Source organism: Bidens hawaiensis, unplaced genomic scaffold, assembly GCF_021521415.1.
Source record: "Bidens hawaiensis isolate Kalapana, Puna unplaced genomic scaffold, B.hawaiensis_p1.1 tig00021016_1, whole genome shotgun sequence".
Classification (NCBI taxonomy): Eukaryota; Viridiplantae; Streptophyta; class Magnoliopsida; order Asterales; family Asteraceae; genus Bidens; species Bidens hawaiensis.
This window is the reverse complement of record NW_027493243.1, coordinates 175,847-247,935: the sequence shown is the minus strand read 5'-3', so window position 1 is coordinate 247,935 and position 72,089 is coordinate 175,847. Positions and strand designations below refer to the sequence as shown.

Here is a 72,089-nt window from a genome sequence, read left to right as displayed (position 1 = left end):
ATCTGATTTGTTACACTTTTAATTAAACTTTAGAAAAATCCAACTCGGCCTGTTTATAAATGATCGGGTCGGGATTTGTAATGTCAAGAAAAATGACAATTTTATGAGAAGATTAGTGGTAGGAGACTACGATCAAGAAAAATGCATCATTTGTATTTCGGGCCATAGTAACATTGGCCCATAACAGGCCATAAGAATATAGGTGTAAAAAACGGTTGGGGGCCGGTTCACGACAAACCGACCCGAACCGGTTTGATAAGGAAACCGATTTCACTTAAATCGGTTCATGAATCGACCCAAACCGCCAGTTTATACCGTTTTCCCTTTTGAACAACCAAACCAGTTTGAGAAAAACCGATTTTAACCGGTTCTAAACCGGACCGAACCGACCTGAACCAAGCCGGCCTGTCTTGCTTCTAAACCGGTTTATAAACCGAACCGGTTTGAGTCAAACCAATTTTGACCGTCCGTTGACCAAACCGGTTTGGTTTATAAACTGATTCGGTTTGAGTTTAAAACCGGCTTTGTACACCTCTACATAAGAGATACAAGTATATTTTAAATGGACCATATGATAGTTGATGCATATTTATCTAAATTTAAGATACAATATGCATAATTATCTAATTATTTTTTAGACAAGTAAACGACTAAACGTATTGGAAGGCACAGTGAATTGTTCGTGGTTTGGCCTATTAGCCAATTTGACCCGTTTTTCATGTTATTAACGTGTTAATCATAACCCGTTTAATCTGTTTATTACTTGAACCCGTTTACCTAAAATACTAACCTGTATTACTTAGCTTCTAGTTATATGTGTCGTAAATCGTAGCTCTAAAATTAGAGGTAAATATACCTTAATAGTTCTTTGTTTATTTTTTCATTAAAGATTATATGTTACAATCTTTTGTTGTTTCATCATTGTTATCGTGTTTGAGTTAACATATCAGCAGCCATATAGTTGAAATAAAGGAATCTATTTCATACACAACAAACAAACACACGTAAGTGGGCAACGCAAGTTCACTAAAATTCTAGAAGCAACAAAATATAGGTTTATTTATTATTCTTTCGAAAACTTCAAATTTAATACTTCCTTTTACTTATATTGCCTAACCTCATTAGTCAAATTAGATACAACTAACACTAAATAACTTAATTAGTAATTAACCCAATTCCAAAAATTACTAGCAAATCCGGAATGTAACACAATTTGTTGCTAGATATGTATGTTAATAATATTTTTCTCACGCATACGATGAGGTCGGGTTAGATATGCACAAAACGGTTAACCAGATATAATTTAATAGCCGGCCAATGGTTAATGGTCAATTAACCAGTTAGACCAGTTAATCAGATAGGGTACTGCCCGGTTTTCAAGCATAAAAACCCTAACCGGTACAACCGATTTTGGGTATAACCGAAACCGGGAATGTAACCGGGAGAAAAACCGGGTTAAAAAAATATTTTTAAAATCTAAAAGCGGTTTCGGTTAACCGGTTATACCGGTTTTGGGGCCAAAATGAAAAGCCAGTTACTAATCTCGCCGGTTTTTTTCGGGTAGAAACCGGTTAGTGACAAGTAAACCGGTATGGATGTACAACTCTAGTCGAGTATATAAAACAGAGATCTAAGAGACCCTAGAGCCCATCTGGAAAAGCGTTAAAAGCTAGTGGGTTGGCGTCTCACTATACAGCCAATTCACTTGGCTACTCTAGATTGACCCAAAACTTTTGTAGCTTTCATCTGCCCTAGCGCATGTTTACACACGAGCTTGCCTTTAAAGCTCTTGACGCCCTCAGTGTAATGGTGTTTAACGCCCTTGCTGCCCCTTATATTGATGAGATGACCTTGGGCGTTTTAGTATTACACTTAGCCTAAGAAGCATGCTTGAATATATCTTAAAAACCAACTGAACCTAAATATATTATTTGAATTATTAACATTACTAGTAGTGTATTAAAACAATCGCCGGCCTAAGGATGAGCTCGGTATCGGTATAGGTACCGAAAATACCAGTACCAAAAATCCTCAAATATGGGTATTGATACCTGTACTTGAGGCAAAAATTTAGAAAATATTGGTACTGTATTGATCCCGAAACCTCAAAAAATCAGTACCGAATTAATACTCGATTTGATAACGGTACGATACTTATTCGATACAATTTGCTCATCTCTATTACCTACCTCATCTCTACTACCCTACCCCAATCATTACCATCAAAATCAAATTACTGCCCTTTTGTCAAATGAATATATGGCCAAATGACATCAACGTTAGTAACTAGAAAATATATATATTTAAATAGTAAATATATATCTACATTAAAGACCACATCACTCCCTCAAAGCCAAAGCATATAGCTAAAATCAAGTACAAAAAATATAATCTTATAACACAATCAAACAAGAAAAAAAATCAAACCGAACTATGAACACCCTTACTCATTACCATCCATACACTAGTCTAGTCCTCACCGACATCGGCCTCCTCGTCAAATCTAGCGGTTGCATCTTCACCTCTTCCTCAAATCCTGATTCAATCTCCACTTGTTTTGATGATGAATAATCAATAACCTCATTCTCAATCTCATTGTCACTCTCATCAAAAACCACATTGTCTTTCATTTCGAGTTTCGATTTTTCTAGGTTATATTCTAGTACTTTTCTTGGCCAAGAATTCGGGCTGTCGGGATTATCAGATCCAAAAGATCGTGATCTCGACAGCTCCACGGCCGCCCTGGCGGCGGCTGCTGCATAGGCCGCAGATTCAAACGCAGCCTGTGCAGCGTCCTCTACATCCCTATATTTCTTTTTCCCCTTTCTAGATTCAGAAAAACTCAACACTTCATCAACCAAATCGTTTGCAATCCCGCTTTTCGTTGACTCTTCTTCAACTACCGGAGACGAATCTTCGAGTTTCAAAACGACCCCGTTCTCGGCTGCGATCTCGCTTAAAATCTTCATTCGGGTTTCCAAACTCGATTGTCGTGGGGATAGTTTTTGTATCATCTAAAACCATCAAGAACATGTTTTATTTTGAATAATGAATATAGAGAACACATTAAATGATATGATATAATATGATACGATTAATAATGTTCTGTTTTCTTACTCTGGTATTAACTCCGGAGTTACTTCGTAACTCCATGGCACCTTGAGCGAAGTCCTTACCATAACAAGACGTGAGGATTTCCCGGACCTCTTGAAGCTCCGGGAACTCCCCGCATCTCGGAGCCGCATATAGCAAGCTTGATATTGCTTCTTTTAGCTCATCTGGACAATCCCTGATGTAAGTTTGCACAAAATGTTAAAAAAGTTAGTAATTAAAAGTGCCAAACATATAATTTGTGAACTTTTTAATTTACAAGATTCCGTCGAAAATCTATTGGTGATTACTAACGAAAATTAGTCAACGGGTAACCTACCGTTATTGTTAAAAATTTTAGAAACAAGCACTACTAAACAAATAAGTTTCACCGTCAGAAAAACATTCTAAAATTTAGATGTTTTCAAACTTAACCATGTTTCGTCAAAAAAACCTAGGTTATTATCGACTGAATTCGTTTGCCGGTAACTAACCGTCAGTGTGATCAACTTACAAAATATGTTAAAAAAATTTACCAACTAACAGTGGTAATAAAATGAGCATCGCTATATGAAAATTGGGAACTTTTTAAATTTACCTTAATTAAAAACAAAATGTTAAAAAAATAACAAATACTGCTAAATAAATGAGTATCATTCTAGGAAAACCATCTGAAATTTAAGAATGCCTTTTTAACTTCATCATATGTCATAAAAATTAATTTTGTAACTGATAACTAACGGAATTTATCCGTCTGTAACCGGCCATCGATGATACTTATTTGTTTAGTTTAGTAAATAATAGTGTAACATAATTAAATAAATTACAAAGTACATGCTTTTCTTTTTCTATAAGATTAGCCATCTGCAATAGTAGATGACAATAGCCATCCACCATTACCAACACATCTAACATGTTCTGTTCCTTGATCACATGATCAACCTGCCACACACAACAATTCAAAATTTAATTAACCGAACCAAAAAAAAATTAAAAAAATAATATATAACTAAATAAATAGTACCCGAAGAAGCGCGTGTTCATGATGGTTAAGCTGAAGGAGCTGAATAATGTCAGACCTTGCCACCGCAAGTCGAGCCTGTCGCTGGTTCTTAAGAACAGCGACACGCGAGACTGCAAGGTTTACGGTGGCTTTAAACTTTGAGGTTTTGAATTTCCGGCCAAGGAGAACATCAAGCTTTCTTCCCATGGTATGAATGGAAAAAAAGGCTTCAAATATGACGGATGAGACACACTGCTTTGGGACTATTATGTGACGACGTGTGAAGTGTGTTGCAAATATTGGACTTTTATGGTGAAAATGTTACACATATAGCCCTCAAGTTTTGTTGTTGTAGACAAAATTTTATAAAATGTTGCAATTCTTATGAGATGTTTTGTCTTGTGTAATGGTGAATACAACCTTTTAAGTCTAGGACAGTGTTGTAAATATCTCAACTATGTGTCGATTAATCGTTAGTCCTTATTTCATTGATTAATTTTGGGTTAATCGGTAAATGGTCAAATCATGCCAAAATCAAGATAATCGGACTTAATCGGCCTAATCTAATGAGGTTATGGTCAAAATCAGTGGTTTTCAGCAAGATTCCGGCCAAAATCAACGGTTTTTGGCGAGATTCCAGCCAAAATCAACAGTTTCTAGCAAGATTCCAGCCAATTTCCGGAAAAAATATGTTTGCGTATGTATAAAACTAAAAATTACATATAAAAATGCATACATGTATATAAAAATGATCCGATTAATCCCTATTAATCCTGATTAATCGTTAGTCCCCACCCACCGTCCGACTAGCGACTAGCTATTTGTACAACACTTGTTCTAGGATATAGAATTATAAAAAATAATTTAAAAAATGTTGTGTAGAGTAAAATTAGTAATAGTTGTTTCTCGGTATTTAACTAAAATGTTGTAGTTTTGATAAAAAAAATCTAAAACAATATAAATTTGACACTATTCGTATTTAAGGGGCCGTTTGGCAACATATGCACTAGTAAGTGATGAATCAGTAAAAGGTTTGAACAGTTAAACTCCGAGTCAGTCAGTGATGAGTGCGTCGGTGTAGTGATGGATGGGGTAGGGATGGGTCAAGGATGTGGTGCGTAAGTGGCAAATTAATGGAATCATTAAGAGGTTAGCAAGCAACCCCTAAGTTAAGTTCTTTCACAACGCGATATTAAGTTTTTCTTTAGCAATATTTATTTATTATGTATTACATGTATTTTATTAAATACAAAAGGTAACATTTCTATATGAATAATTTAACAAACTTACTTATTCAAGCTCATTATAGTTTATATACTGCTTATCTCATTTTTGGTTTTACACAATATCTAATTGTAATCTAAACATGTTTTTATTAATAAATGTATCACGAGTAAACGAGTAAAGACATGTGATGATGTGAATTCTAGAGTCTAGACGCGTTATAGGCATTTATTTCCTTGCAAAGGAAGAGTTGTAGTCGGTCAACTTTCATTTATCAAATATTTGCACAGTCCCCTTACTTTCCTATTCGCTCATTTTAGGATTAATTTGTTACTCTTTACTTATGCTAGTAAATAATACTTATACTCATTGTATTTAAAATAAGTAACAACAAAAGTTTTCTTTGTTATATAATTTTATTATTTATAAGAAAATAAAAATAAATTAAAATAAAAGAAGAAGATATAGTCATGGGTGGAGGGTTTGGATAAGAGTGAATAGAGAGCGTTCAAGCAGCTCCTCAAAAAGATGTGAACACGTGCTTCATTTTTTATAGAGTGATATGAGTGAATAAAAAGTTCAAAGCAGCTCCTCAAAAAGATGTGAACGTTTGCTTCATTTTTTATATAATGATTGTGAGTGAAGTAGAGAGAAAATGTTACTATTCATGAGTAAATTTGAAGAAACGTTGTTTATAATATATAATTTTCTAATATTTGTTGAAAGTGAATAAATGATTGTGAGTGGATGAGAGATAAAATAGTGATTTTCTAAATAATTGTGAGTTGACGAGTGGTATAAAAATATTATTTAATTAAAAATGAGAGAAAAAATATAGTAATTTTTAGTATAATTATAAAGATAGAGATAATAGACATGCTAGTAATGCTCTAAATCTTCCTACAATAATAAAAAAATAAACTTTAATTGTTTTGTTTTTAATCCTCTCACAAAAGAATCACTAGTTTAGCGGAAGCCGTGTTTTAGACTTTTAACTAATATCGTTGTTAGTAGGGTGTTGTTAAGGTTTCATAAGTTTACCAGTAAATATAACTCTATAAAGAGTACAAAGGGTGTTACTAATAATTTTCATATCTAAATGTACAAGTATAAAATATAACTTATTATCTTTAAACCAAGAAAAGGACCTCTTATATATGTCTAAATCACCATTTACAGTTTTCTTCAATATTATTGGATTATAGCAACATTATTCATGACTATAATAATAGTTTTCCCACAACCAATGAGGTTAATATGTCTTTCTCAACTGAAAATATGCAAATGACACGAAAAGGAAAGGTAGTATATATCAAATCAGTACACAACAATTTAAGTCCAAGTCATAGAAGATAATGGAAAGCAACAAATGTAGGTGTGCATATCCTATTGCACTGGCTAGTCAGACCTTTTTTTTCTTTTGAGTTCGGAAATTTTGAGAGGCAGACGTCTGATTATCTGTCACTAACGTTTGGGTTTTCTGTCCAGTTTGGTTAAATGGTTTTGGTCAAGTCATATAATAAAAATAGTAAAAATCAAATTAAAATGCAAAATAGTGTTATGGCTTAACATATTATTATTTATAATTGAAATGTGGGTTAAGATTCGTTATTAAGGTTACTAAGAGTTCGGTGTAGTGGTTTCTACAAATTCGATGATGAAATTTCTATTGATGCGATGCTAAAATACACAAATATATAATTATTAAATTCGTTTGGTGGTAAGAAAGCATTTCTTTCGTTTTTTCGTACTTAAATAATTGTGAATTTGACTTGGACTATGATATTATTGATATACATATATGAGCCTCAAAAAAATTGAATCATATCGTTTCACAATGACAGACAATTTGAGTACGAGCATAGGCATTTGTTTCTTGTACTCTTCTTCCACTAAAAGTAGAGTGATAATGTGAAAGTATCCCATGTAAATAAAAGTAGAGTGATAATGTGACCAACTTAATAAAAAAGAATAGGTACATACAGTTAAAACTAGAGTTGTGGTTAGATTAGCACAATCCAAATTTTAATCTTGCATTTAAAACGATTTGTTACGTTTAGGTATTATAGTTTTTACTACTTGAAAGAGAAGTGTTTATTTCAAAACTAATTTTGTATAAAAAATTGTAAGAACCATATAATAGAGGTGTGCCGTTTGCTTTAGACAACAATGAATAGATGACGCATGATACACAAATGTGTACAAGTCTAACGTGTTGTTTGTTTTTAAGAGGTAAAGCGCCTGTTGTCTGCAAATCGCATATGCAGATATCTGTAAAAGAATAGGTGGACCAAACCTCTGCAGTCTGCAAAAAGAAGACTGTTTGTTTTTTAACGTCTTGTCAATTGCTAAAATAAACTGGTAGTGGGTGGTGGTGGTGGTGTTGGATGGTGATAGTGGTAGTGGTGGGTGGTGGTGGCGGTGGACGGTTGTGGTGGTTGGTGGTGGTAAAAGGCGGTGGTGGGTGGTGGACATTGGTGGTGGTGGATGATTGTGGTAGACGGTGGTGGTGGCGGACGTTGGGTGGTAGACAATGGTGGTGGTGGAGGGTGGGTGGCAGTGGTGGTGGTGGACGGTGGTGGTGGGTGGCGGGCGATGGATGGGTGGTGGGGGTGGACGATGGTGGTGGCGAACGATGGGTTTTGGTGGTGGTGGTGGTGGTGGTGGTAGACAATAGGTGTTGGTAGGGTGTAGTGTTTTAACCCTTTACAGACCTTAAAAGATCTCAGAAGTGGATAGGCTAAGTCTGCACCAAAAAGAGCTTGCACATACGTTTTTTAACGAAATGTCTTTGAGAAAACAAACAGTTTGTAGATACCAACAATGTCTGCGCGTGGTATGCGCGGCACAAGCAAAAGAGTCTGCGCAGACATTTTTTAAAAAAACAAACAGCACCTGAAAGAACATTAAAACTTATTATAATACTAAATTAGATGTAGGAATAGAACACAATATTCTGATTAGATGCACATCAGCCTTTTTAAAAGGAATAAAAAAATAGTCATTTTTTAAAATTATATAGCAAGACACATGCCTAAAAACGTAGAAAATTAAAGATCTAATGGTATAAATTTTAAAAAAAAAAGTGAAATATATATCTATACCATATAATAAATAAAAGTTTCCTCATGCCACATGTCATTCTCTTATGTATTTTTTAATGTTTTTTCCCGCCTCTCTCTCCTATTAATTATACATTAATTATACATTTTTAAAGTTCTTTTTATATATTTTTTGTTTAATGATTTCTCTAATTGCTTTTACAAAACATATTTTATTTCTTAAAAATGTTAGGTTTGCTTATAAAACATTTTTATAAACTGAACATTTTCATTATTTAATTTGTCTTATATAAAATTATATCGTTTTTATATGTAAGAAAACATTTACATGTATATGAAAAATCTTAGCTCCTAAAACTTACTTAGCGGGTTCATTGTTAAAAAAACGTGATCTTTAACTGAACCCAGCCCGCCTTCTTTTCCCCTATAACCGTAATCTCTTTCTTTCTATCAATATATTGTCAATCAAAACCTTATTGATTCTTTTTTACTGCACATTTCGATTGACTGAAAGCTTTCTTCTATTGATGATTGGTTCGTATGTTCCGATTGTATATTTTACTTTAGTTATTACCAGATTTTTAGTGTATCATCTACTGTTGTATCGAAAAAAGTAGTTAAAGATTTATGATTTATTTTTAAGATTGTAAATAGTAGTTGTAATTTTATTTCATACTTATTAATGTATTACTCAACTTTATTTATCAAAAGTTATCACTTACAGAATTTAAGTTGTCAAGCCCATGTATGACATGGGTATTTAACCTAGTACTATATAATAAATAAAAGTTTTTTAATGTCACATTGCATCACACAAGATAGTTCTTACAAAATTTTCCCACATCCCTCTCTTATTAAATGCATTTCTCTTTCTTATTAACAGTTTTATGTTTAACTTTTTTTCTTTTTAATATATTATTTTCTATTTTTATAATTATTTTTTGATTTAAAAAATTTAATACCAACATAAATATTATTTAGTTTTTTATAAATATATTATATTAGTTATTAATATTAATCTTTTATAAGTAATGATTTTTCACGTTGATTTAGATAAAATAATTAATTTCAAATTTTAAAGAAGGAAATTTTCACATTATATTTGTTTTGCAATAAGATAAATAAAAACTAAGGCCAGTTATTATAGATAGTTGATTTGCTTTTGAGACAATCTGTTTTAACGCATGGTAAGTTAAGTGTTTCATTATCTAGAGTTGAAACTACTAATTTTGATATGGATGTTAAAACCACAAATCTTATATACAAAAGAATAATTAGAGATTTACGAATTTTCAACAACCTTTTGTTTCCATATTATGTAATGTGTAATTTATTTTACTATATATTATATTCTTATATCTTTTGAACATATTTTTTATATTTCACGTTGTGTTATTATTTAAATAAATTTATTTATTTTAACATGTGTTCTGCTCGGGTTTCTTAATGCATATGTTATCACACATGAGTGATCCTTACAAAATTTTCCACCTCTCTCTCATATTAAATATATATATTTCTTATTAATAGTTTTATATTTTATTCTCTTTTCGTTTTAATTTATTATTTTCTCTTTATAATAACTATTTCCTGGTTAAAAAAACTTAATACCAACATAAATACATTATTTTGTTTTATATAAATATATTGTATTAGTTATTAATATTAAGCTTTTATAAGTAACAAATTTCCAGGTTGATTTAAATAAAATAATTAATTTTAAATTTCAAACAAGAAAAAATTCACTTTATGCTTGTTTTGCTATGAGTGTTCATGGTTCAGTTTCAAACCGTGAAACCGTTCAAATCGGTCATCGGTTTGGTTTCACGGTCAGTTTTTTTTGTTATATTTCGGTCGGTGGGTTTCGAATTTTTTAAACTGTAATGAACGGTTTGGTTTACGGTTTTAAAATTTTCAAACCGTATAAAACCGCACCGGACCGTGAGATTTTAATTTATTTAATCTTTTATATTGTATATTATAGGTATTTGATTATCTATAATTTATTATGTACAATTTAGTAAATATAAAACTTAGATGAGATAGTAGTTTATTTGTGTAATATTTTGCTTCGGTTGCCCCTTGGTTATATGCTTCAGTTGCTTCAACATATTTATTTATTTTGTTCTACATTATCATTTGATTGTTATGCATATATTGAATCCATAATCCCCTTGTTTCTTCTTTAGTGGAATTATCAAACTAAAGTGTTTTAACAGGTGATGAAAAAACTTCATAGAAATTGTTTGATTAGCAAGCTTTAGTAAAACTGTTTAACAAGCTTTAATGTCTTTTTCTCATATTGATTTTCATTTACCAGTCACATAAGGAAAAAAAATGCTTTAATGATCTAGTTTAACAAGCTTTAAATGTCTTTTGTTTCCCTTTTGATTTTCATGCTGCTTATACAGGTCCTGAAAATAGAGTAGGATATAAAATGAAATATTTTAAGACTTTTTATTTTTATAATCTTAATGCATACCATATAAGAGCCTAAAAAATCCCAAACCGTGAAACCAATCCGGAACCAAACCGTTAGTAACGGTTCAGTTTGGTTCGGTTTTAAACTTCAACGGTTTGGTTTTGGTTTTTGATCATCAAAAACCGTTACTAACGGTTTGGCTTCGGTTTGACATAAAAACCGTCAAAACCGGACCGCGAACACCTATGTTTTGCAATGAAGATTAATAAAAGTTAAGTCCAATCGCTTTAGATAGTTTATTTGTTTTTGAAACAACCTGGTTTAACACATGGTCAATTATGTTTTCCATTATCTAGAATTGAAACAAAAACAAAGTGAAACTACTAATTTTAATTTGAAGGATAAAGTTACAAATGCAATTACAAATGTTGTATACAAAGAAATATTTTGAGATTTACAGGAAATATTTGGAGATTTACGAGAAATGTGTTGAACATATTTTGTAATTTATTTTACCATATTATGTCTTTGTATATGCTGAACATATTTTTTATATTTCATATTGTGTTATTGTTTAACTAAATTTATTTATTTTAACCCGTGTTCTACACGGGTACCTAACCTAGTATTAAAAAATATAAACAAGTGTTAGGATTTAGGAATCCAATTTAAATTCAATTCCTTAACTTACAAGTCATGTGGCTACCATTGTTGTACAATGGTGATTATGATTTCAAACTATTGGGAGCATAGATATAATTTGAGTTTTTTTTATCGAAATGAGGGTGCAGGAAATTTTATTTATCAAAATAGATGATTTTAAAAGTATTTATTAAATTAAGTTTTTTTCTCTTTCTTTGTTTTAAATAATATTTTATGTTTCATTTTCTTTTATTTTTTATTCAAACAACTATATCATCATTGTTTTGCATTTTCATCTCATGATACAACCTATGAAATGTTTTTATAATTCACTTTTCTAATATTTAATAGTTTTGAATCACGCAATACAACTACTAATTATTTTGGTTGCTCAGTAACGTGATATTTTTAATTAATTTCTATAACATTTAATGACTATTCCCTTTATCTTTTAATCAAAACATTTTTTAAGTGACTACGCATTATAATCACAACATTTTTTTAATGGCTACGTATTATAATCAAATCATATTTTTCTAAATGATCAACCAAATCAATTTATTCTTATTCATACACCACTCGCAAGAAGCTAGTAGCATCAAGTACAACTGTACAAACACATATGGAATAAAAAAACTATCACTTGATTAACACCCAGTTACAGCCTTATAATGAGTTAAACTTAAACACATTTCACCATTCCCACGTTAGCCCTGACCATTTTGCCCGATTTTTAACGCATAAGAAGTTCATTGCTTTAAATATCGGAACCTATGATTGGAATAATGGGTTTAAAAAAGCTATTAAAGATTTAAAACAATGATTTGGAGAAGAAAGTGGAGCATCGGTCACTTTCTTAAAGGAGATGGCCATATATTTAATCATTTTAAATTAAAATTAAAGAAACAGAAAATAACCTAATTTGGTAAATAGTTTTAAAATCATTTATTTTAGTAAATAAAATTTTCCCCAACCCCATTATGGTAAAAAAAAACTCACTACAAACTGGGGACCAAACTTGCAACATGAGCATACCACTTTTTTTTCTCTTTTTTTTTTTCTTAACATATCATGAGCATACCACATGAAGTACTGTTCGTTTAATTATATCTAATGATTGGTTGTCTAAAATAAACATGGTAAATATTGTCTTCCTCATATGGAATGAATGAAGACTTCTTTATTTGATCAATTTAAGATGTAAGAAGAATTATTGGGCTCTGCTTGGACATTCTTTCATAGCGAATATGAAGAACATCGAGGAGGATAGATAATAGAGGAATAAAAAGTGCATAATTAATGAAACAGAAATAGGAAATAATAAGACCATTGACTTTCCTTGTATTTAATCAAAACTACGTGATGTTGCTGCCTTAAAGTTAAAATAAACACGCCCATGACCCACCCCTGACCCAACAACTTATACGTTAATTCCCGACCTTAAAAAACAAACATCATTTTTTTTAAAATAATTCCATATTCATTAAGAAAATAGAAATACAAAAAAATGGGCCAAGACTCCAAAAGGACCAAAACTAGAATAACCAATGTGTCATTACTTGGGCCTAAAACGAGTAACACTGAGCTTTGTATTGGATTAGTAGGCCGGTATAATTACATAAAAATTCTGGAAATGAAAAGATCAACATGCATCAAATATATGCCACAATTTGGAGATGTGAAAAAAAAATGGTTTGGAACCGGTTCACTGCAAACCAACCCGAACCGATTTGACAAAAAAAAAAACCGGTTTCAACCAAATCAGCTCCCAAACTTACCCAACCCGTTGATTCTATAACCGGTTCTCCTTCTGAACTACGAAACTGGTTTTAAAATCGGACCAATTTGAGCAAAAAATGGTTTAAACAGGTTCGAAACTGAATGAATTGATTTGACACGTTCGACCTTTCATGCTCCTAAATCGGTTTCTAAACCGAACCGCTTTCGACCATGGTTTGAACAAGCCGGTTCGGTTTGACAAAAAAAAAAGAACAGTTTTGTACACTTCTACTCACCTACAGGCAGCAGCACTGAACCCTGGTTAGCTAACCTCGCACCATCCAACGGATAGGGGTGCTAATGAGCCAAGCCGTTCACAAGCTATTTGAACTCGGATCGAAAGAAAGCTCGAAACGTGCCGAGCTTTTTTGAGCCCAAGCCTCAAATAAAGCCCTTTTAGTTATCGAGCTTGAGCCATGTATGAGAGGTTCGTTTATTGTAAGGCCCCGAACCCGGTAGCCTTACTTTAGCGTCGGATTTACTCATAAACACAGTTCTTACAAATCAGAGTTCATTAAAACTTTCGCGGAATATAAAAACTTTCATGAAACGTTACAACAATCCAAAACTTGCCTTAATTAAACATTCTTGTCTTTCAAAATAAACGTCAATTACATTAAAACATCTTGAGTCTTCAAATGCCAGTCTCCTATTCGCCCACCATGTGCCCGCTCAAGCTAGTTGTCTCATTCTACTCACCTACGTGCATACTAAAAGTCAGCTACGCTGAGTGAGTTCTAGTTAATCGGACGCCATACAATACATACATATCCGAAGATACATATCCATACCTAACTAGTTACCCTTCTGTTCTACAAACATACTTACTACCATACATACATACATATCTACAATCACTAACCTCAGTCTACCGAGAGTACGTTCATAGTCCGCCGTCTATACCTGTACTCAAGGTCGTGAACACGTAAAAGGTCCGCAGTCCTTACCTATGTTCACCATTTATGGTACGTGCAAGGTCCGCAGTCCTTCCCTATACCATCCTACATCCACAACACGTACAAGGTCCACAGTCATTCCCTATGTTGCAACCTAAACCATAGCACGTACGAGGTCCGCAGTCCTCCCCTATGCTACCACAATACAAATACAACACGTATAAGGTCCACAGTCCTTTCCTATGTCATCCTACATCCACAACACGTACAAGGTCCACAGTCCTTCCCTATGTTGCAACCTAAACCATAGCACGTACGAGGTCCGCAGTCCTCCCCTATGCTACCACAATACAAATACAGCACGTATAAGGTCCACCGTCCCTATCTACGTTTACATCTATCATCTACTTTACGTATAAGGCCCGCAGTCCTTAACTACGCCATCACCAGCCGAGTCTATGTCCGACAGAAGCTAGAGGGATTTGTCATCCTAACTTACTATGTCGAACGTAGAACTCACATACCATTCGTGTACCTGTATACACATACTTCACATATACAATAATTGCATTATAGCATAAGAACACTCTAGGCGTTCTTTACATCATTCATTTAACAACCATTCCCCTTGTCGATACGTGCAATATCCGAAGATCGTTCACGCCCCGACAAGTATTCATTTGTAATGTTCATACATCTTCGATATATAATATTCGTACCTTTATTTTTAACATGACAGTACGCGCAATATCCGAAGATCGTTCGCGTACCGGCAAGCAATCATTCATATCCATCACATATATCACATATGGCATACACTTATCACTTAGGATAAATGTATTAACAACACATCGAGTATGCACACAGCCCCGAAAACATCACAAGGAATGGGGCTAGAAACTCACCTGAATCCTGTTACGCTCTCCGTTAATCGTTATTCCCTTCTTGAGCTGTGCACGGCTAACTGTATAATATTTACATGTAGCAATTAACTACTACTACTCATGTTGTATTTCTATCTTTATACAACCCACAACGAACGGGGGTCCGGGGGCAGCGCCCCTTGCAGCGGGGTCTAGGGGCGGCAGCCCCTAGCAGGGTCCAAGGGGCAGAGCCCCTGGCTGGGGTCGAGCTGCCAGGTCAGCTTGGAAAAATTTTATTTACATTAACTGTCTTAACACATTTTCCATTAGGTTTTTAATTTATTTTCTAATCGAACTTGACTTTAGGCGAAGTTAAACCTTAGGCGAACTTAGCTTTAGGCGAAGTTAAACCTTATGCGAACTTAGCTTTAGGCGAAGTTAAGCCTTAGGCGAACTTAGCTTTAGGCGAAGTTAAGCCTTAGGCGAACTTAGCTTTAGGCGAAGTTACCAGCTAGGCGAACTTGGCCGTAGGCGAAGTTAAGCTTTGAAGGCGAAGTTAAGCTTTGAAGGCGAAGTTACCAGTTTGCAGGCGAAGTTATCAGTTTGCAGGCGAAGTTGCCCAGTTCGCAGGCGAAGTTGCCCAGTTCAGCTACGGGTTTGGTTTTTATCAAGCATTTTGGCGATTTTAATACCCTTGTTATGGTTCGACATCACCCACTAACGTTCCCTAACCATTTCGTTCGTATATATATCCCGTATATACTATAAAAGCTTGGATCTTTAAGCTTAAGGACATTAAATAAACATAAACTTTAAAGGTCAAGAACATACCTTTTGTGCTCGTTTGGATCTCGTTTAACTTGTTTAATCACAACTAATCGTTTACTCTCTCTCGGATCTTGCTCGTTTCTCTCCCTCGGCCGCCGGCCGTATATGGCGGTGTGTGGTGTGTGTGTGTTTTGGAGTGTGTAGAGATTATGATGGAAATGAAATGAGGGTTTAGGGTTTTAGGTTGGTTTAGGGGATATTTATATCCCTTAAAGCCCATGGACCTAAAGTCCATTCTCATTTAACCCATCTCAATTAATCTAAATCCATGATCCGTTCTTTACTCGATATTAATTAATTAATAACGCGGAAATCACTAAACGTAACTTTCTTTATTCAACATTAACTGTCTTAACACATTTTTCATTAGGTTTTTAATTTATTTTCTAAGCGAACTTAGCTTTAGGCGAAGTTAAACCTTAGGAGAACTTAGCTTTAGGCGAAGTTAAACCTTAGGCGAACTTAGCTTTAGGCGAAGTTAAACCTTAGGCGAACTTAGCTTTAGGCGATGTTAAAACTTAGGCGGACTTAGCTTTATGCGAAGTTAAACCTTAGGCGAACTTAGCTTTAGGCGAAGTTAAACCTTAGGCGAACTTAGCTTTAGGCGAAGTTGTCATCAAGCGAACTTAGCTTTGCAGGCGAAGTTCATCAGGCGAACTTAGCTTGCAGGCGAAGTTGTCATCAGGCGAACTTAGCTTGCAGGCGAAGTTCATCAGGCGAACTTAGCTTGCAGGCGAAGTTGTCGGCTGCAGCTACTGTTCGTCCTTAATCATCTTCCTTTCTTAACCAAACAACTCGATTTAGGTATCCACGGAATCGTCTGACCAGCGCCTACAAACCCCAACCATCAAATCGGCATAACATCGATGTTTAAGGGGTGCGATTTTGGCATATAGGTTACGGGTTCTTTTATCAATCGATTAACCCATCAAATCTTAACCATTTTCAGTAAGTTTAGCTTTGTTGGATTCGTTTTTACCATACAAACACAGATCTATCATTTCTATACTAATCCAAACCTAAACGAACAAGTTCTCGATATAAACGTACCGTAAATGAGTCGAACTACGAACACGAGCTGGTCTTGTTGCTTTGGTTCGTCACGAAAATCTAGCACCAACGAGCTCGGGTCCTTGCCTTTGGATCTTGGTTCGGGTTGTGTGTGTTTTGGAGTGTGTAGAGATTAGGATGGATAAATGGATGGAATGGAAAGGATTGGGGTTTAAGGGGGTATTTATACTCCCTTAAGCCCATGGACCGAAGGCCCATATTTCCTTTTGGTCCATATCTAATCCCATCTAATTATCCTACTAAGTCTTTATATTTTGCTATTATTATTATCGTTCCACAAACTTGTTTATTTCACCCGACAAAATAATATAATAAATATTACTTTAGAAATTTCGGGATGTTACATTTATGCTCGTCGAGTGTTGTGTATTTTTCAGTTTTACCCCTTTTGGAATGTTGTATATTATTTTCACACTACGTAACCGAGATCGAGCCAAACTTTGGCATGTTTAAAGTAATATGAGCTCGAGCCTAGTTTATGCCCGTTTAAGGTTTTATCATGCTAATTGAATCTTAAAATCTAAACTATTTAGTCGTGTGAGTAAATAAATTGTACCCCAAACTCAAAACTTCAATTAGTTTTATCATGCTAATTGAATCTTAAAATCTAAACTATTTAGTCGTGTGAGTAAATAAATTGTACCCCAAACTCAAAACTTCAATTACAAAATGTAGACGCCAAAAATATCAAGAAGTATTATCGGTTAATACTTATGAACCACGACCACTGCAACCTCCGGGATACGTGATACCCTTTAAAAACCCTCATTACTATATATTATAAAAGAGAACTTTGGTGCCGCAAGTGTTCGATTGGGCCACTTGGCGGCACCTTAGTGGTCACTTTAGCCTTTTTTTTATTGTTTATGTTTTTGTTTTTTTAGTTCCGGTAACATAACATAAATTGAACGAATGCCAATGTGGTTTTTTCTTTTTTTGTTTTAGTTGCGGTATCGTAACAAATGTGACGGTTGCCGACCGAATTCACGTAAACTTGCCATATTTTGTTTTAGTTCCAGGGCTATAACGAACGTAACAAAAACTACCAAATGCCAAATTTGTTTTTTATTTAGTTCTAATTACCGTAACAAACGCGAAGGAGACCAACCGAATTTTCTTAGACTCGCCACCTCAACTCCTGAGATTGACAACACTCAGGTTTTACAAATGCCCGAGTTTTACCAACCATCGCCACCCCATTGGTCAACCTCAATTTTTTATACTTTTTTTGTTTTAGTTCCGATATATAAAGCACGTAATCGAAACCGAAGGAATTCGCATCGATTTACTGTTTCAACGCCCGGGACCGACAAAGCTTGGGTTTTACCATCGACTGGATTTTACCGATGTGCCTCGGCGCGACAAACTAGTTTTATTACAAACCTTAAGGAGAGAGGGCATGTTGGCGACGACAGAGACGAGGTGTGGTGGTGCTAGCCAGGGTCTACTCATCGAATGTGGAGACCTAAATCGAAATAAGAGTTTGTGGTCTTTTCATGACAATTGTTAAGATAATTTGCTTATTACAAGTGTCGAACTAATGACCTATACTTTAGAAACAACCAAGCCTACCACCAAACCAATATATTACTTCTAGTTTACTTTGCTAATTATAATATATCGATATATAATGTTTTTTAGACTTCTAAACCTTAATTAAGTGTGAGGCTAAAACTCTAACTTGTTTTCGCTGGTCCACGGGCCGCCCTAGTGCTAGAAGCCCAATGACGGAACCAAAATTTTTATATGGAAGGTCACAAATAATTTTTGAAAACTCATTATTGTAAAATAATAATTTGTTTACCAGTCAGTATCATTATTATTAGGGATGTGCTTGGGATTGTACCGGTACTGATCCCGAATTTTGAAAATATTTGGTACCGATACTAGTACCGAAATGTTCGGTTCAATACAGGTATTTCAAGCAAATTCAGGAAATGCCTGCACCGATAACTCAAAATTTGATATTGATTCAGTACCGAACCAATCCGTACCTTACCAAAAACGCTCACCCCTAAACATTATAAACAAAATAGTAATCATATAAAGTTTAAATACAAGTATCTAAAATTTTACAGCATATATTCTTTACTAAATTAAATAAAAATAACGAAGGAAAACTGAAAAAAAAAGAGAATAAAATAGAAGCATATGTAAAACATAAACGCTTGCGGTACGCGCATATAATGTATATATGTGTGAACCCTCGGGTGGTCAAAAGTGAAATTGCACTAATTTTGACGTTATTTTACTAATCTCGTGAAAATAACTTTAAAAGTGGCGGAAGTTTAATCAGGCATCATGTGGTGGCGTTGATAGCCGAAAGACGAGGGTACATGCACCAATCGACTGGTGTGCCAATGGTCGAGTGTTATGTGCCTTATGTCCAAGGCTTGATGCAAAACTACTATCGAGCCGGGGGTCTCACCGGAAGCAGCCTCTCTATTGCTACGGGATAGAGGTAAGGCTGCCTACATCTTACCCTCCTCAGACCTTACCATAGCTTTGCTATTAGTGGGATATACTGAGTACGATGATGATGATGATGATGATGATGATGATGATGATGTAAAACATAACTTGACAAAAAGTTTATGTATACAAGTAAATAATCAAATGTAGAGGTGAAAAAAAAACCTAAACCGGAACTAGACCCGAAAAAAAAACCTGGAAACAGGTTTTAATGATCCGAACCCGTACCCGACCCTACCGATGTAGGGTACGGGTAAGGTATGCATTTTAGTATCAAAACTCATACCCAGAACAGACCCCATTTATACTCGATAATACCAAAAAACCGGAGTCGGTTCCATACCCGAATTGTACATGGAAAATACCTCAAAAAAATGCGACCCCTTAAAAAGCCCGATCTATACTCGAAAAATACCCCGACAAAAGCCCGAAAATAAGATTTTTCAATACTTGGAAATAGTGTTTTCAAGTACCCGCTTTTATACCAACCTGAACCCGGTGCATAGGGTATAATTTTTATAGATAATACCCGACCCCGATCCGGGTATTGCCAATACCCAATTTTGCAATACCCGATTCCATACCCGGAACCAAGTATTAGAAAAACCCATTTGTGCATCTCTAATCAAAGACATACAAAAAGAGGTGCACAAACCGGTTAACCTATAACCGTTTTTTTTTTTCGGAAAATAACCGGTTAATCAGGTCGAGTACTAACCGATTTTGATAAATTAATAAAAAAAATCGGTTAACCGGCCGGGTAAAAACCGGTTTTTAATAAAATAATAAAAAATCGGTTAACCGCGGTTCGATTAACCGATTAGTAACTTGTTTTGAAATCAATAATATAAACCGCTTACTAACCGGTTAGAATTGGACCGGTGACTAACCGGTTAGAATTTCGGTTAGAAACCGGTTTCTGTGCGCACCTCTACATACAAGAACCGAAGAAAGTAAAAAAATTGAACTCTAATAAATTGGGCTTAACTGATGACCCAAAAGTGATACACAATGTAAACAAATAAAAGGCCACCATTCACGCAAGTTGTTTTCTCATTCTCATTTCATTTGTTTTTCAAGCACTGCAACTCCGGCCTACGGCAACCATCATGTGTACACATTTTAACTCAATAGTGGTAGCTGTGGGTGGTGGTTGAACACCGGTGGCTGGTAACAATTAGATCGGTCCTTTTAGTGTCCAGATCTACTCTTGGTGGTGGTGGTGGCTGGTAACAAGTAGATCGGACCTTTTAGGTCCAGATCTACACTCGGTGGTCAAACGACTAATGCGGGCGGGAAGGTATAATTGCACGCTTAAACCTTTCGTATATTTTCATATAACTAGACGGCTGTCAACGCTATGCAGCGGAGAACTTAGACTCTAGTAACCATGTAATAAATTTATGAGTGTTTATTGTTTGATTTAGCTAAAGGTTTAACTTAAAAACTATCAAAACCGCACCGTGAACACCCTACGTAATATGTTAGTTCTTTTTTAATTAAAAAAACTATATTAATACTATACTTAAATTAAAAAGAATAAAATGTTCGTTTTTATGGTGCAGTTTTTTAAAAAAAATATATTAATGTATGAAAATGTTATGACCGTTTAAAATCGTGGAGAAATTGGTTTAAAAGTGAAATTAAAAAATATATATGTTGTAAAGATGATGGACTAAAGTCGTAATTATTCTTTAAATTAGCAAAAGTTTGGTAAAGATGATGGGGCAATATTAAAAGCGGAAAGTGAATACGGTGCTGTTAGGCGTGTAATCTTATACGCAAACCCAATCAAAATTACGTAGTTTTGATTAAAAACCCCTCATTTATTTCAAAATCCCTTCCATGTTTATGATAATTCCTTTCTTGCATATAACAACTATCTTAAAACAAAACAAACACGGTTTCTTTTTCATTAAAAATATGACAAATTGTCAACTCTTTGATCAAATTGTTTGTGGAGATTTCCTTCTGAAAAATCTAAAGCCTCAAGTTTCTAGAGGTAAATAATTTGTTACTATGGTTTTATAAAGAGAAAAAAAAATACAGGTTTTTCAAACTGAGGCTTTTCAAAAGAAAAAAATTGTGTTAATTTGTATTGGATAAATTCGTTTTACCTTATATATTATTTAACTATTATATATAATTTTTAAGATTAATACATAACATCCAAAAGGAAAATATAATTCCAAGAAATCAAGCCACCTTATGCACGTTTTGAAGGAGTCATCAATTTTAAAGAGAAATCGGAAATCAATTATATTTTTTTGGTGGAATTTGTTAAAAAGTTACAGCTAAATAATAAACTGAGCTTAAAATTTTTTTTTTCATAATCAAGATTAGTAAATTAAGATTTTAATAAAAATTGAAAGGAATTTAAATAAATGAGGGGTTTTTAATCAAAACTACGTAGTTTTGATTGGTTTTTCGTGTAAGGTTACACGCCTAACAGCACCGTATTCACTTTCCCTATATTAAAATTAGTATATTTATTTATGCTTTTAGAGCATTATCATCCTATTCTTCAAATTTTTGTGAGTAGAGTTTGTAAATTATAGGGTGGGTTTTAAGTGGTTGTGAGGTAAATTATAGGACGGAGGGAGAAAAAAGCTAGTGATTTTTTGTAAATTTGGGGAAACATAGTTTGCTCTATTTATTTTTTAATATTTGTTGAATTGGTTGTGAGCAGAGAAGAAAAATCTGTAATGATAAAAGTATAAAAAATATTATTTAATTAAACAAAAGAGAAAAATGTAGTGTTTTTTAGTGTAATTATAAAGATAGGAAGGAGCGATATGTTGAAAATGCTCTTAATCACATTATGCTAATCTTAATGACTATTATTATTTTAATCATTATCAGAATTATTTTGATCAAGTAGTTAACAAACGATACCTCAGTAAATAATAAATCATACATGTCACATAAGTATTGTGATCATTTTCAGATTTATTATTTTTTGGAAAAGTAAAAAAAAATTTAATTTAAATTTCTAAAATAGTTTTTAAAAAAGTATAAACGAGAAATGGGCAGCAATGATATAAGCGAAAATTTCCAAAATGTTAATGGAGAGATTTTCCCAATTTTTTCCCTCAAAATCTGGAATTCCAGTTATACCCCCCTCAAATGTGTCGCCAACAACGTCTTTTCTAGTCGACACAAGGTGTTTTTCTTCCAATCAAAGCCCAACATCTATCAACAAACAAGTCGGCCATAACAAGTTTTTTGAACAATACATGTGGCTGAACGTTTTTTAGTCACCCCTTGTTCTTGTAGCAAAGCCAATGTCATTGCAATTCCTGACGACGACCAAACGACCCATGAACATGAGATAGTCATATCTAAATTTGTCTCTCTATGTAAACTAGATTTGCATTTTGGGAAAGCAAGCAAACATAGTTTGAGGTTCTTGAACAAATGAAGAGAGTGAACTCATATCTGAGTGCTTCCATACACTTGAAAGCACAATTTACATATGGGTTTGTCAAATTGGCAACATTGGCCCTGTAAGGGCAACATATCCTGGAGTTGTGTATGAGAGTTCAATCCAATACTATCTTAAGATGTGGTGCAAACAATCTCAAACACGATGAGGTCTGGTCGCATCAGATGTTAATTGCCTTATGAAGTTGACTCATAGAGAGATCAACTAACCTTCCATGGCAGCTTAAGTAGTAGTGAAGAATGCGTTTGTGGTGTCATTTCCTAGAACCATGACGAATGTTGGTCAAGCACATTCAACATATGTTGTACACGTGGAAAGAAACCTCAACATTAAATGTCATTATGGATCCAGCACTTTGCACTTCACAACAATGAACCCGAAAATAAATTTTGTGTCGGTTATTATGGGCATATAAACAATGAATTCCTTTATAACAAAAAAGTATCTCACTTGTGTGGATTCATTGTGGTTACACAATTCTAACGTGATTTGCATAATTTTCGCGAGACAAAGAGCACCAACACAAGAAGATAAACACCATTAAGCCTTCACATTAATACCAAGATTATGTGAAGCCTTGATGGTGTTGGTCCTCCTGATGGCTTTGTTGTGCTTTCTTTTGTATATCACGGTAGGACTTTGTACTTTGTAAACTCAATCAGTCTGCATGAGTGAGATACTTTTTCTTATAAAGAGACTCATTATATATGTTCCCCTAATAGTCTGCACGAAATTCATTTTCTGGTTTATTGTTGTTCAATATAAAGTGCTGGGCTCTATTGTGATATTTAATGTTGAGGTGTTTCCATTATGTGCAACAAATATTGAATTTGTTCGACAGACATTTGTCATGCTTCTAGGAAAAGACACCTTCCTCATTTCTTCCCGATCTGTTATGGATGGGTAATTGATCTCTCTATGAGTTAACTTTATAAGGCAATTGACATTTGTTGGGATCTCACCTTGTGGGGTTCGAAATACATTGCACCATATCCTAAGGTACTCTTGAAATGAAGTTTCATAGACAAGTCCTGGATATGTGACCCTTTAAGGGTCAATGTGACCCGACATGTATGCAAATTTTGCTTCCAAATATGAGGAACCAATTAAATCCCTAGCTCATTCATATAGTAAAAAAGAAGCGACAATGTTGATAAATATAAGATTCGATCATTTTTTTAAAATTTAGGTGTAAATGCTTGGTGTTATGTTTTTTTTTTCTCTTGAATTGGGTTGATTATATGCATGATGATACGATTTGTTTGTCAGTTTATACACAACTTAATAACCGTGATATATGCTCAGGTTGGCGATGCTCACACTCAAATATAGAACATTTAGTTCAAGTTGCTTCAGATATTCCTACACAGGTTGCTTATTTCCACTCATACAACAAAAACAAGCAAACATTTAAAAAAAAACTTTTTTAAAATTCAAAAGTGAGTGCTTGATAGTATTTTCTTAAAATGGATTGATTTTATGCAAAACAAATAATTCTAAGTTTCTTCTGAAATCCACAAACAAGTTTCTTATCCATAGACACTCATATTTGAACATGTTTGAACAATTAGTTATCATGATTTCATATAAGAAACGCTTATTATAAGAGAGGTAATTAAACAACTTTACTAATATTTTTGAATAATAATTTGTTAGTTATTAATTCTTTTATATTTTGTGCAAGTATGAGTGTTATGTTTACTGCTCGAGTGGCTTGGAGTTGTCGTTTGCGCTTAAAGACTGACTGAAGGCCCAGATGGGTTCGCAAGAGTTTGTTGGTGAAACCCGGCCCGCTTCTTTATGGTCGTTATAAGCGAATGTGAGGAGAGAGAATATGATCGATCAGTTCAATTTTTGTTTGAGAAAGTATCGTTTTGTTCTCTCGAATCATCTACTTTGTTTTCTGATTCGTTAGGTTTTATCTTGTGATGAACTTGTTTTAAGTTCTTAGATCATTTTATATGTTTATTTATCTAGTTTACTTACAGTGGTGGATACCGAAATTCTTTTCATAGAGGTCGGAAATTTTGATGTTTGATGTCAATCAAGAGGAAATTATTGGCGTGTCCGAGTCATCAATCTTTTTTATGCATGACTAAGTTGAGCCATGGAAATATTTTGGGTCTACTAGTGTAGACAAGATTTTAATCGGGTTTGTACATTTTTTTACTTTTTTATTTTGTTTGATAGCTATTTTTTCATATTGACTAAAATTAACTAATAACTTGCGTTGATTAATTAACAAAGTAACAAAAAGGTTGCGATATTTAACATACTATTCTACTAAGAACTCAACCTAGCAGGCTCGACCCATACGGAGGGCAGGGAAATAAACAGATGGCAACGCGATCAATCTCTTGAAGTCAAAGTGATAATAAGGTTTAGCAGATGGCAGCTCAGGTGGTGTTTTTGGTTACAATGTGGTCACTATGTATACGTCGGAATGATGGTGGGTTCAGCAACTGGAAATTGTCTGAAGCTCGAATAATTGAAATGATAAAGAAGACTCTGCAAGTCCGCGATCTGGTTAAATAGCTTATCCAAATGGTTTTAGACCTTTAGTATGATGCAATTATATAGAGGGTGCTTTTCTTTCTCATTGTATTTATGGTAACGTTTTTTAGTTTCTGGTAGAGTTGTACAAAAAAAAATTGTTTGGAACCGGTTCACAGCAAATCGACCTGAATCGGTTTAACAAAAAAGCTTGTTTCAACCAAACAAGGTCTGAAACCGACCTAGCCCACCGGTTCTATCACTGGCTCCCCTTCTTAACTACCAAACTAGTTTTAAAACCGGATCAATTTGAGAAAAAACCGGTTCGAAGCCGAACCGAATCAATTTGGGCCAGTTCGGCCTTTCATGCTTCTAAACCGGTTTCAGCCATGGTTTGACCAAACCGGTTCGGTTTGAAAAAAAAAACGGTTTTGTACACCTGTATGTCACATATCTTGTTAGTTTTGTTCTAGCTAAACAAAATCTTTTTTTTTTGTACGACTTATATTAAAAGCCATATAAAAGCATATTATATGCGCACGCGTAGTGTCGGATGGAGAAGAGTTTCAAAATATAGGCATACAAGAAAGGAGAGTTACACTTGTGCTCTTGCTCCGCGCCAGTGTGGTTTCGATTGAGACATAATCTTTATAGTATTCATGTTGATTATGATCACTAAATCAAGGATTTTGTCGGTGAGACAGTGATTAGTGATTGCATAGGGGAGTTTTATCCTACAAGTACGCTGGGTGGAATAGAAGTAGTGGTGCTGAACTGCTGATAACTTCTTTGCTCGAGTTTAATATTTCAGCTCGATTTAGCATTCGTGGATTGTTATGTTGTCGGTACACCCTTACCACCCTCATGGATTGTTTTTAGGTATTTGCTTTTAAATAATCTCAACTATCATATTTTGATCGTTGTCAGTCCCAACTAACAAAATGGCTTGTAACGATACCACCTTTTAACATGTTTGCTTCCAGCGGTCCATGAATAATGGAAGCATAACTCCGTTAGTCTTTGATCACTGGAAAAATCAACCTTTTATACAGACTTTATAGTCCTATGGTCAAGATTATGATCGATCTTATGTAAGATTGATCCTAAACTTATACAGACTTTATTGCTTATTAACATGTAGTGACTTTTTGTATGTTGTTTAGTTAAATCTTATTTATTCACTACTCAGTTTTTTTAGAACAACGGCTATCTTGTATTTAGGCCACCGTACTTTTTAAATTTGGAGAGCCCCGATGTCCCACTCTAGCCCGACTATGTTGTCTTAACCGGACCTACGCTGGCTTCAGAGTTTGCCTTGGGCGTTACCGGGAAACCATACCGTCGACTGTCACTTGACAGTCGTTGTGCCGCCACATGAGTAGAACTCTCTGGCGCAACACACGGTGGGATGAAAACCGGGGTGGTCTCGGAATTCGAATTGACAACCTTAAACAAAAGATAGCTCAAATCATTAATTGTCAATATCCACCTAAAGTGATACAAGTGGGGATCGAACTTGGCAGGGCCGTCTCTTGGCTAAGCAAAATGAGCCAATGGCTTTAGGCCTCCACTTTTATAAGGCCTAAATCTTAAATAAATAGAAGTTATGTATTATGAGATTTTAAAAGTAAAGTTCTTTTATAATTATTAATTTATTGATGGATCACAAACAAGAAGGATTGCTTCATATACATTGTCACTGTATATTATTCATATTCTATAATTATTGTATACTCTCTAGTGTTATATGCATAAAGAAAATAAAAGAAAAAAGGCCTCAACATTTTAGTTAGTTTTAGGCATCCGAGAACATTAAGCCGGCCCTGAAACTTAGGTCTCTACTGAAGAACCTAAACTTTCTTACCACTACGCCATAAATGGGGATATTCATTCACTCCTTAGTGACAATAAAAAGATAATATAAAGATTAGAAGACTAATCATAACCCAACGATTTTTTCCAACTTTTATTTTATTAATTTGAACTTACTTGGGTAGTGCCATTTTAGCATACTTTTAGATAAATGGTGTGCTTTTATGTTTTTGGCACCCTTCTTTACTTTTCAACAATAACTTTTTGGTTTATTATAATAAAACAACTAGTTTATAAATATTTATAATTTCTCGAAGTATTTAAAATCATTTCAAGAGTAACGTCGACTTATAAGAAAAAAAATATATGAATGTGGTGTTCTTATACATCTAAAGTTAGATTCGAAACTCAATTTGAAGATTGAAATTTGAAAATGTATTATTTTGTATCCAAAATGGCATTTGAGATTGTAAATATTAACTTATGATCAACACTCAATAAAAGATATACAAATTTAGATAGAAACTTACCCCATTAATGTTTGTTTACAAAAATCCAAATATGAATTATTGTTACAATTATAAGACTGTCCTTTATGGGTGGCAGGACAGCATAGGTTTTGTACACCGATGGGGGACGGTAAAGGTGGGGGCGGTGTGGTGAAGACGGGCAGTGAAAAGAGAAAGTGGTGGGGCTATGTGTTTTTCTCTCTCTCTCTCTTCCTCTCATACACATAGTGGCGGAGCCACACTTTCACCACCGGATTCGGCCAAACCCGGTTCGTTTTCGGTTTTATATATAACATATAGTGTTGAATTAACGAGCGAACCCATTCTTTTTTGGCGAGCGAACCCAATATCGTTTTAGAAAAGTATATTCGAACCCATTGATCATAAAAAGTTTAGTTATATTTTTCTAGTAACGAATATTTTTTTATAAAATATAAAAAGCTTTTAAAAAAACTACAAAAATTATTAACAAACATTATATATGGGCCAATAATACCCTATTACTCCATAAATGGATTAATAAAAAGCCCAAAATACTCATAGAATGGATCAATAAGCCCAACCCAATTAACATTCTTAAACATAATACCTAAATAAAAAATATATAAACAAACAAATAAAAACATCGGCCATCGACTCAACAACCGATAAGCTTCTTTCTATTGAACAGATGACCATTGCTTCATTGCCTTCGCCGTTCGCCTCAAGATTTCAATCATCGCCAACAACCAATACATGTTGGTTTATCATTTGAGAAATGTTTTTCTTCAATGAAGCATGTGAAGTTGGATTTGCGTAATAATTTTTGTGACGATTATATGAATGATTGTATTTGTTATTTTGAGAATGAGTTCTTTTCAAAGTCGTGCTTGAAGATATATGTCAAAACATGAAAACACGTAAGGAACAATTATAATATGCAATATCTTTTTATTTAATGACTTTGCATTTTATTGAATGCTAGCGATATATTTTTGTTATGATAATGATATTGCATTTTATTTATCTAACCGAATGATCGACCCGACTCAACCCATCGGGCCCAAAAACTTTGACACCGGAAAAAAGTTAAGCATCAAAAAATTCCGAAACCATAGAAAAAAGTTCTTGGCTCCGCCACTGCATACACACATACATATATCTATATCTATCTATAATATATATAAACGAAACCTCTAAAATCCTATGTGTCGTGATGTAGTTGCCCCCCCCCCCCCCCTTTTATGAAAGTCACAAGATTGCTTCATTTGTAAATGCTCTGTTGGTCTGTTGTGGTTATCTCCGGCTTGGAGATAATTCGCAGTGTTTTAATGAAGTTCAATTTTCAAAAAAAAAACAAGATTGCTTCATTTGTAAATGGTGAACTCTCCTTGATTTAGCCCGTTTTTAACCCATTTAAGCTTTAAAATTCACGGGTCTGGGGTCTTCAAATGGGTTTATAACCTATTGACCCAAAAAATTCTCACGGGTTGTCTATACTATATATAATACATGAGACAAGGGTAAATTAAGACACTTGATTTTAAGAGTTTTTCAAATTCTAATGCATAAAGTACATGTGTCAATAGGGGTAAACTTGTCTTTTAAACATAACCATAATTTATCCAACTTACAAGTTTACCCCCTCATCTTTAACCATATTATGTTTTAATTTCAATTTTAAACCAACTTCCCACCCATGATTTTTAAACGGCATTAACTTTTTCATACGTTAATATTTTGTAGAAAAATTATACCATAAAAACGAACATTTTATTCTCTTTAATTTGAATATGATATTGCTATAATTTTTAAAATTTAAAAAATTTAATATGTTACGTAGGGGCGTTCAATGCCGATTTTGATGGTTTTTAAGTTAAACTTGTGAACCTAACGTTAGTATCGTTTTTTGTCGTCCAAAACCAAAACTCAGTCATTGAAAACTAAAACCAAACTGTTATTTACATTATGATTCCGGTTTGATTTCACAGTTTAAGCTATGCTAATAAATGCTTAAAATAATTATTAATTTAACAGTACCATCAATCCTAACTAAGCATCAACAAGATATGATAATTTAGAGGATCATAATATGAAAAATGATAATTTTAGCCACATAATTGGAAGACCTAAGACACAAAATAATAACAAGAACCAAGATTACTACAAATCATACTGGAATTAGATTAATATAAAGTTGTTATATCCAAGTTTACCTGTATTTGAAAAGACTTTGTTCAATTGTATTTTAACTATATCTAATATATATAACAAAACATATCTAATACTAAATAATAAAAGAAATTAAAATGCATTCAACATTTACAGTCTGGTCTGATTTCATACGGCCGGTTTTCGATATAAACCGTGAGCCAAACCATTGACTACGGTTTGAAAACTTTGAAACTAACCAACCGATCAAAAGTAAAAATATCAACTGTGAAACCACACCGATATTCGGTTTAAACTGTTTCACGGTTTTAAACCAAACCATAACCATAAACACTCATAAGTGTTACATGATTAACAGGGTCTGCGTTCAAACACCTGCCGCATAGCGCGGGCACCCGTATAGTAACTTATAACATGTCAAATACCCCTTTGTTTGTGAAACCCAAAAATCAATCGTTCTCATCAAATCTGCATCTTCCCACTCCCTATGCATGAGCCAAATGAAATCAATATACATAAACCCTAACTCATCGATCCATTCCATTCCCCCCAAATCGTTCTTTGACGTCTTCGGAGCTCGGGTAACTCGGTTATTGTTTACACAAGTCTCGGTTGGGCGAGTTATAAATAAGTTAGTCTATAACTTAATTTCTTCTTAGATGTTATTTTCATGTTTGTTTTGATTGAATTTAATGAGTAATTTGTGCTCAAGCTTCAGATCCATAATGGAATATTGGCTTTTGATATTCTAAAATTGGTTGAACGGATGAATGGAGACGGTCAAGATAAAGATATTTGTGGGTTTTAGTCATTTTTGTTGCATCTTTAGTGATCTAAATGGCCCTTTTTTTTTTTTTGGTGTAAATGTAAATGGGCTATCCATGATCTAAATGAATGGCCTTCACTTGGCTCCAAATAAGTTTAGGATGTTAGCATGAGTTTTAGTTTTGTCATCAATGTTGTTCTTCGATCAATTTGGTTATTTATTTTTGAATATTTTTGTTAGGTCTCTTATTTGAATTATCATCTTATTTAGGATGAAGTAAAGCAAATTGGCAAGGACCAACAAATCAAGATTTTGATGCGCGTAGAGTTCAATAGAATTGCGTTTCAAGCACTTCAATGTCATGTCCTCATGTTTCGGGTATTGTAGGGATTCTAGAAACCCTACATTCCTATTAGACTCCAGCTGCAATCAAATTTGCCGTCATGACTCAGATGGTGTATGATGATTAGGAATTTAGGATACCCAATTAATGATGTGATCTGAATGATACATGTACTTTGTGTTCAGCTTTTTAGCATTCGTTCATGTACAGATGGATTACTGATCAGGAATGTGTTCATTTCTTCAATTTTGTTGACATTATGATCTGAACATCAAATTTGTTTGGAATAAGTATGGCATGAAATAATTGCCTAAGAGAAACAAGTGAGATTATTATTAATAGCTTCAGTTGAAAAAAGTACACAAATCAGTAAAACATGGGCTGCTGCTCTTCAAACCGAGTAGAATACAACGATTTATCCAGGTTGCATCAAGTTAGTGAACTTTTTATGCTTTTAACTCTAATTGTTTCTAAGTTTAACCATTCAAAATTTTGATTGAGCAATATGCAATAGCGTCTGATGACCTCCGGTTGTTACCAGCCCGAAACACAGCTGCTGCTATTCCAATAGCACTATTAGTTGATACAAATCAAGACACGTCTATACCTGACACCTATAGGCACCCACCAGCATCTATACCATATGTTGCAAATACTCAAGGTCCACCAAATAAAGAGAAGACTCAGCCAATAAGAATCAACAATCTGTGTAAAAAATGATTCTGAATCCGTTTTGAAAACAAAAGTTAGTAATGTTTATGTTCCTAGACCTGAACTTTAGTGGTGATCCGGTGCAATTAAGCCAACAAACTGTTATTTGTGATTCACATGACATAGGGATATGGTTTGGTCTTTAAATTTTAGGAATATCATTTGCTTTGTAAACTTGTCTACTGCGAATTGGATTTGCTCGGAGGGTATTTTGGTCGTTTCTATGGTATTGTCTGAAACAATTACGGATTTATGGGTATATTGCGAGTTTGTTTAGATAATTGGTAGTTTAATTTGTACAGAAAATAAAGAAAGCGAGTTAGAAGGCAGGTTAGATATCACTCTTTGAAGCTTCTCAAAAGATTAGATGATGCATATTCTTTCTTTGCTTTTCTTTTTCAGTTTTGATTTTTTTTATTTGATTAATTAAACAAAAGTTGTATACGAATTTGCAACTTTGTTAGGATTCGTATGCATGTTTTAACAAAATTTGCATACGAATTTCGACAAAGTTGCAGATTTGGATCGGTTCTTACATTTATTTATTTTCATTGCATTAATTGATTTTGTTAAAACTTGCATACGAATCCCGACAATATATATATATATATATATATATATATATATATATATATATAGGGAGAGGATCAAGAGAAAACTCACCTTTAGAGAGAAAACTAAAAGACTCCTAAAGAATTATTTTTAATTAAAAATAAAAAAAATATTTTCAAAATTCTGTTTTAGCCATTATTCTTATATTTTCTTATATTTCACTTGAAAAATAAAAAAAAAATATTGTAAATTAGTTTGTAATGTTTCTTTATAAACAATGTGTTGATACCAGAGGTGTCTGTTACATTCCCGTTTTACGCTTCCGCATTGTGCTATTCGGGGTGTGACAAAAATATAAACAAAAAAAATACTAATTAAATAGAGTCAGATTCTTAAAAGAAGTTACAAAATAATTTGAGACGCATTTTTCAAACAATGGATTCTCATAATCACTCACATTTTTCAATTTTAAAAATAAAAAAAGAACATAAATATTAAAAAAAAATTAAATGGAATATAAAAATATATAAAGATAATATTAAACATATATAAATTATTAATAATAATTTTTTAAAAAAAACTTAGTTTTAGCTTAAGATCAGAAAACTTTTGCTAATAAAACTCAAAAACTAATATAACTTCTCTTATAATTATACTTATTACGTTAACAAACTAAACTTTATATAGGTAAAAAAACATAATAATTCTCCACTAAATGAAATTAAACTGTAAACGATATCAAAACAAAATATTAAACTTACCGTTTAAGATAGATGTGAATATGAACTATCGTGTCAACAAAAGCATAATACAACAAGCACATACAAATATACAAGAAAAACACAACTTAAACTTCATAAAAGTAAAAACATATAATAACAATCCACAAGATGAAATGAAAACACATACGACAAGAAACAAAATATTCGACTTGCTCGTTTGAGATAGATGTGAAAGTGAAATTAGAAATTTATTTCTATCAATTGAATCAAAGCTCAATGCACTATCAAGCCCAAAATTCAAATCTGAAACAATAAAATGTAGGGTCACAATAATTGGTAGACCCATGCGAGTCCATTTTAGATGCTCTATTAAATAGCATATATGTTTCGCATCACCAAGCAACCCTAAGTCCCTAACAACTATATACAAGCGTAAATAAAGCAAAACTAAACTTTAATTCCAACTATAAACATAAATACCTTATACAATCATGTAACATTTAATTTTAATGCCTAAAATCATCATACATGAAAAATATATATTCATGATAATTAAAAAAAAACTAAAAGTAACCCACGTAACACGTGGGCTAAAAGCTAGTGTGTATATATAATTGGACTTTGATTTTGGTCACACGTCACTATGTAGTTTTCTTTTTGTATGCTATGCTTATTATTATTATTATTATTATTATTATTATTATTATTATCCCAATATATCTATATACTATTATCATTATAATTACTAAGTGTTATCATTAATTATATCACCGTTGAACTTTGATTGCCTATTATATCCTCACATACATATGATTTTTAGAGCTCTCTATACTATTGGATAGAGGTACGGTGTGCCTACATCCCACCCTCCCCAGACCCTACTTATAGCTCTGCTATTGGTGGGATTTTTCACCGGGTATGATTGATTGATTGATTGTATATATAATTGGACGGTAAATGGGCTTTAAACCACTGTGAGGCGTTATGGAGAGAGGCTTTGAAGCCTCGTTTCCTGTGTGACGATGACGTGGGCGACGAAGCCCCAACATAATGAACGGTCTAAATAAGTTAAATAATATTGGTAACTAAAAGACATGTTCATATTTTGGAGAAATGCCATTTGCGTTTCTATGGTTTGTTCTTTTTGCCATTTTCGTCCAAAAAAGTTTTTTTAGTCAATTCTGTCGTTGTGGTTTCATTTTCTTGCCATTTCAGTCCAAATCACTAACTCTGTTAGTTCTATTATGTTAATTAGTATGAAATGACAAAATAGTATGAAATGACAAAGTACCCTTTTAATTAGAAAGAGTAAAATATCATTTTCGTCCATGTGGTTTGTTTTCTTTTGCCAAATCTGTCCTAAATAAACTTATTTTTAGCCAGTTACGTTCTCATGGTTTCTAAAATCTATAATTTCCATCCACTTTACTAGCATCGTTAGCCCTTGTCAATTAAGATAGTGCAATTTGACAAAAGTGTCATTACTAACACCATTTTAATAAATTATATATATATTGTCAGGATTCGTATGCAGGTTTAACAAAATCAATTGATGCAATGGAAATAAATAAATGTAAGAACCGATCCAAATCTGCAACTTTGTTAGGATTCGTTTGCATGTTTTAACAAAATTTGCATACGAATTCCGACAAAGTTGCAGATTTGGATCGGTTCTTACATTTATTTATTTTCATTGCATTAATTGATTTTGTTAAAACTTGCATACGAATCCAGACAATATACATATATATATATATATATAGATAGATAGGGAGAGGATCAAGAGAAAACTCACCTTTAGAGAGAAAACTAAAAAACTCATAAAGAATTATTTTTAATTAAAAATAAAAAAAATATTTTCAAAATTCTGTTTTAGCCATTATTCTTATATTTTGTTATATTCACTCGAAAAATATAAAAAAATTAAAAAACAAAACTGTAATGCACATACGTATTACCGTGCGATACCGTTGTATTACACATGTGTATTACTATGTATTTTTGAGTTTAATAGTATTTTATTGCATATATTCAATATTTGTGTATTGTATATGTGTAGTAGTGTTGTATTATATGGAAAAAAATAATAAAATAAAACTCGATGTGGTGCACATGTGCGTTAATGTTGTATTACACATACGTACTAATGTGTATTCGATGTGTGTATTAGTCTTATATTGCATATATACAATAGTGTGTATCAAATATGTGCAATAGTGTTGTATTCTATGCAATACAAACACTTTTGCATGTATGCAATGCACACTATTACACATGCGCACTATATCGACGAGGTTACCGACAATGTTTTTTTTTTTGAACCAATAACAACATATAAGATTAATGGAAAAAAAAAACTTCAAAAATTTTTTTTTTAAAAGTTAAAAATAGTTTTTTAGAAGTTTTTAAGTTTTCTCTTTAAGAGGACTTTTCACTAGAACCCACCCCTATATATATATATATATATATAATTTATTAAAATGGTGTTAGTAAGGACACTTTTGTCAAATTACACTATCTTAATTGACAAGGGCTAACGATGCTAGTAAAGTGGATGGAAATTATAACTTTTAGAAACCATGAGAACGTAAATGGCTAAAAATAAGTTTACTTAGGATGGATCTGACAAAAGTGAGCAAACCACAGGGAAGAAAATAACAGTTACTCTATGTAATTAAAAGGGTATTTTTGTCTTTTCATACTAACTTAATAGACTAAAACGGACGGAGTTAGTGATTTGGACTGAAATGACATGAATAAAACCATGAGGATGGAAATGACTAGAAAAAAATTTTGAACGAAAATGACAAAAAAAGGAAGCCGTATGGACGGAAATGACAGTTCTCTCGTTTACAAACCTTAGCATTAACATACTTAATGAGTTAAAAAAAACTTTCATGACTATGTGTTTCTTTATTAGTAAGATTATCCATACAAGTTAGCATATATTTACACGAATAATAATGGTTAAGAATGTAATTAGGGTTACAAGTATAGCCTATCTAATGAATTAAACATTTACATTTCATCATTCATGCTATATAACAGCTTCTAGTTATGTGTATACCATAATCCACCCAATGAAGAAATTAACCAGAAGAGTGAAAAATCCTTTTAACCAAAGAAAACTTGTTAGCTCGGTTTTTGTAGATTGTTGCATGTTGAAGTTCGTTTTCAGACATATCGGCCACCTTTTGATCTCTACGGGTCATTGTAAGGGTTACTCGTTTTTCCATCAAGCTAAACTCCATAGACTCCACTTCACCTATGGTTTGAGAATGTAAATCCGTTATGATATTACGAGTGAAATGATGTATGAGTTAAGGTCGGGTGCATTAACATATACGTCACACGAGGGGGTTATATCGTATTAGATAGTGTAATGTAATGTAAAAAACACGTTTTTAAGAAAATAAATCTATATAACGCTTTTAACACCTTTGAAGAAAATATATAATGCTTTTAATTCTTTTGAGAATCGAGGTTATTTATGGGCCTACTATTAAAATTTTTGACCTCATTAACTCCAAATTTCTGGGCCCACTATTAAAATTTGCCTAGGCCGGTTTGAAATATATATAGTACGGTTCGGGTATAATAATTTTGTAACTAGGAACCGTCCGTGTAAACGAAACCGGTTGCTAAAACTAATTATTAAGCTTATAAAGTTATATTTATATATTATACTAATTTAAAACCCATGTAGTATACGAGGTGAAAAACATTAATACATAACTTTTAAATTTTTATGTAAATCTCTATAAGTGAAAAAATATATGGTATATAAACTAACTATCTAAAAAAATCAAAAAATAAAAAATATACATAAATTAATAAATATTTGGGTTTGGAAAATACATCAATTACTAAAATATAATTTGACTTCCCTTTAATAGTTGATTGAAAACAAAATTACATAACTAAATTTCAAAATTTCCTAAAATAAAGGATAATTTAAATAAATATGTTTAATTAGTATTTTCTTCAAAAATATATCATTATATAAACTATAGAGGTGTTAATTTTTTTTACCGTTTAAATAAATGTGTTTCGTTTGGGTCTTTACAAAATTTAATTAAAATTTTGAGCTGAACCGTTAACTAAGGATGAAAAACACAATCCAAACCGGCCAGTTTCCGTGGTTTTATGATTCGAGTAAACCCAAAACCATGATCAAATTACTTTGCCGGAAAATCAAGAAATATTAAAAAAAAAAAACTTACCATTTAATCTTGAGACTATGTCAGCAACTCTATCTTGACAATTTTTGCATCGAAAATCAGCTAAAAGAACAACTTCTTGAACCTGTTTTTGCAAAGGTGACATCACCAATAAGGCAATAGTTAGTTAGTACCTTAATAAGACATACCAAAAACAAAGATATGAACATGTTTAATGAGAAGAGTACAAGAGGGAAGGTTAAGGATTCTATGGTGGCAAGTGTGGTTGGCACAATGGCTAATTTGAGTTCTTCATCTTCTTCATTTTGATCATTTACAGCCATATTTATTAATTGTTGATATTATTATGTCTCTCTTTGGAAGAGAGAGAGAGAGAGAGAGAGAGATTAAAAGGTGGGGAAGATGTATGACAACTTTGGTCAAGATGAAAAGGGAAACATGACTTTGTGAGGCTTTATGTCATGTGTGTATGTGTGAGTTAGAAGGAGAGAGGATGTATGTGAGGATGTATGTATATGTGTGTGTGAGAATGTGTGGTGGGCCTTTATTTATTTATTTATTATTATTATTATTGCATTGGATCATTTTTCTTTAGTAGGTTTCTTAACTTGATATCTGAATTTTTAGGTCGAGTCGGGTTAGGTTGCTCAGATATACAATGATAACTATTGTTGTAACTCATAAACTAAGAGTTATGATAAGGTTTGCGTGTTAATAACTAAAGCATTTGATCAAATCCATCTATCATATTATGTGAGTGTGGTTTTTATTATATAAGTAGTTTAGGGTGTTATAAGTGAAGGAGATAAAAAATATTGCGATTTTTTTGTATATTTGAAAAGTTTCTGTAACATCATATTTTTTTTTATTTCCTTTAAATGGTTGTTAGTAAACGAGAGAGAAAATGTAATAATAAAGGCATAGAAAATATTATTTAATTAAAAAAGAGAAAAAAAAACAGTAATATTTAATATAGTTTTGAATTGAAAAATAGGAAGGCCGACACTCAAAACTCTTGTGTAAAAAAACCATAATATATATTTAATTACATCTAAATAGAAATATTGTGAGTTGGTTTACCTTGTATACTTGGTTGGTCCACATATAGCATGTGTGAGTGATGATGTATATATGTGTGTTCGAAAGAAGATGTGTGTAGATGTTTGAGAGAGAGATGGAGTTAAAAAATCCTTGGAAGGGTTGACAAATATGCTTCAATAACATTGGCAGCCTCTCAAATACCACCTACTACAATTTTTTTTCTTTTGTATTTCATGTTATTTATATTCGTTTTCTAGGTGTAATAACAATAAGAGTTCATATTAAGCTAGATCATATATTTGGTTTTTAATATCAAGCTCAACAAAATACACCTCAAAAGTCACTATTTGTAAAGAGTAAATAAATCTTATCAACATGGACTGAGTAAATAAAGCATGGACTAAGTTTTATTTCAGTATGTTACATTTGTTTGTATTATTATTATTATTATTATTATTATTATTATTATTATTATTATTATTATTATTATTATTATTATTATTATTATTATAGGTTAACGTTACATCGCCCCTACTCTATTTTACATGTTATCTTTCTAATACTCAATTTTCATCTTTCACCATTTTTTTAAATTTGTTATGTCCATTTATCAATAATGAACATAAATGAGTGTACGATTCTTGTAACGATCGAGCATAAATAAATTTTATTCTGGGGTCTTTTTATCCTAATAAAGTTTTGATTCTTGTAGTGGCATATTGTATTGATGCTCCTTCACTTACTAGAAACTTAAAAAAAAAAATCATGATAGCATCATTACACTAAGAAGTTACATCTTCTAATCACTATTTGTCACTTAAAGTCCATTTATAATCAATTTTTGGATCAATTATGCCACAAGCTTAAAACTGAAAATCTATTAATTTATACAACTTAACCATAGAATCATGAAGCCATAATATCACACTCTCATTTTCCGCTTACAAGTTACAATTGTAGATCACTGATTTCATTGTATCAGCTAAAAGAACAACTTCTTGAACCTGTTTTTGCGAAGACACATCATCAAATTAGTACCTTAATTAGACAAGCCAAATTATTCTACAAAGGGGGACAAAAATAAGAAGATTGAGAAGGATTTGTAGCCACATAAAAAAACCCCTCAAATAAATATAAAAAAAAACCATAACTCAAAATTTAATAAAAAACGAAAAAGATAAAAACACAAAAATGTTCCCACCGTCTTTCTCATTCTTAATATATATATATATATATATATATATATATATATATATATATATATATATATTGAGTGAAAAACATCATTGTGCATTTTTGTTTGTTATTCTGTTTTGTGTTTGCTTTCGTTATTGATTGTGTCTTTTTTCATGATATTGTGTTATATTACTCAACATTGTGTTATATTTTGCGATCTATTATGTCTTTTTTTATTTATAATTGTGTCTTTTGTTCATTTTCATTATTGTGGACTGCAGGGACATTGTGCGTGGCATAACCATCGAGTTGAAGTCGAGACCTAAAAGATCGAATGGAACAGTACATAGACAAGTCAATCTCTTACGAATGTGAAGGTAGTCCCTTCATTTCATTACTTAAAATTGCCTTTGATCTCAACATTGTGTCTTTCCGTCAGTTTTTTTTTATAGGAAATTTTGGGGAAAACATTTTAGTTTTTTAAATTTTTTCGTTTTTTATTTATATTTTGAATTATGACTTTTTTATTATTTTTTTGAATTTATTTTTAAAAGGTTTTGTAGTGTGGTCACAATTCACAAATCCTTCTCACACTTCTCATTTTTTGTCTCCCTAATTAGACATAACAAAACAAAGATATGTATATCATCTTTCCAATCTAATTATCCGAACCATCCGAAAAATTTCAAAATCACTATCCAAATCTGAATTTGAATCCAAAAATTCGGATATGTGGATAAATCAGACTCAGATTTTTGGACATTTCGGATACAGATTCGAATTCGGATTTTTTTTAGCACCTACGTATATATGTGTGTGAGAGCATTCTCAATCCGTTCCCTAAAATTACTTGAGGGGGATTTGTAAATTATATGGTATGGTTATGAGTAGTTGTGAGTAGAGTAGAGAGAAAATTTATATGGGAAAGTTAAATCTGAGGTTTTACTGTAGATACTGTATAATTTTTTAATATTTTCATAAAATAGTTGTGAGTGAAAGAGAGAGAAAATATGATGATAAAGGTATAAAAAATATTATTTAATTAAACATGAGAGAGAGAAAATACAATATTTTTTAGTGTAATTATATGATATATATGAATATATGGTAGGGAACGGGCTGGTAATGCGCTGAGAGAGGTTAAAAAAATTTTGTTGACAAATTATTATTCTTCAAGAATATTGACAACCTCCCAAGTACCACACTACCACCTACTACAATTTTTTTGTTTGTATTTTACATTATTTATATTCGTTTTGTAGGTGTAACTAATGAATAATGATAGAGTTCATTCTTGTCAAAGGCTAGATCATATTTGGTATATTATACACCAAGTTGAACAATCTATACACATTACACAAACTTAAAGGTTAAACAATAGGATAAGCATTTTATTCGTGTTTATTTATTTAAGTCTAACTGAAGAATGTTCAACAAACAAATCCTCGGGTTTTACGTGATTAAATTAAATATTATGGATAAACTTAAAAAAAAGAATATTACGGAAATTAAAATTAATTTTTTTCTTACAAATATGTATCATGTGTACATAAAAAATTATATAATCAATTTGTTTTTATGTTTTATTAAGTTTGATATTGTTTATCTATATATATTTGTAGGTTATTATGAAATATAATCTCCACATTGATTGCATATGTGTCTGTGTATAGGTTTTATAAATAAATGAAATTTGTTCGTATCATTTTGTTTAGTTTTTGAAAAGATAAATAAACATTGTATTCCGTGGTTGTGCTCACAAAAATGTTTCTTTTTCATGTTACAATATTTTATTTAAAAGTCAATATTTTTTTTGTTTAAAAGCTCAGTCACACTCACACCAGGTATTCCCATCTCATATGAGGGTTAGGGGATACATCTTTCGCAGATATACTTCTACATGACCACCCTACTAGCACTCGTGTTCGTCCGAATACGTCCCATGACCTCATAATGACATGTCCATTGTTTACATATTTGTTTGATTTTGTATCGTCATGTGTTGACACTTAGAAACTACAAAAAAAGAGATGGTCACGATTGTCATCATCACCAACTAGAAAGTTAAATCTTCTTATCACTACTAGTCACTAATAGTCTATATCACTACATGAATTAATTCCGTTACATCCCTTAGGCTAAAAATCTGTATATTTGTACAATTTAACCATGGATTCATGAAGCCATAATTGGGGGGGGGGGGGGTCGTTTTGAAAACTTTGTGCGGCATCCTTATCATCCTGCCACAGTCATAGATCACTAGTTTCATCCTGCTATCAACTAATCAGATAAACAGACACAAGTCGTGTCAAATGAAACAGCAACATGTTTAAGCACGCTGCGAAACATATATAATAGTCAAACAATTGACTAGAGCTTTAGTAGATGTACACATAATATTTTTTTGTCTAGTGGAACACTAGTAACTTGTAAGACCAAACCTCTCCGGTCCGGTCCAAAGTTTAGTCAATTAAGCCGGTGGTGTCACACTAAAGGCGTACAAGGAAGAACAAAAGGAATTGTCAAAATTCAAATTATTCAATGCAACAAAAAATTGTACATAGCCAAATAATTCCCCTGAACTATTGATGATGCACAGTTTCAGTCCATAAACTTTTCATAAGCTACTACTGTTGGATATGATTAGTGGTTAGTGGTTGGGTTTAGTTGTGTTACTTTTAACCTAAACCACAAACTTTATTGGATTGGTTTACATATCAAAATCTATGCACGGTTTAATTTTCTTTTTTTCATAAAGTTATTTTCTTTATACCAATGTTAATGTTGTAAAAGGACGCGATACAAAGTATGCCATCGAAGCGAGTTTCTTTTACTCCGTCTAATCACTAAGAATCGATCAAAGTTGGTCAACCTCAACCAGAATCACATCTAGTTTGTCAACTTGGCCGATTTTGACTAAAAGAATAAAACATAATTCGTATTTCTGTAATATTAAAGAAAAAATATCATTTTTTTAATTAATTATTTGCATTTTTTAGAATAGTTTAATATTAAAAATATATTCCTCTTATTTATATTGATATTCATCTATTTTGTTTTAAATTTTTAGTAAACTTATGATATTTGCAACATTACTTTATACAACATATCAATTTCAATGTTTTTGTTGAACCAAAGCTATTCATAAACCATTAAACTAAACAAACCATTTAAACTAAAGAAAGTTGTTCAATCGGCGCATGATACACAGTTTGAAAACCAAGTTTAATGGTTTGAAACTTGAAACTGACTGTATAAATCAAACAGGACATTTACCTTTCTTCTTTAATATTACCTTTTTTTATTTTGCAAAACACAGATAACAGATTGTTCACAAGCCATCTTGACAGGAATTGATGTAACAGTATCGAATATCGATTAACACAAACTTGATCAAACAAGGATTTCTATATCGATATAAAATATGTGGGTTCGTTGTTTTTTATCGACCCAGACATCGTTTACTTATAGATACGATACATACTGTACATACAATTTTACACTAATGACATGACAGACCCTTGTACTTTGTTTACATGACACAACAATAATAAGTAAATGACATAAACAACCATCCAAGTTTATGCGAGTTGAGTGTAAATATGTCCAACAAGCCAAATTCAAGCTCGAATTTTAAACCAAGTTGAAAACATAGACTTGACTTTGTTTTAAAAAATTGGCAGCTTCACTGTTACTTTGATCGAGGTAAGGCTGTCTACATCTTACCCTCCTCAAACCATACCATAGCTTTGCTATTGGTGGGATATACCGAGTACGATGATGATGATGACAACGACTGTTACTTTGATCGAACAAAAAGAAAAGGTCTCGATGCGAAACAGACCAAGTACGAGTTGTGCTTCAAATATTGAAAGCGATTTAACTGATAACTTCCAATTTTTAATTGAGGTATAAAAATGTTAAAAACCAACTGAAACCTATCAAAAAGACCTCAATATGAATAAAATGACATCATTAAATTAGTACAAACTAAAACCATATTGTACAGAAAACAAAAACATGCTATAAAATCTAGTATCTAAGTCATACTAGGTTAATCTAAGCCTTCAAACTCGTCGCATCCTACCTCATCAACCGTTAAAAACTACGTCACAAATCCGGCTAACCCCCTAACAAATTGTACACAACTCCAAATGAAAGACGCAAAAACTTTCACCTGGACATAACTAAGCTTGTTAACGGTGAAGCATTTCGACCACGGGTAAACTTGCAGCCCTTTTTTGCCGAAACGGACATCGTGAAACCGTCACGTTTCCTCGTTTCAACTGTTCCTAAACTGTTGTTTTTACAAATATGCCCCCGGTGGCGTTTCTTGGTTGTTGACCAATTCCAGTTCAAATTAGCAAGTAAATCCACTTCGAAGTCTCGGTTTTCTTCTGAACTTAAATCGGATACATTATCATTTGATTTGGTAGTTTCTGAGTTGGTTTTAGTTGCATGGGATATTAAATTAGCAATATCGGGCCGGGCTTTCATTCTCTTCCAACTGTTTTCGAACCATTCTTGAGAATATCTCAAATCCTTAGATTCGAAAACCGATCGGTTTTTTTCACCTGAAACATAAATAGAAAATATTAATACCAGAAATGAACTGTTCGCAAAACGTTCGGCAAGAAGTTCGTTTAATAAACGAATAAACACGAGCAAAAAGTTCTCTTCATTCACCAACGAACATTAACGTCTCATTCGTTCATTTAAGTTAGTGAAAACGTTCGTTTATTTAAAATCATTTATGCTCATTCGTTCACGTTAATTCACGTTTTGTTTACTTTTACAACGTTCTAGGCCCAATAAATTGCTGTTCACGTTCAATTGTAATCGGTTTTAGCTCAGTTTTGTTCATTCATTTATGTTCGATAACGCTCGTGAGTATACATTCGTGAACAAGTTAATTTTCTTAACAAACGAACACGAACAATAAAACCATGTTCTTTAACTCTTCGTGTTCGATTGTTTGTCCGATAAAGTTAAAACAAACGGTTCGCATACAGGCCTAATCTCATAATACGGCAATCAATCATTAACAAACCTGGAAAATAAACATGGATTATATCATCAGATTCTTTATGAACCACAATTCCTTCCCACCAACCGTCATGCAACCAAGCATCCACAATGCAACCGGCATCAACCGAACGCACGTCAATCTTGTTGGTCAATCGAGTTGGTCTAACCGTCATCCTACCAGCATGTCGGACTCCCAATTCATCGGTGACCGCAACTCTTGATGCCATAATCCATTCCTACAAAAAATAAAAATAAAAAATTTAGTAAAAAAAATGGATTTGTAAGACAAAAAAATATAAAATTTAATAGAATTTAAGACAAAAAAGTCAAAAACTTGGTCAAACAAAAAAAACTGGATTTGAAAAAAAATATAAAATCTAATAGAATTTAAGACAAAAAAAAATCAAAAACTTAGTCAAAATAAAAAAGCTGGATTTGTAAGACAATAAAATATAAAATCTAATAGAATTTAAGCTAACGCTCACCTCAAGATTAATGGATTCATCAGCGGCATCCTTAATATCTTGATACCTAACTTTAAGCTTATCTTTATGCTTCTTAATAACCACGGCTCTAAACCAAACACCTCTAATCCCACTATCTTGTGACAACACTTCAATTTCCGAACCTAAAGAATATTCAACATCAACCATCTTCCTAAGTCTCTTCTTCGGTCTGATGCTGACCTCATCAGCAGACAATAACTTAACTATGTTTTGGTTCCAGTAACCTTTGACTCGAGTAAGGTCAAAGGGGCTAACTACTTCGTCTTCAAATTCATTTTGGCACACAAAAGGACGGTCCAAAATTGTGCGAGCAGCATCGGATTTGAGAAAACGCTCATAGTGTTGAGGACTGAGTACGGTGGCTAATCCGTCTATGCACTCGATGCTAAGATCTTGAAGAGAAAGTGAAAAGAAAATTTCTTTGTCATGATAAGTACAAGGTAAATCAAGACCAAGTTCATCGATTTTGTGAAACCACTGTACCACTGCGGTTTTGTATCCTCGTGAATCTTCGTATAAGTCATTTACGTAAGCAACAAGTCGTTTGCTTCCTTCTGCTAATACGTACACAAAATCTTGAACCTGATCACATAATAAAAATCAAAACAAAAAACATAATTTAGTGCAAGAATAAAAAAACCATGACATGTTAACCGAAAAAAAAAAAACAATTTAAGAGCCTTACCGAAATTTTGACACCACTCCGAGTATAAGCTCCAAAATGCTTCAGCTTTTTCTTGCAAACCCAACAGGAACCGACCCATACAGACTCCGCAGTACGCGGGCCCGTTTTCCGCAAATGAATATTCTAAAAATATAAAACTTTTATAAGAAACTTGAAAGAATTTAAACAATAAGTAATAAAAATATTAAATTTAAATTGAAAAAGATACCTTTGCGCTTTCTGTGTTCAACCTCAAGGACGAAACGGGCTGCAATGGAGGACGAAACGGGCCACCTAAAACCATTAAGAAAGCAAAGAATCAATACTCTGTTCATGAACATGCATAAAGAATAAAATAGATGCAAGCAGTGTATTCAAAGCATTCATAAATCAGACAGAACAATATAGGAGTCAAATTATTAATACTTATTGAATCTAAAAGTCTAAATGAGGCTAATATTGTCAATAATGATGGATGACAGAATTGAGTCAACACAAATCACATTAAGTTGACCAAAAGAGAACATAGTTGATTGATATTAACCTAGTAAACAGGGCTCGGATATTCCGAGGCTCTCAACCAGCTCTTGGAATCTGATTTAATTCTTCCTGCAGCCCAGATCATTAGACAATTAGGCAAAAGTATGTATTTTAACAAACATCATTAGAGGTGGACATAAAACCGATAAAAGTCTAAAACCAATCCGAAACCGACAAAAGAACCAAAACAAAAACCGGCAGTTTAGTTTTGGTTTTGCATGTCATTAAAACCAAATTACAGATATTCATATTTTTATTTTAAATCATTTATAATATTTTAGCCCAAATGTATAATAATTAATTAGATAATAATATTAAAAAAAAACTGAAACCGAAAACCCGAAACGGAACAGTTTTCAAAAATTAAAAAACTGAAGTTCCGGTTTTTTATTCAGTTTCAGCTGAAAACCCACTGAACCCGAACCAAAACCGAACGGTTTTCAAAATTTCAAAAACCAAGGTTCCGGCTTTTGGTTCGGTTTTCGAACAAAACCAACCCGAACCGAACTGTGCACACCCGAAAGACAATTAACATGAATATAACTACATTACACAATTAGCCAATTATCAAAGACCTTAAGCCAAACAACAAACAGAACAATACAAATAACTACAGATCTCACACATACAAAAAAAATAAAAATATATAATTTAAAAAAATACATAAAAAAATAAAAAATTAAACGAAAACGAACCTGAAACAATGGAGTTTAAACAATCAATAACCTCTCTTCGAGATCTGAGTTTCACCGGAAGATCCACCGGAATATTCGCCGGTATATTCGCATATCGATACCGATACGACGCCGTATTAACACCAAACCCTAGTTTCTTCTTCTCTTTACCAATAACCGCCAAATCCAAACTACCATCAACCCGTTTCAAATAAAACCGGATCTCTTTTCTTCCTCCACGGCTCCTAGAACCCACTTCTCGCCAGTTCACATACGCCGTTGTAGATCTATTCATTGTTAAATTAATTAATTTAATAATGGGTTTTGAACGATTTTGAACGATTTGAACGATTTTGAACAAAACCCAGATTGGGATTTGCATATAATTTGTGGGTTTTGGTGGAATTGAAGAATTGAATTGAAATTAATTAAGAACGATTATGAGCGATTTTGAACGATTTGAACGATTTTGAGCAAAACCCAGATTGGAATTTGCAAACAGTTTGTGGGTTTTGGAGGAATTGAAGAATTGAATTGAAATTAAGAACAATTAAGAACGATTTTGAAGAAAACCCAGATGGGAATTTGCATATAATTGGTAGGTTTTGGAGGAATTGAGAAATTGAATTGAAATTGGGGGTTTTGATGTTGAGAAGAGATCTGAATTGGATGGGTGAAATGGGTATTTATAAAATTGGGATTAGGGTTTTGGGTTTTGAATTGGATGGTTATGGGCGGGTTGACCCGTATTTGTCTCGGGGTAGACGCGGGCTGATGGATTTTAAAGATTTTTTAAAATTGAAATTAAGCTAATTTTTTTATGGAGAGTTGTATATTTATTCAACTTTTTTTCGTATTTTGAATGATACATGGATTAAAGTTGTTTTTCCTGCCACACTTTATTGTTGGTGGTAGAGTTAAACGAATTGGATTACTTGAATAAGAAATTGTTTATGTTTATTCGCTTGGTTTTTTCATTGGTAAATGAACGATTTATGAACGGTTTATGAACATAGCTAATTGAAACTTTGTGTTTGTTTGTTAAGAATGTAAATTTGTTCGTGGTCATATATAAACGGCTCAGTAAACATTTAGTTCGTTTACAGCTTAGTTGGCGATAAAGATGCACACAAAATGGTTAACCGGTTTTCGTATCTAGAAAACAATAACATATCAAACCGGTTATGTTATAATCGAAACCGGTTAAAAAGCCGATATTTTAATAAAGAAACCTTAAAAAGTTGGTTTTGATTAGCCGGTATTAAATCGGTTCAATGCTCAATACTCAAAACCAGTTTCGAACCGCTGGTAGAATTGGGTTGGGACAAGTTTTTTTGCTAGTGGTTAATAACCGAAACCGATTTTGACTAATAACCTTTGGGAAACCTGATTTTTTGTGCACCACTAGTTGGCAATGATGACGGGTTAGGTATTTGTTACTAACATTGACAATTAACTAGGTATGCAAATAAGCCGAACATTTACTAAACCGCTTATTTAATTAAGCGTACATGTTTATTTATTAATTTCTTTTAAATTTTTATCAGGGATTTAGCCTGGCGCATTTTAAAATCGTCGATATTTACTTTGATACGTTATTGATGGTATTTCGACTGTAAATTGAATATTGTTGCTTGCTTTCTATTGGTATCCGTTTATGTTTTATATTCATTTGTGTCCGTTTATATTAGTAACAAACAGACATACACAAACATGAACTTATTCATTTTATTAACGAATATGAACAATAAAATAGTTCGCTTAAGTGTGTTTTCGTTTATATAAGTAAAGGTAAACGAACAAATACAAAAAGATTTCATTTTTGTTTGTTTTGTTTACAAATCCGTCCTTCTAAAAACATTATATATTGGTTTTAGAAGTTAGATTTATTATGGCATCCAAGGGTTTCACATAGAGGTAAACAATCATGATTCAGTTTTCATCATGTATGATGTTTTGTAGCATAAACTTTAGAGGTTTTTTTTTTTGAGCGGCGAATTTCTTTTGTTGTCTGTAAGACCTGAACTCAAGACCTCCTAAACCCTCCCAATATAAGGTTTTTTAAAGGTTTTGTCTTTACGAATGAACCAGCAACCCATTGGTAAATTAGAGTGTAAGGCTCCATTCTCGGTGTCCTACATTGGGTGTTGGATTTACTCATAAACACAGTTTTAAATATCAGAGTTAATTAAAATTTTCGCGGAATAAATAAAACTTCAAACATCATGTTATACAAGCAAATCGGATCGCATATGAAACCAATCGCATCGCATGGATGCAATCCAATCCCATCGCCTGGATGCAATCCAATCGCATTATCTGGATGAAATCCAATCGCATCGCATGGATACAATCCAATCACATCGCATGGATACAATCCAATCACATCGCATGGATGAAATCCAATTGCATCGCATTTCTTTAACTAATCGCATCGCATTACTGTGCTATGCGATTCTTTTTCGTGCGATTCCTACTGTTGTTTTCTTCATTTTACCATTTTTCAACTATTTTCCTCCGTGACCCTTCCTTATGACCTGATTTTACCCTTTTAATGAGTTCTGGGTCATAACAATTTTGTCTACTCGCTTTTACCTGGTTTGGATGTTGCTCGTTCATCCCATATCGCACCTGTTAAGCCATTTACTACAAAGTTTATGCTTTTCTACAACTACGAGGTCTGATTTGCCCTCATAGCAAATCTTAAGACCAACCGATGTCAAAAACTTGTCGTTTTCGACAAAACATACCTCACGGGTTCTGGGTTGGGTTCAGATCTAGACCAACCCGTGGATCTGGACGTGATTCTTGTTGTTTGAGGATACTAAAACAAGAAATCTTCCTTCCTTTAACTTGGATTCGGATCCGGGTATGAAACAGAGTGTCTGTGTGTGTTCTTGAGGGTGTTTGTGGGAATAAGGTGGCGGAAATGAGGTTTTAGGTGGCTAAAGGAGTTTATATATGAGGTCTATAGACCTTATGGCCCATAAGAATTTCCCAACCCTTTTCCATGTCCATACCTAGCATAATCAAACATTAACACACCATTAATTAACAAAATTTACTTTATTTACTATTAATAAAAATAGGATGTTATATAGAGATTTATAAAAAACATCATCAATCCTTTTCTCAACTGATTCAACTACTTTAACTTGATTCAAAATAGTTGGGGGGGGGGGGGGACATGCCTAGGGTTTAGAGGATTTGTATATGAGGTGACTTTAATGTACACATTGGTAAGGTTAACAATGGTTTTCAAGCCGTGCATGGGGGGTTTCGGTTTTGGTGATAGGAATGAGACCGGCACAAATCTTTTAAATTTTGCAGTGGGGCACGACCTAGGTGTTATAAACTCGTACTTTAAGAAAAGAGAATCACATTTGATCACTTTTAGCAGTGGGGGAAGCAACATAAAAATTGACTATCTTTTGATGAGGCAAGGAGACCGACGTTGGTGGAAGGTGATGCTAGACTGTAGCTATCTAGGCAAAAACAATTAATTCAGTGTCCTAATCACCTTAAGCTAGTCAAGGTAAGTAGGGTGTCGAACCACGAGGAGTATGTGGTTAGTGTAAAGTGAAACCGATTCCTAGCATTATGAAGTAGTTCAATTAAAAGTGCTGATCACACTAGCAAATGATTTAGTTTTAATATTGATCAAACAAGTAAACAACTTTCAAGCAATTAACAAAGACAAGTCACACCCGGGAATTCGAGCAAGTAAACAAACATCTATCTCATGCAACTTAACAGATTAACAATCAATGATCAATACATACTGACTAACTAGATAAACCTTAGGCATCCACGCTCGCTAACACACGACACTGGTTATCAAACGGTCCCTGCCAGTGTGACTCAACTAAGGGCAAACGTATGCTTCATCACATTCAACTAGTCAAAACAATCCTATAAGCAATTATCATAGCAACTGGCACAATAATCGTTCTGATCGAAATAAACCTAAACTGACTGAGTGTACAATAATACTAGACATCAATACTCATAGATTAATCAAAGATGGTTACAAATAATTCGTTCTTAATACATGAGAAAAACTGTTAAATACAATACTCTACATCCCGGGCATGACTCGAAGGATCTAGCCGCGTCTCGGCATCTCTCGGGCTTCGGTTATGATGGTATAGAACATATATGAGGCCTTGAGATGATTGGAAGTGATGGTTCTCCTCTTTGTTCCTTTGAAAATCGCCTGGAAAGTGAATAATCGCGTCTAGGGTCATTAAAATGTTTTATAAAACAAAACCCTAACTTTCACAATTCTGGGGACCATCGCGTAGCGCGATGGTTTCCTTCCCTGGTCTATCGCGCTACGCGATGGACCACAAGTCAACGCTAGCCAAATTACAGGGCATCGCGTAGCAGCGATGCCCCACCTTCAACACCCATCGCGCTACGCGATGGGTCTCTTTTCTCAGCAAATCCAAATGACTGCCTCGGTAAGCGTGCTGGACATCCTAGGTCTTCATTCCATGCTCGTACATGTCCAAATTAAGCGCGTTAAGTACCTGTGACCTGAAACACAATAAACATGTATGAAGTACCAAAGTTCCTAAACTAAACGAGTAAAACGACTAAGTTAACATACTAATATATGTACAAATAAACCGAACGTCACATCCTACACTTATCTTTTGCTTGCTCTCAAGCAAAACTCTAAAGTAAACATTAACCGCCATCATAGGTCAACCAATTATCACCATTGATACTAGCAAGGTTTAAGGTCATACCCAGTTTCCCAGACTGACACTTTCTAGGTTGACAACCCACAAATAAAGTTAATGCTACCATAAAACTATAGAATCGCCCAGACAAGTGTACTTTGTTTCCGGTTAGGGCATACATGTTCACACCCCTCACACTATCAACACTCCTCTCGGTTTAATATCTGGATTAGCAAAAGATGTGCCAGTATATGTCTCTGCCCTCAAATACCTAATATGAGTTACAACTTAATACGCTTGCAGGTCAGTCTTATCTCCACCCATTAACCACCGATTGCATAAAAACTCGGACTAAGGGTTTTGCTGTGGCTTAGGTTTGGATGCGGATTAGGCATATTTAGTGACTCAGGTGGATGATACCTAGTTAAACAAACCAATATACAGACTCACGAATACAAACGGACTGATTACACAATCAACTGCTATTTACATAATCGACTGCTAATAATAATTGAAATACCAAACTGATAACTTCTTTTTGTCTTTTTGCTGACTTTTCAATTTTTTTAGACATCAATAATGACTGAAATGACTGATAATTACGACTCAGAACTTGACAACTTTACAACTCGTCTGACTAAGTACAACTCGATATATATACAACTCGGTAACGAACTGGATTTCATCACACGGGTAAAAATAAAATAAAGGCCAAGGCTGAAATGGTGTGTAATGTTCAGTTTAACAAACGAAAAAGGAATATGGTCCAAACGGGCTCCTAGGGGATAATGTCGGGGTAAGGAATTTATTTAGTGAGGAAAATATGTACGGAATGGGTTTTCTAAAGTCCTAATCTCCATACAGGTGGTGGTATTAAGATCTCGAAAAGCATGTGACAAGCAAGTTCTAATTCTGTAAAACATACCGGTTTCCCTCAATAAATGACAAGACATGTTTTATATCTATTATATAATATGTGTATTAAGTATAGGGGCTAATCTCACAATATGTCCGGAAATATGGGCTGCCGATAGGAAACATGTATACCCGTCCCCTTGACTCGTTATCCCGGCCTAAACGATTCCATTTTCAACTTCTCATTTTAAAAAATTTTGTCGGAAAAACTATCGAGAAGCTAAAAAACCAACCATGACCAAAAACCTCTAACTTGGCATTAATAGCAATAAGTGACAGTTAATAACTTAAGTTTCTGAATACTCTTCGAGGTACTACCGGGCTAAAAATTTTCAATTTTCCCCCATCCCCACACTTTAGGTTGACATTGTCTTCAATGTTAAAATAATAAACAATTAATAATCATTTGGGGGACGGGGTTGAACTGACAGTTTGACCACTTAAAAACTTGGGGAACAAATGTGATGAACTAAAACAAAATATACAATTACATTTCTAACAACTAAAATAAAAATAACAAAATAGTTTATGAAACTGAAATCACCTGATAATAAAGACAATGCAATGCTAAACTCGGTCCACAACTCTCAACACACTCGTGACACACGTCTCCACCACTGACCAATACTGTCTAACCAAATCTGCACAAATCTCGAGACATGTATAAGCAACCACTCACAAGTATAAGACTGAGGTCTTTCGAGAGTTAATATTATTATTATATTATAAAAAATCATTACCGAGCCGATTTAGTCAGTTTCATAAAAAATTTTATTACCCAATTAAAAATAATAAAAGACCTAACTCACTTTCGTAGGAATCACGGTTGCATTTAGCATATGCAACAAGCCCTTTAAACCCCCCGGTAGCCCAGGTGGACGAGTGAGGTCTCGTGAGGGTTTATAGTGAACACACCCACAAAGTTCCAAAAGCAACACAAACATATAAACAAATATATACATATATACAAATCAAAGACAGCAGACAAACATCATAAGATATATACAACTGTTACCCAACCGGTTACCCATACATGTTTTCCCAAATATAATATTATACTATACAGACCATATGAGTAAAAATAAAATAAATGGAAAAATAACCCAAAAATGGTAACCGACGTCTGCTGATCTACTCGCCTCCTGCGGGGTCAGGCTGATCAGCTGCCTGACCCAAGCCAGATGCCTCCGCATGATCTCCAGCGCTCTGATGTGGCTGTAAGGATGCTGGGATCGGTACCCGCAGATAAGTAAACAAAATGCGAAAATACTCGTCCTGGAGGGCCATGTGGGCCCGCATCTCCATCTGCTGCTGATGTATGCTCTCGAGTGTGACTGGCGGCTACGGTGGCTGATATGGCTGACGTAGAGATTGCTGCTGCTGGGGTCTCATAATATGGGGGACATGGACAGGCTGTCGATGTGTCGGGACACCCATCTGAAGCGCGACATCCGCGTCTGTCCTTGGAGGTGGTGGTGCCTGAGGACCCTGTCGGACCGGGACGAGCGTGGGTGAATCATGAAGCTCACAGTACCCGGCCCTACGGGCGTCCTCCAAATCGTATGGGGTCATAGCCAATCGGGTAACGGTCGAATACCCCAAGGCACTCTGCAATACGAGTGATATACTGCTCCAAAGCCAGCTAGGCTGACCGGCCCTACCAACTACGGCTCCGGGAGAACGACGCTAGAAGCAGCGTCGCTATATTGGCCTCCCGGCCCGTAATCATCGATAGCTATGAAAAAAGATCAATGTTGCTGCACTTATCGTGGCCCGAATGACAGCCCACGATAGAGCAAGCAATAATGCAATGAAGGTAACGGTGGACGGGGTCCCGAATGGACGACTCGACAACGGTGCTTGAGTGGGCCCCGTCCGCTATCGTCGCCCAGCAATGGCCTAACTGGGCCTCAGTAAGCCAAAACTCTCGATCGGTCTACGATCTTAGAGTATAACCCCGGAGGCTCGTAAGGAACTCCGGGGTCAACACCTCCTCCGCGGTGTAGTAACCGGTGGCCACAACGAACTGTGGTACAAACATCTTGAATGTTCGCCGGCCGAGGGCAAATGACACCGCATGGGGCTCGGAGAAATCGGTCGGCACGTGTCGGAATGTAGAAAAGAACTCACGTGTGAGCTCGACATACTGTACCGAGTCACATGTGAGGACATGTACCCACCGGTCGCTCAACATCACCCGGACGGCCCTCTCCTGGTCTACTGAACGGAGCAGTACCTAGTCGATCGCCCGATGTCGGAGCAACTGCATCGCCATGAAGCAGCAATACGAAGTCTGCTCCTCCGACAAAGGAGCGAATCGTAGAATGATATGAGGGATTAGGCGACCGTCCCCCATGATCGACTCCCGATCTGTATCGGGAGTGATCAGGATCTCGTCCCCGTCGTACCTGATAACCCGTGGTGGACGCACCACGGGCTACGGGGGCTCTGGAGCACCTCTCGGTTAGGCAACGGGACCACGTCGTCCCGCGCCAGCTGGCCTCTGTCGCTTGCGCCCGGCGGCGCCTGATGAAGGTCCTGGAGCGTCTGACATGCCGCACAATACACATGAAATATCAACAATTGACACGAAAACGAGAAAATTTCGGGATACCCTATTTACATCTAAAATGACTCCAGGTATCTCTACCCGAATGGAGATTGAGTACGTGCAGATAACCTAATTACAATTAACGCTCAAAATTCCGAACACGACTCGACTCGAACAAAACTGACTCGAACGACACGAAAACAGACACACTGACTACTGTCTCGAAAAACATGCAACACAACAAACACAAATCGGGAGTCACAGAATAGGGCGGATCAAGTTTCGAAATTCATTTATATTATTATAATATTAGTATATTAAATTATTATATTATATTAAGATATTATTAAATGTATAGATTAATTAATATTATATTAAAATTAAATTATTAGAATATTAAGTTAATTTAATAGAAATTATTATTAGTATTATTATTAGTAAGTAAAAATTAATAGATTAGAAAAATATTTTTAATAAAATTATTAGTATTACTAAAAATATTAAAATATTATTATTATATGATATTTAATATATTAGATTTTAAAATTAGGTTTTATAATTTTTGTATTAAAATAATATTATAATATTAAACTATATTAAAATAATATTAAATTTTTTTCTTTATCTTTATTTTACTTGTATTATTATTATTATGAAAACAAAACCCGACCCGACACCTGAACATTTAAAACTTAACCCGAGACAAAATCCAATCCTGCTAAAACTCAAAACACCAAAACCCGACAAGCTAACCAATGCTCAAACTTTCGAAGTTAACTCACCTTTAATCAAACGACAACCCAACCCGAACCTCAACCACTAACTCCTAACCGAAACACTATCCTAACATAAGTTTGAAATCGACTACCCGAAACATAAGACTAACATTAAACTAACCTCGGAATCGGAATACGAAAGGACGGAGTGATAACCGGCAGTGGTAACCGGAGTCTGGTAGTAGTGGTGGTGTGACAGTGGCTGGTGGCGGCGAGGCGATGGTGGTAGGAGATGGTGGTCGGCGGTGACTGGTGACAGTGGTGACTGTGATAAGATGATGAAGGTGAAGAGGCGGGGATGGCGGTGACTATGATAAGATGATTATGGTGATCAGTAGTGGTTGATGGTGGCCGGAGAGAGAGAGACGAGGAGAGAGAAAGAGATGAATTGAGAAGAAGGAGAGGGAGAGACGGTGGTCGGCGGATATATATATATATATATAATTATAATATATTAAATAAAATAAAAAAAAAATCGGATTATCCACGACCCATCGTGTAGCGCGATGGGTCAGGCAAGCATGGGTCGCGCTACGCGACCCAAATATAATCAAAGTAGGGTTTGGACACCATCGCGTAGCGCGATGGTGTATGGTCTGGCGTCATCGCGCTACGCGATAACTTCAGACGTCAGGATTGCCCCAGCCACCATCGCGTAGCGCGATGGTGAGCTGTCCAGGGCCATCGCGCTACGCGATGGTCCCCAGTGAATGGAAAGTTTTTGCCGATTTGGGGTCGGACATTTTCCGACCCGGTCACTTTTCGACATCCCGACATCACCCTGAACACATTTCCGAAGTCGAAATTTGCAATGCGTACCTGGATTGACGTGAAATTGACCAAATGCTTACCGAACCTCTATAATGCACACTTCACTAAAAGCCTCCCCACACTTGGGTTTGCGGCACATAACTCGAGACAAAAGTCAAACAACGACTCAACAAAAAGAAAATAAAGTGGAACATACTTACAAACCTCGGGTTGCCTCTCGGTTAGCGCTGAATTACGTGTCTACAGCTCGACAATGCCTCACATGCTTCAATTATCCTCATAAATCGGTGAGGTCACAATGAAGCTCACCGATTCTTTGTCCATCTTGTGAATATCATCCATCTCTAAGTATGGCTTCAACCTATAGCCATTTACCACTTGTCGAATGTGGTCATCAAAATCCTGAATCTCGAATTGCCCGTGATTACCAACTCCAACAATCAAGAACGGGCCCGTCCACTTACTCTTCAACTTACCTGGGAAAAGCTTCATTCTAGTGTTGTATAACCATACCTTTTTGACCAATCTCAAAGCTTTTCAACCGGATCTTCGCGTCACGAACCTTCTTCATTTTCGCCTTGTAAGCCAATGCACACTCATACGCTTTATCCCGCAACTTCTCGATCTCGCACAATGCTAATTTCCTAGCTTTACCTGCATCATCATAGCTCGTATTAACCTTCTTAGTAGCCAAATAAGCATGTTGTGCAATGTCAACCGATAAATGGCAATCCTTTCCATACACAAGTCTATATGGTGTGGTTCCAATTGGCATTTTAAAAGCGGTTCGGTAGGCCCATAAGGCATCGGTCAACTTCGTTGACCAATCCTTCCGGTCCGTCCGAACAGTTTTCTGTAAAATCTGTTTAATCTGCCGATTTGAAACCTCAACCTATCCACTCGTTTGTGGATGGTAAGGAGTTGCAATTTTATGATCCACCCCATATCTTTTAAGCAACTTTCCAAATTTAAAATTTTTAAAATGAGAACCCCCGTCACTAATAATAGTTCGGGGGATTCCGAACCTCGAAAATATGTTGCTTTGAATGATTTTACAAACTACAAGGTGATCATTCGTCCTAGTGGTTATCGCCTTGACCCATTAAGATAAATAATCGACGGCCACTAGGATGTATAAATTACCGTACAAGTTCGGGAATAGGCCCATGAAACCGATCCCCCAAACATCAAAAATATCAATAACTAGGATCGGTTTCAAGGGCATCTCATCCCTTTTGGAGATACTCCCGAGTTGTTGACACTTCAAACAATGTGTCGCGAACTTGTGAGCATCTCGAAACAGTGTTGGCCAATAAAAGCCACTAGTTAACACTTTTATTGCGGATTTCTGTCCGCTGAAGTGACCACCACACGCTGACGAATGCGCATGCTCCAACACTGATCTAACATCCTCCTCAGGTATGCATCTCCTAATCATCTGATCAGCTCCAATCTTGAACAGATCGGGGTCGTCCCAAATATATTGCTTCGCCTGTGACACTAAATGTTTCTTCTTCCTCATTGGCCAGTGTTCGGGCAAATCACCTGCAACTTTAAAATTGACAATATGCGCAAACCAAGGGTTTTGGGAAACTGCCAAAATTTGTTCATCAGGTAAGGACTCGTTAATGGGCCCGTCCCGATCTCCATATTCAATCAAAATCCGGGATAAGTGATCTGCAACGACATTCTCTGTTCCTTTTTTGTCCCGGATTTCCAAATCAAATTCCTGCAACAACAAAACCCATATGATCAATCGGGGTTTTGCATCTTTCTTGTCCATGAGGTACCTAACTGCAGAATGATCAGAATAAACAATTACTTTGCTACCCCATATGTAAGAACGGAATTTATCCAAAGCATACACTACCGCGAGCAATTCCTTCTCAGTTGTGGTATAATTCAACTGAGCGTCTGAGAGGGCCTTGCTCGCATAGTATATAGCAACGGGTTTCTTCTCAACCCGTTGACCCAAAACAGCCCCGACTGCATAATCACTCGCGTCACACATAATTTCAAAAGGCAATTTCCAGTCGGGTGATTGCAAAATCGGGCCTTCCACTAACTTCTGTTTCAGAATGTCGAAGGCCTTAGTAAATTCCTCGTTAAAATCAAATGCGGCATCCTTTAACAATAGGTTACATAAAGGTTTGGTGATGTCACAAAAACCCTTATAAACCTCCTATAAAACCCTGCCAGCCCAAGGAATGACCTAATGCCTTTGACATTTGTGGGATGAGGTAGGGTGGAAATAACTTGAACCTTAGCTCGGTCCACCTTGATCCCACGACTCGACACAACATGGCCCAAAACAATCCCTTCCTGGACCATAAAATGGCTCTTCTCCCAGCTAAGAATCAAATTTGTTTCAACACATCTTTCTAGAACTCTTTCAAGCTGATGTAAACAAGATTCAAAAGATGTGCCGAAGATTGAGAAATCATCCATGAAGATTTCTAAAGACTCCCCCACCATATCGGAAAAAATACTCATCATGCACCTTTGAAAGGTGGCGGGGGCATTACACAGTCCGAATGGCATTCAACTGAATGCGAAGGTACCATACGGGCATGTGAACGTAGTCTTCTCCTAATCTTCAGGATGAATAGCTATCTGGTTATTACCCGAATAACCATATAAAAAACAATAGAATTTTTGACCTGATAGCTTTTCCACAATCTAATCGATAAACGGAAGCGGAAAGTGATCTTTCGATGTTGCCGCGTTCAGTTTTCGATAATCAATGCAAATACGCCACCCGGTTACCGGCCGGGTGGCAACCTCGTTACCTGAGTCACCCTTGACGACTTGGATGCCCGCCTTCTTTGGGACTGTCTGAGTCAGGCTCACCCATGTGCTGTCTGAAATGACAAATAATTCCAGTATCGAGCCACTTCAGCACCTCCTTCTTCACAACTTCCCGCATGTTCTGGTTCAACCGTCTCTGTGCATCATGTGCAGGTTTCACATCCGATTTGTCAAAATTTTGTGCATAACTATCGAGAGACTAATCCCTTTCAGATCTGCGATGGTCCACCCGATCGTCTCCTTATTCGCTACTAGCATTTTCAGCAAAGCAGATTTTTGTTCCAAAGACAAGTTAGAAGCTATAATAACAGGCAATGCGTCATTCTTACCCAAAAACCCGTATATCAGATGCCTCGGTAGCTCCTTCAGCTCGACTTTCGGTGCTTCCTATAAAGATGGTTTCAACCCGGTATCGATCTTCTCGGGAAGCGGTTCCACCTGAACCGACCACGGGGGTCGATCTCCTCGTAAAGCTGCAACCTCCAGCTTCTTCTCCTCCTCTTCCAGCTGCTCATCAGTCTCCACCTGTAACCTGTCAAACATAAAGCACGTCTCCGTTGTGCCATCCGGATCCACGACCGAGTCGTATAACGGAATGCACTCGTCAATAATGTCCGCCATAAAGCATTCATCATCGACCGGAGAATTATTTACATGTGTGAAAACATTAAGTCTAAGCTTATGGTTACCAAATTCCACGTCTACAGTACTGGTTCGACAATCGATTTTGGCATTTGCGGTGGCCAAAAATGGGCTACCGAGGATAACCGTGGGATGTTTGGTTCTCTCACGCGAAACATAATCGAGAACCAAAAAGTCAACTGGATAGTAAAAATCTTCCACCTTGACAATCACGTCATGTAACATTCCCCGGGGAAGTTTCGGTGTCTGGTCCGCGAGAACAACCGTAGTTGCAGCTGCCCGAAGCGGACCGAAGTCATACTGATCGTATAGACTTCCTGGGAGGATACTAATGCTAGTTCCAAGATCTAGGAGTACCCGTGTCATTTTAAAATCACCCACCTGAATGGATATAATGGGCGTTCCCGGATCTTGTAGCTTAGGTGGAAGAGCACCCGAAAGAATTGCACTCACATTATCTGTTAAATCAATCTGTTTAGGGATCTTTCGGTTCCGTTTCTGTGTGAAAAAATCTTTCAAATGCTTAGCATAGGCGGGAACTTGTTTTATGACATCTAAAAGAGGAATGTTAATTTTAACCTGTCTAAACGTTTCCCACATTTCTTCCTACTGTGGGTCCCGTTTAGATGCCATCTTCGCCTTCGATGGTGACAACGAGGCATCAGGATAGGGGACGGTTTTAGCCTTCCCCGTATCCTTAGGATTGTTGTTACCATCCTTCGGAACTGGTTCGTTTATTTTAATTCCACTTTTGTTATTTTCAATTAATACCGGTTCTGGTTCGTCATCACTAACGACTGTCTCATCAATATCTTCCACCACCCCATCAACTCGAGATGGTGGACCCCCAACCTTATTATCATAACTTTTCCCATTTCTTAAAGTACTTACCTGATTGACGTGCTTCTTCGAACTCGAACTGAAGTGCTCCGAGTTCACTGTGGTATCACTCGGTAACTGACCCGCGGTTTTGTGCAACTTTTTCATGTCTGCTGCGAGCTGACCAATCTGTTTTGACATTGCTTCTGCTGACTTGTCTCTCAACTTGAACTGTTGATGTAACACAAAGTGTACATCTTATTGCATTGAATTATCCTCATATTTATGCCGAACTCCATGCAAGTTCATTGTTTTTGGTACTTATTTGAGTTATTTGTGAATTTGCAAATCCGGGCGCCTGCCCGATAAAGAAAACATAAAAAGATGGCGTTTCGGAGGCAAAAATAGTAATCTGCCAGACTTGCACGGCCATGCCTGCCCGTGCACCTGCCCGTGCCAACTAGGAAATGTGCCAGTGCAAGCCAGTGCATGATCTAATGCTGAAAAAGCATGATCTAATGCTGAAAAAGTCAAAATAACCAGCCCGTGCTAGCCCGTGCCAGAACAGAGAAATCTGACTTTTTGGTCAGATTAAAGCCAATGGCTGACTTTCCACAAATAGGCACAGCCTTGCGGGCCCGTGCACGATGTCCAGACCCAATTATCCTCATTTTGTGGTGTGGAGTCTTGGGGATTTTCTCTCAATCAAGTGCAGCAATTTTAGGGGATTCTTGGAGGCTTCCACCAACATAAGATTCATCATTCCATCCTTCAATCCTTGATTTTGGTTTGCATTTCTATGTTTAATTGCATGTTTTGTAAGCTTATTTCTATATTGATTGTAGTTGTATTAAGCCTTATGGGCTAAAAACATTTACTATCTAGACATTGTTGAAGCTTTTACTATTGTGATTTTTATCTATGTACGGTTATGGTAATTTGGTTTTCTTTCAAGGAAATGTTGAAGTTATGAGTTGATATTGATGGTGTTCATGCTTGTTAGAATTGCATACCTTGTTAGTCTTACAAATGTTTAGGCATTCATGTTGGAAAACTATGTTCTAGATGTTTGTTTGTAAACTTTGAATGTTCATGTTTCTTTGTTTACATTGCTAAGTTAGGAATGACTATTAAAGATTAATTTGGTTATAATATTATCGATGAGCATGAAACCCTACACTTGATATTGGAAAATTGATGAGTGTTGTTATGATTCTTGACTTGGTGATGACTTGCTAGTTAAAGTTTCATAAGTTGATGTTTAATTCATGAGTTTAGCTAATTTAGTGTAATTTTAGGTGGTTAGAATGTTGTTCATGCTAGCTTTCCTTTGATTATGAGACTTTGTTGTTTTGACAAATACGTTAGTCTATGTTTAATTCTTAATTGAAAACCCGTCATGATGATTAATTGTTAGTATTAGGTTGCTTGATTGTAATCTAGTATTTATGCTTAGATTCATGATGTTTACCATATCATTGCTATTTTATCACATTGGTAGAGTGGATGCATGTCTAGGTAGTTTTGTTGGATTGATTGTTTCTTGTATTTTTACTTGCTTTGTTGTATGCTAGTTTAGTTAGTTAAAAACTCAAATTAAGATTTCTTTGTTCGGTTAGCCATTTACAAAGATTTAGTACTAGAATATTACCGTATCCATGGATTGACACTCGGTTCTTGCCGACACTTTATTGCAAACGATAGGTACATTTGCCTTTTGTGTGTGGTTTAGTTGTAGGTGAAAACCTATTTTTAAAACCCGATTTGTGTGGAACTTTTATCCAAATTTATACATATATTCACACACGTCATCTTTGTGTTTCCTTCTGATTATCAGTCACGACCTTCAACAACGCATCTAACTTTGAATGAATTGACTCGTCTGAATTTCCCGAACTACCCTTCTGTTGATCTTGATTCTGATTACTTGACGAACTGTTACCCCGATAACCATCTCTGTTATAACCCCGACTATTACTCTGACTGTTCGAACCACCCTAACGGTAGCTATTCTGCTGTCGGTTCTAACTGGACCCCTGAAAGTTCGGATTCGACTGAAATTCTGAAATTCTGGTGATTCCTTAGGCCCGGATGATACGTATTTGAATTGAACCCTTGGCCTTTAGAATCCCCGTACGCATAACTGACTTCCTCCTCGTCGGGGTACTCGTCATCATCATCAAAACCGGGGCAATCTTCAACCTTATGCCCCAATTCACCAGAGTCTGCACAAACTGGGAATTTCACCCCGACTTTACCAACCTCTTTCTTTTTCTCTTTTCAATAACCCGCGAGTTCTCATTCCAACTCTGCAATTCTGTCTGACTCGCTCGAGGCTGATTTAACCGATCTGGTGACCCCAACTTTTCGTCTTCGTTCAGCAGCTGCTTTTGATTTGGAATCCGCACACATAAACTCAAGGAAATTCCAATCATCCTCTTCGAGTTGGTTTAATAACATACCATTACATGACGATTTCAAATATTTTCTATCCTCGTAAGTCAACCGGTCAACGAAACACTTCACTAATTCCCACAACTTAATCTGATGGTGCGGGCACTTCCTGATCATCTTCTTATAACGAATAAATGCCTCATGAAACAACTCACCCGGTAACTGTAAAAAATGTCGAATCTCCATCCGGGCTTCGTTAGTCTTCGACTGCGAATAGTACTCGTTAAGGAAGATCTGCTGCAACTTAGCCTAACTCTCAATACTATGCATCGGTAGCGAGTTGAACCAGTGTTTTACTTTGTCTTTTAGTGAAAACTGGAACAACCGCAACCGAACCTCATCCTGATCGTATGTACCATCACCGATAGACCCGCAAATAGCTGAAAAATCTGACAAGTGTGAATACGGGTCTTCCGATCCCAGTCCGTGAAAATGGGGAACTATATTGATGTAGGACGGACAGGATTTAAATGTCAGTTGTCCCTGTACATGAACCTGTGTAACAATCGGTGAGGCACCATCTGAAATAGCCGGTCTGAACCGACTGTTAACACCCTGAGCCGGGAGCCCATAATTCCTTCGTCTGACTCTCGGTTCCTCAAAACCTCCCCGGTTAACTTGAATCGGACTTCTACGTTCCTCCTGATATCTTCCTATACCACCCCGATCCGGATTTATGTTCCTCCACCTGTTACCTCTCACCCTAACTGTGACATCTGCCCCGATCCGACCCGACCCAGGTACCCGTTTCTCTGACCCGATCTCTTTTTTTATTTATTTATACTTATATTTTACTTTAATAATAATAATATATTTTCCTTCCCGCCTCTCCCTCTTCCTTCTCTCTTTCCGCCTTCTTTTCCCTATTGTCGCCGTCCCGCCCTTAAGCCTTGAACCCCTCTTAACCTTTCTGTCCTTTGTTCTTTCCCGCCTAAGGTTGTCTGCGCAGCTCCACGCGCCAGACCCCTTACAAGGAAGCCTGCGTGAAGACCACCTGTTATTGCGATACGCGAGATGAACTGTCCCCGCAGCGCGCTAAGGATTTTAGTTCTTTCCGCGGCGCGCTATGGATACCGTTCTTCCCACGACGCGCTAAGGAATATAGTTCTTCTCGCGACGCGCTTAGAATTGAAGTTCTTCCCGCGGCGCGCTTAGAAATATAGTTCTTTCCGCGGCGCGCAAAGGTTGGTTCTGTCTGCCTTCGCGCTCTCTTGACCTTCTGTGTCTGCCTTCGCGCTCGAAGCTTTCTCGCGCTGTCTTGTGTCCTTTCTTCTGTTTTATCTTGCTTGTTTGCCTTTGATATCTTATCTTTTGTGCTGTTGACCTAACCTGTCTTATGTCTGAAAAGCCACTTTTGGCGCAGCATGCGCACCAACCCCATTGGTTGGCAGAAAAAGTGACTGACATTATCTTTTGAGATCTGCTTTTCCATACTTGACCAGTACCTTTATCTGACCCGCCCATGCCTGTTTACTGTTACCTGTCAGCTTTTCCTTGTTCCCTGCAGCTGCCATATCTTTTGATATCTTTTGCTTTTGGAATCTTTTACTTTTTGGAGATCTTTTCCCCTTTTCTAGGGATTGTGTTCCCTAGGGTTTCTCTATAAATAATAATGTTATTTTCCCTAACACTACACACACAAAGCACTTAAACTCTCCTATTCTCTCTTGCTCCTTGCCGTTGTTCTTCCTCTGCCGCCTCCTCTCTCTTTGCCTCCGTCTTCCTCCCTGTCCTGCCCTGCTTTTCCGGTAATATATAATATATTATATATAATAATTTACTTATTAATTATGCTAACTTATAATCAAGACTTAAAAACAAATCATTAAAATAATAATCTTATTTATAGGATAACTTTGCTTGTTAAGAGTTGGTTCTTGCTTTATCTTACACCGCATCGTTTATCAAGTGAGTAATCTCGTACCCAATCCCTTTTTATTTTTAATGTTTTGGGATGTTCATGTGTTCGTACAAACTTGAGTCTTAAACTGGTTTATGAACTTTAGTCGCGCAGTATCCCATGTGTTGAGGACGTTTACTTGGCTGTTTATTTGTATGTGTGAATCATTAACCGCTTTGTTCAGCCTATTCCGAAGTTTTCATGGATCCATTAGATGAACACGGGAGACCTATCGTTTACGGTTTTCTTTGTTTACACTTGCACAGATGTTTTTTCGTTTTTGTGCTCATTTGGGAGCACGGATTGAACTATGAACTATGATCTATTTAGGCTTGATCACAATCTGATTGCACCCTTGTTAAACACCAGACATACACGTGTTGCGCGCAGATTTATTGTTATCTATGTATTGTATTAAACTTGATTTCTCACCAACACGCAAGTGTTTGACGTTTATTTTAACACATGTTCAGGTTTGCAGTAGCTGTTTTGGAGTTCGAGGACACGTAGGAAGTTTTCTTTATTTTGGACCTAGATTAAAATGTATCAAGACAAGTTATTGTTGTTCGAATATTTTGCCTTATAATATATTGATTTATGTTGATTTATGTTATCTTGTGTTTACGTTGCGCGTGCATGAATGAATATATTTATTAAATATTGACACCCAATAGTGTCACGAGTAATGAAACAATATGGGGCGCCCCGATGTATAATCCGCCTTTGGTCGGGGTGTTACAGATTGGTATCAGAGCTCGTTGACTTTAGGATAGGTGGTTAGACGTAACGGCCTAGAATACCTAAGAGTCCCTTCTCGCGCATGAGAGAAATCTCATGTTTGCGCGCTTATTGTTAATTACTCGTTATTTATAAATATGCTTGCGCAGACGCAGCGTATGGTTTTATGTTTTATTTCGCGATATTTCGATTTTTGCTGAATTTCGATTTTTATTGGTTTTACTTACATATTCGTTTGTTGGGATTGAAAATCCGAAAAGTCATGGTGATACATGAATAGTTGATTTTCAAATTCCATCTACGATTATGTTCTGAGGTTGGAGACTTGAAAAGTCATGGTGATACATGAATTGTCAACCTCCAATACTCATTTTCTTGTATATTTTATATTGAGGATTGAAAAGTCATGGTGATACATGAATCGTCAATCTCCAATACTCGTTTACTCGTCATTTTAAATTGAGAATTCGGAAGGTCATGGTGATACATAAATTGTCGATTTTCAATTCGAATTCATTACCTTTATTAAGTTTGCATTCAAATTCATGTTTTACTTTAACTGTTGATGGTATCTAACCCCGCGAAACCGAGCTTTATAAGGTTATATTTTGCGCTAAAACCAAGATGTTAACAAAAATTAAAACTTTTATAGAATGCCTCCGCTATCTCGCCGCCATCAGAGGAGAGAAGCCTCGCGCAGACGCAGGCAGCAACGTTCCCAGGAAATGGCCGCCGCAATAGCCCAAGCTTTGAGCCAAAACAATACCAACACCTCCGGTTACAACATTAAGTCCTTTAACGCGGGTAACCCTCCTGTGACACCTGGTAAAATCCCAATCCCTTAAACCAAGTAATCAACCTAAATATTAGGTAATTCTGTTATGTGCGCCCTGCGCGAGCGCGCCATGTTAGTCAGCGCGTGCATCTGTTATGTGCGCCCTGCGCGAGCGCGCCATGTTAGTCAGCGCGTGCATTTGTTATGTGCGCCCTGCGCGAGCGCACCATGTTAAGAACCAGCGTGAGCATATGTTATATGCGCCATGCGCGAATGTTTTGGCTTTATGTTTTCATGTAACTTAAACGTTGTTGTCTATGGGTTGACCATCCCGCATAATGCTAAGGCGGGTGCATCCTAAATCGTTTATGCGCGTGCGGAAGGGAACTAACCTCCCCGCATGGCGGGAACATTGAGAGCCAGTTTGTCTGAAGCTCCAAGATGGAATTGACTTCAACATGACTGATCACTATGTTGAAATACCAAGACCACCTGGAGAATCTACAAATGAAACTCAATATCCCCAACTGCGAGAAGGTTACGCACCTACCCGCAGCAAAGAAATGTCCTTCACGCAGAAAGCTATGCGCACAAAGTGATGCGCACAGAACGCTTAGTCTATTCTCCAGACATAAGGAGATTACTCCCGCCCAAAAGGAAACAGTAGCGTGTTTCAGAGATTTTCCACTTTTTACTGTACACTGACAAAAGTACCTGAAAAAGCACACTGTAACATGAAAAGTCAACTGTCAGCCACCCTATTCTCACCAACCCCAGACCTGCACGTCCTGTCCAAATCAAATCAAGATCTTTTGTCCACTCCTCCACTTTTAAATAAACAATGAACAATAATAATTTCCATACTTTATCATCATTACACCTAGATATGAAAAGATTTCAATCCCCTAAAGCAAGGGATTGTGTTCCCTTGAGTTTGCCTATAAATTTGTAACCTAAATTATCACCCAAAACACACTTCAAAGAACTACAAACTTGCACTAATCCTCTCCCAAGCATCCGTTGTTTCCAGCTCCGATCCTGTTACTAGGTAAGCCGAGAATATAACCTTGAGACCTACTATCCAACCCTTATATTCTCCTATTTCTTGATCTTAATATATATACTTGTTATTTAATCGTATTCTAGACCTTCGATTCCGAGGCCAACACCAAGAAAACCCGAATCTCGATTAATCCCTTAACAAGAACCACAGGTGAGTCTCACAGCCCCTATTTTCACTGTTTTCACTATCTTTAAACTGTTTTCGGGGCGAGGGACACGTACTTAAATAATGTTTTATCATGGTATACTTACAAGCTATGCAAGCGATTATGTGTTTAAGTTATGTTTCATGATGAGTAATGCAAACGGTTATCTAAGGTTTTCGATGTATGTGCGCTAGAACTCGAGTAAGTGATCACTTTACCATTGGAACTCTAAGGGTAGGGACTGCTGGTTTGATCCACCCACTCGTAGGGGTCGCACCTCTTTGCATGGACGAGTGCCTAGTATGGTCATGGGGCAGTACTATGGGTTTGAGCCCGCTCGTAGGGGTCGCGCCTCTTTGCATGGACGAGCGCCTTGTTTTCCGGCACAACGTCCGCGCGTAACCCGCGGGACGGAATTATTATTTTAGCTCGTAGTGGCAGCGCCACTTTGCATGGACGAGCACATGTTCCTGAAACGTTCGCGCGTAACCCGCGGGACGGTATTACTTATTTTAGCTCGTAGTGGCAGCGCCACTTTGCATAGACGAGCACAGTTCCCTGAAATGTTCGCGCGTAACCCGCGGAACGATTTTATCAGAATATCTTGATAGAACTATGTTTTACCAAGCATGTGTTTTAATGATGCTATCAGAATTACGTTTCAGAATGATTTGTATCAAGATTATGATGCAATACGATTTATCAAGTTACTAAAACTTGTGAACTCACTCAGTTTATACTGATTCAAATGTTTTTACGTGTCTTTCAGGAGATAACTAGGTAGCGCATGGAGTCACACTTATAGCACCTCACGCTGAACATCTAAACTAGCTTTTTGGAAGATTTTAGTTCTATCCCTTCGATGCGCGTGGTTGTTCCCGCCGCGCATGGGGATATGGCGTGGAAATCTTCAACAATTTTTATACTTGGATGTTTTTATGTAATTTTTAAACAATGTAATGTATTTGTATTAAACTTTTCATGCGCAATGAAAATCTTACTTTGAATGTTTGCAATGGCCCGTGCTTAAGTATCAATTCCCACTCGCGCGCGCCCGGCTGTTTCCGCCGCTCAGGGCCGGGTGTGACAGATTGGTATCAGAGCACTGGTTATAGCGAACTAGGAAAAGAAGTTTTAACCTAGACTATAACCGTTGGGGAATCGCATGAAATATTTTTCAAAGAAAATAATTTCAAAAGAAACTATACACACACTTAGGAACACGGGTCACACTGTCTAGTAAATAATGATAACATTATGTGCTCAGAGTACATGCGCTAAGTCTGATATATTTTCACTCTTTTAAAGCAAGAATGCCTCCAACTAAAGCCAAAGGAATTACCATGACACCCGAGGAACTCGCGGAAATAATCGCGCAGGCGATTGCGACACATGAGGCCAGCAAGGCCGAATCAAGTCAGGGTCGTCAGAATGAGACCCCAGAACCCGAATCAGGAGCCTTGGACAAAGGATGCTCCTATAAGACATTCATGGCCTGTAAGCCTTGGCCATTCAAGGGAACCGAAGGGGCCATTGGGCTCTACAACTGGATTGACAAGATGGAGACAGTTCTCTCCATTAGTGGATGTAGTGAGAACCAGAAGGTCCTTTACGCGACCTGCATGTTCCAAGAGGCAGCTTCGTCTTGGTGGAAGCTTCAAACGAAAACATTGGGGCGAGAAGTTGCTCTCCACAAGACCTGGGAGGAACTGAAGGAGATGATGATGAGAAAGTTCTGCTCTCGCGCAGAAATCCAGAGTCTACAACAGGAATTCTGGAACCACACCATGGTAGGAACGGATATCGACGCCTACAACAACCGGTTCAACGAACTTTGCCAGTTGGTGCCAGATATGGCAAACACGGAGGAAAAGAAGATCGAGAGGTATATTTTTGGGTTACCTCCTGTTGTTAGGGTTCCGCTCAACGCCGCAGCGCCTCCAACCTTTGATGAGGCGGTAGCGCGGGCCATCACCCTTACAAGGGATACGATCCGTGCGGGTATGTTGACTACGCGCGGAATCGAGCAGCGAACCTCTGATCCCAAGAGGAAATGGAACTCTCACCACCGAGGGTCCGACTCCAAGCAGCCACCGTTCAAGAAGCAGGAAAGCGCAAGGGTTTACGCGATTCAGGCCGCGGAGCCACCACGAAAAGGATACAGCGGGCCTCGCCCATGGTGCAGCAAATGCAAGTACCACCACGAGGGTGAATGCGCAAGAATCGAATGTGCCAAATGTGGAAGACCAGGGCACAAGACGATGAATTGCCGTGTCAGAGAAGCTGGAGCAAGCGACAACTGCTACGCATGCGGGAAGCCAGGGCATTTTAGTCGGGATTGCCCGCAAAAGGGGAACCAAGCTCGCGGGAGAGCTTTTGTGATCGGCGCAGGCGAAGCTAAAGAAGAGCCGAATGTGGTAACCGGTACGTTTTTGCTTAACGGACATTTTGCATCTGTCTTATTTGATACTGGCGCTGACCTAAGTTTTATATCCGCTGAGTTTAAAGACTCCCTAGGCCTAGCAACCAGTAGACTAAACACGCCTTATACTATAGAACTAGCCAATGGTAGGCAGTTATGCGCGAACGAAAGAACTGAACAATGTGTTATAGTCATGGGAGGTCACGGGTTCAATATTAACTTGTTGCCAATAGACTTGGGAAGTTTTGACATTGTGGTAGGTATGGATTGGTTAGTTGAGAACCGCGCGGAAGTTATTTGCCATGAGAAGCAGGTTCGGATCCCACTGTTGAACGGAGAAACCTTGGTAATTCAAGGGGAAAGAAGGGGAGTTGCGACGAAACTGATTTCGTGCCTAAAGGCGCGAAAGTGCCTAAGGAAAGGGTGCTACGCCTTCCTGGCGCATGTCGTAGAGAAGAAAGGAGATGAGCGTAGAATTGAAGACTTACCAGTAGTGCGCGAATTTCCAGAAGTTTTTCCTGAAGATTTGCCCGGATTACCGCCGCCGCGACAAGTCGAGTTTCGTATTGATTTGGTCCCAGGAGCTGCGCCAGTAGCTCGAGCGCCTTATCGATTAGCTCCATCTGAGATGCAAGAGCTATCCAATCAGTTACAGGAACTATTGGATAAGGGTTTCATACGCCCAAGCTTTTCACCTTGGGGAGCTCCAGTACTGTTTGTTAAGAAGAAGGATGGTTCGTTCAGAATGTGTATTGACTACAGGGAGCTGAACAAGCTGACAGTCAAGAATCGGTACCCCTTACCAAGGATTGACGACTTATTTGACCAGTTGCAGGGATCCAGTTATTATTCGAAGATAGATCTACGGTCAGGATACCACCAACTTAGGGTCCATGAGGAAGATGTGCCGAAAACAGCCTTCCGAACTAGATACGGCCATTATGAGTTCTTAGTGATGCCTTTCGGGCTAACTAATGCGCCGGCTGTGTTCATGGATCTGATGAACCGCGTGTGCAAACCATACTTGGACAAGTTTGTGATTGTATTTATAGATGATATTCTGATTTACTCACGGACCAAGGCCGAGCATGAGCAACACCTGAGATTGATTTTGGAATTGTTGAGGAAAGAAAAGTTGTATGCGAAGTTTTCCAAGTGCGAGTTTTGGCTTAGAGAAGTTCACTTTCTCGGTCACGTTGTAAACGAGAAAGGAATTCACGTTGATCCTTCCAAAGTCAAGGCCATCGAAAACTGGGAAGCGCCAAAAACCCCAACTGAGGTGAGGCAATTCCTAGGACTAGCTGGCTACTATCGACGCTTCATTGAGAACTTCTCCAAAATAGCTCTACCTCTGACCGCGCTAACTCAGAAAGACAAGAAGTTTGTTTGGGGCGAAAATCAGGAAACAGCATTTCAAATGTTGAAACAGAAGTTATGTAGTGCGCCAATTTTGTCTTTGCCCGAGGGGATAGATGACATTGTTGTTTACTGCGACGCTTCACATCAGGGACTTGGATGTGTCCTTATGCAGCGAGACAAAGTCATAGCGTATGCCTCACGCCAACTCAAGACCAATGAAAAGAACTACACAACGCATGATTTAGAACTTGGAGCGGTTGTCTTCGCGCTAAAGATTTGGCGCCATTACCTCTATGGTACAAAGTGTATAATCTTTACGGATCACAAGAGCCTTCAACATATATTTGATCAAAAGGATTTAAACATGAGGCAACGAAGATGGGTGGAGTTGTTGAACGATTATGATTGTGAGATTAAGTACCACCCTGGAAAGGCGAATGTGGTAGCAGACGCGCTAAGTAGGAAGGAGCGAATAAAAACGCTACGAGTCAAGGCTCTAAGGTTGACCATTCACGCAGATCTCTCTACCCGCATCCGAGACGCTCAGCAAGAAGCCTTGAAACCAGAGTTTGTTAAAAACGAATGCCTTGGGGGTAT

General features: G+C 36.0%; 3 protein-coding genes and 1 long non-coding RNA gene across 4 annotated transcripts; all 4 read right to left on the bottom strand.

The window, feature by feature from the left end:
* Nucleotides 1–2,406: 2,406 nt before the first annotated feature.
* LOC143562412 (uncharacterized) lies at nucleotides 2,407–3,305 on the bottom strand. The gene is made up of 2 exons (XM_077050221.1): nucleotides 3,118–3,305; nucleotides 2,407–3,014 (listed from the first exon to the last, which is right to left on the bottom strand). Exons 1-2 carry the CDS (start codon nucleotides 3,151–3,153, stop codon nucleotides 2,451–2,453), a joined length of 600 nt encoding a protein of 199 aa, XP_076906336.1. The 5' UTR covers nucleotides 3,154–3,305; the 3' UTR covers nucleotides 2,407–2,450.
* A 32,640-nt stretch (nucleotides 3,306–35,945) lies between these two features.
* Nucleotides 35,946–37,362, bottom strand: LOC143562418 (uncharacterized). The gene is made up of 3 exons (XM_077050225.1): nucleotides 37,265–37,362; nucleotides 37,080–37,161; nucleotides 35,946–36,121 (listed from the first exon to the last, which is right to left on the bottom strand). Exons 1-3 carry the CDS (start codon nucleotides 37,358–37,360, stop codon nucleotides 35,946–35,948), a joined length of 354 nt encoding a protein of 117 aa, XP_076906340.1. The 5' UTR covers nucleotides 37,361–37,362.
* Nucleotides 37,363–43,221: 5,859 nt separating this feature from the next.
* LOC143562416 (uncharacterized) lies at nucleotides 43,222–45,756 on the bottom strand. The gene is made up of 5 exons (XM_077050224.1): nucleotides 45,682–45,756; nucleotides 45,474–45,596; nucleotides 44,768–45,370; nucleotides 44,305–44,518; nucleotides 43,222–43,828 (listed from the first exon to the last, which is right to left on the bottom strand). The coding sequence occupies exons 1-5, from the start codon at nucleotides 45,754–45,756 to the stop codon at nucleotides 43,428–43,430; spliced, it is 1,416 nt and encodes a 471-aa protein (XP_076906339.1). The 3' UTR covers nucleotides 43,222–43,427.
* Nucleotides 45,757–45,894: 138 nt separating this feature from the next.
* LOC143562419 (uncharacterized) lies at nucleotides 45,895–47,089 on the bottom strand. Its single transcript, XR_013140476.1, has 2 exons — nucleotides 46,688–47,089; nucleotides 45,895–46,061 (listed from the first exon to the last, which is right to left on the bottom strand). It is a non-coding gene; the product is annotated as an uncharacterized LOC143562419 (long non-coding RNA).
* Between the last annotated feature and the right edge of the window lie 25,000 nt (nucleotides 47,090–72,089).

What these genes read in the sequence shown, in the direction of transcription:
- LOC143562412 (XM_077050221.1), bottom strand. Translation starts at nt 3,153, where the DNA reads ATGGAGTTACGAAGTAACTCCGGAGTTAATACCAGA. An exon ending in ACTCCGGAGTTAATACCAGA is followed by an intron (nt 3,015 to 3,117) that starts GTAAGAAAACAG and finishes TGATGGTTTTAG; the next exon opens with ATGATACAAAAACTATCCCC.
- LOC143562418 (XM_077050225.1), bottom strand. Translation starts at nt 37,360, where the DNA reads ATGGCTGTAAATGATCAAAATGAAGAAGATGAAGAACTCAAATTAGCC. An exon ending in AATCCTTAACCTTCCCTCTT is followed by an intron (nt 37,162 to 37,264) that starts GTACTCTTCTCA and finishes TTGCAAAAACAG; the next exon opens with GTTCAAGAAGTTGTTCTTTT. An exon ending in CATAGTCTCAAGATTAAATG is followed by an intron (nt 36,122 to 37,079) that starts GTAAGTTTTTTT and finishes CTCAAACCATAG; the next exon opens with GTGAAGTGGAGTCTATGGAG.
- LOC143562416 (XM_077050224.1), bottom strand. Translation starts at nt 45,756, where the DNA reads ATGGTTTTAGGTGGCCCGTTTCGTCCTCCATTGCAGCCCGTTTCGTCC. An exon ending in TGAACACAGAAAGCGCAAAG is followed by an intron (nt 45,597 to 45,681) that starts GTATCTTTTTCA and finishes TTATATTTTTAG; the next exon opens with AATATTCATTTGCGGAAAAC. An exon ending in ATGAATCCATTAATCTTGAG is followed by an intron (nt 44,519 to 44,767) that starts GTGAGCGTTAGC and finishes TATTTTTTGTAG; the next exon opens with GAATGGATTATGGCATCAAG.